The 72089-nt window shown below is 40.5% G+C and overlaps 1 long non-coding RNA gene across 3 annotated transcripts; it reads left to right on the top strand.

Annotated features, from left to right (window-relative positions):
• Positions 1 to 43514: 43514 nt before the first annotated feature.
• On the top strand, positions 43515 to 71198 carry LOC132654919 (uncharacterized). 3 transcript variants are annotated; one of them, XR_009592521.1, is made up of 5 exons: positions 43515 to 43699; positions 62269 to 62318; positions 67019 to 67086; positions 69291 to 69410; positions 69959 to 71198. It is a non-coding gene; the product is annotated as an uncharacterized LOC132654919 (long non-coding RNA). The 3 variants fall into 3 exon arrangements; XR_009592519.1 differs by having other exon boundaries at positions 69956 to 71198; XR_009592520.1 differs by having other exon boundaries at positions 67016 to 67086; positions 69956 to 71198.
• Positions 71199 to 72089: the final 891 nt, after the last annotated feature.

Below are 72089 nucleotides of genomic sequence, written 5' to 3'. Positions count from 1 at the left end.
AAAAACTTAATAAATCAAGCAAGGATAGTTACAGAAAGTCCTGCTGTGAGCAATTTACTTGACTCCAAGAATTAACAGGCCCGAAGAATCGCGCCCCACTGTTGGGGCACATAATTAATAACTAGAAAAATAAAGGATGTCCCTGACTGATGAGTGACGGTGTCTACTTCCTGTACTCCCCTGTGTGTTTGCGCACCCGTGCACATGCGCACTCACGTGAAGATCAGAAGACAGCTTGTGGGGGGGGGGGGGTCGATTCTCTTACGCCAGGGGTTCGAGCCCAGGTGCTCAGGCTTGGCGGCAAACGCTTTCCTCCACAGACCGATCTTACTTGGCCAGCTCTGGCTTGTGTGAGAAATAGAGAGAGCGTATACAGTACTAACCACAGCAAGAACTCAGCACACCGCGCTCAGGTTTTATTACTGCTGTTGCGCAGCCTCAGCACCCGAAGCTCTTCTTCCCTTCCCGGTCAGCTGTCGCATCTGCCAATTAGGTCTTTGTATGAGGAAAGAACGACAAGCTGCCTAAATCCTCCACGGGACACAGGATTCGTTTGATCGAAACCTCCGGAAAGCAGGGGGAGGGGTGTGGGGCACAACCTTCAGCAGCCCCGAACTACCTGGCCTCCAGGAAGATCAACTCCAAGAAAGAGAGGATAAGGAAGAGGAAGGGAAGAAAAGAGTGTGGGGCTCTAGGGACTCCGGCGGTTTATGTGTGGGTTTGGTAGCACAAACTGTTTCCTTGGGTTGTCATGTCTTGCTAACAGTATTTAGAGGCCGTTCGTTTTTAAAGTTCTGTTCGTAATGATTAGAAATACCTCATGCCAACATCCCTTACACACATTGACTGTTACAAATGCCTTCCTGAGGATGCTCCTAGAAAACGGAAGAGCAGTCAAAATCCCAGATGTCATTTCCTGGGTTTGCACAGCTGAAGTAGCTTCTCTTCTTGGCGCTCTCCGCAAGCCATGCCATACCTAGCAGCAATTTTTCCATTGTTCTAGACAGACACAGAATTTTTCACACAGCCAGGCAGGCAGACAGACAGACCGACAGTGCTCTGAGAATTGTGTGTAAGAGCTTGCCACTTGGTTTTCCTCTCCTCCTCTGGGAAGTTGGCCATAGCCTGTCCCTCACCCCCTCAGTTCCGCTTGGCCCTTTCTCACCTTTTTTTTTTCCTCTCTCTCTCCTGCAGCCTTTTCAATCCTGTAATTAACAAAGGAAGAGCCCTTCTTTCTGGATATTACAGGTTCCTCCATCTCCTCACCAAGTCTTGACCTCACTATCTTGAAAATGAGCGCTTTGGAAAAAGTGTGACTATCAGAAATATTTCGTTCTCTCTCTCTCTCTCTCTCTCTCTCTCTCTCTCTCTCTCTCTCTCGTGTGTGTGTGTGTGTGTGTGTGTGTGTGTGTGTGTGTGTGTGTGTGAGGGGATGTGAGAAATGGAAGTTCAGTGCCAGCCCAGGCAGCAGTCCATAGTTTCATATCTCAGTCACAGATGGGTGACGTGGGCTGTTTTGTTCTCTGTCCAGCTACTGCTTCCAGGAACGAGGGGAACAAATGTCTCCTTTGGACAGTGATGAGGGAGCATGGATGAGTCCGGAGCATCATTGCATTTGGACTCTCAGCTGGTTTTATTTCCTATTGAACCTTTAATGGAAACGCATACACAGCAAGTCAAGGCCTGTCCCTTTTCCCTTTTTTCTTTTTTTCTTTCTTTCTTTCTTTTTTTTTTTTTATTTCTTCCAGGAGTGCTGATGATAAGGAAAGCGATGTCTAAATCTTCTTAATGGTGTTTATGCAAGCAGTTTCGCTTAGCTGCAGTCTGCACAGCCCCCTCCCAGCTCCCCTCCCCTCCCGTCACTCTGCTAATATTGCTGCTTCATTCCTTTCCCTGTTGGCTATTACTATGGACTACAGCAAATCTAAAACTAAATAATCCCCTTAGTGTCAAGTTTTCGGGGCTGAGCAAATAAATCTAAGGAAATGCATTATCTAGGCGGAGGAGGCTGTTGTGAGGGGGAAAAGATGAAAGCTATTTTATTTTAAGGCAGAGAATAAACTGTGGAACACTTGGGGCTCAATTGTAATTTTGAGCATTGTCATTTTATCTTACTTAACTATAGTACATGCTCTTCTTTGATTGCAATTAAAAGTTCCCCCAAAGCTTCTAAAGGCAGAAATTAATGCGAGTTCTAAGGAGCTATGCAAATTTCTCCTAGTCTAGGTATTTCAGATGTTCATTTTTATTTAATATTCTCTCTTTTAAAAAAATCTTTAAATAAGTGCTATATTTATGTTGTTTCTACCCCTCCCTCTCCTTCCTCCAACTCTTCCCATATTCTCCTCATTCGTTCCCAAATTCATAATTCGTGATGTCTTTTAAGATCATTACTGTGAGAGCCCACGGAGTGTTGTTTGTATGTTCATGTGCTGACTACTTGGGGCTGTATGAACTATCAGGGATCCCATAAAACTGAGTCTCCCTCTCTCGACAGACATTGATTTTTGGCAGCTCTTCATCTAGGGGTGGGACCCTGTGAAATTTCTTCTGTCCACGTTGGCATGTCAACTGGCGCTGTCATGTAGGCTTTATCCAGGCAACCATTTTGTTGAGCTTTCGTGGATGCAGCACCCCTTGTCTGAAAGGCACCATCCAGCAGTGGGCACCATGGTTCTCTGACTCCGAGAATCCTTCTGCCTTCCTCTTCTGCAGTTTTCCAGGAGCCCCGGGTGTAGGGACTATATTGTAGATCTATCAGTTTGGGCTGGACACCACAGCCTCACTTACTCCACGCATTCTGGCCATCTGTGGTTCGCTGTAACAGGTTTCATCTGTTTCAAACAGAAGTGTCTCTGATGAGAGTAAGAGCTATATTTATTGTGTATAAAGATTAGAATACAGTTAGAAATGGTACTGGTTTAGGAAAGCAGTAGAAAGTTCTCCTCTCAGGTCTATGTCCCCTCCAGCCACCAACACGTGGCTAGGTTTACAGTGCCAGGCATGAATTCCCTCCTGTTAAGTGGACCGTAAGCCCAATTAGAAAGCTGTTGGTTACCCCCACAAGATAAAAGCACTACTATTATACTATTGGTGATACAGTGCCAGGTCAATCATCGTTGTGGTCCATAAGCTTTTCAGCTGGGTGAGACTATTGATTGCCTTTTCTCCCTCAGCAGCTTGTAGCACATTCTGATACTATGAAAGCTAGTCCTCAGAAATGAGGGTTCCAGGTCAGTTCTAGCTTGACTTCTCCAGCTCCTGTGTCTGAAGTGTGTAGTATCTTCAAGTTCTAGGCGGCAATCAGGAGCAATGGCAATAGCCTATATTGTTTTAGGGGTCTCTTGGGCTTCCCTGACTAATAACTCAAGGGTGGTTTTCTATGACTGGCACTGGGATCTTGTTAAATGGTCTATGGCTTTCAAAGGGAGCATTATCACCTCACATGGCATAACTCCACATAAACTTTATTATGCATGTCTATAGGTGTGCATATTTTGCATGTTATATATATAGGTATGCGTATACATACACACATATAATATGTATGCTTCCTTTTGGCTTTTCCAAGTATCCTCGGTGTTACTTAGCTCTCTTGAGTCCCTCTCCCTCCTCTCATCTTCCCCTGCCCAGTTATAATATCACCCCATTTATCTTCACAGGGTTCAAACTTCCTATTGAGAGCAAGAGTGCCGGGAACAAAACAATAGCTGTGTGCGTCCTTTTGTGCACCTTCTCACACTTAGGGTTGGGATGGGGCAAGGGCAAAGCCAGCAGACCAAGAAATAGAAAATTCTGTTCAATTGGGAGGCGTGCCCCTCTGTGTCGGCTTCTGGGTAAAGGAGCTTGCCACTCAGGAAGAAGCAGTGCCCATGCTGGCCATCCACATCCAGGTCAGTTGGTCCAAAGGTGACTGTCTTAGAGAGCTCCAGTGACCTTGACTCCCAGGCTGTTTCTGAGTCCTTCTTTCTGCTGGCTTTTACCAACTTGGCTTTGGCCTAAACACCGCCCACCATGCCCCAGAGATGCTCAGCTTTGAGCTTCACGATGCTAAACCAGGTAAATTGTACCCAAGATGGAAGGAAGGGCTCACTGAGTGGCCTCAGTCCACTTATTTATGTATAAGCCTACACCTTTATTAATTCACTTCAAAAAGTTTAATCAAAGGTTTACCTGGCTGCAGACATTGGCCTCTGCTCAGCAGTTTTGTTCCAGTGGACAGTTTATGTGCAGCTCATCTCCAAGTGGAGGCGGCAATGCAAAATGTGTTCAGTGGTGACCAAGGTTATAAGACAGGCTAAGCAGAGCAAGAGTGTGAGGAAGAGTCATGGAGGTTAAAAAAAATAAACAAAAAAACCCCACATTCATTCTTTCAGTCATTCAATAAATGTTACATGAGTGTCTCATATAAGCAGGGCACGCCCTTAAACTCCAAGAGTGCCACAGTGAAGAAAATAGACAAATTTCATACCCCCGTAAGTTTATGTTCTTGGAGAAAGTGTCAATGAACAACGTAAGTGAAATGTGTGCTGTGGAAACATTTGAAGCCAGAACAGAAAGGAACGGAGCATGAAGGAAGTTGAAATCTTTGCCAGAATGGCATTCGGAGTTCTGAGGAAAGAGAGGAAGAGAATTACACGAATACCTGGGATTTGAAAGCTCCAGGCAGAAGAGCCAGACAAAGGCTGAGAGTCTGAACCACAGCCCTGTGCTCACAATTAAGGAGTCGGGGTGTGGAATGAGTGACGGCTGGTTCTGCCCCAAATTTACAGACAGAAAATGATGTCAAGGCTCTTAGATAGAGGCTCACCTTAGGGAGTGGACATCAGGACACACCTGAGCCCACAGGTGTGGAGGAATGGCTAATTCTCAAAACCCCTCCAGAACCAGCCTTCCTCACCAGAATGTCCTGCGTCTGAAAACAGCAAGTCTTGTGCAGATGGTTCCCAGCTTCCCAAGCGGACAGTGGGACAAAGCTGTGAGAATTTAGTCGAAACCATACCCTGCCTTTGAATTTTGATCTTCTCTCGGGCTAGTCACGTGCTTGGTGGCACTTCCTCCATACAGGAGAATGGTAGAGAACCGCAGTTCCCAGTCAGCTGCTACCAGGAAGTATCTGAAACTCTGTAGGACACCATGCCTTCTGGTTACAATGTTCAGTAAGGACATGCTGGACTTAAACTATTTCCGACCGACAAGGGGTTTGTTGACTTACAGTTTCATCGTAAGCCGAGAGACGTCAATTTAGAGTGCATGGACAGGGCAGCATCTGTACAAGTCAGAGCTCCGGGACAGCAATGCAGGACTCCACCACAGAGCCCTTTGGCCAGTCATACATCCTGTGGGACCATTGGCGAGACCAACAAGCCAGTCCTTCCCTGACCTCAGAGTTATGGGACAACTCTAAGAGGGGGGGAAAAAAGGCCTGGGGAGGAGACATTGTGCATTGCATGATGGTACATATGTAACTAACTGGAAAATCTGAAAAGATTTGAGCCACTTTGTTCCGCCCTAAGAAAAGTGAAGCGGGCCAGTCAGATAGTCAGCATGTTCAGCTTGTGACTCCGTGTGGTTTCCCCCACAGTACAGCTCTGCTCTTGCAGCACGAAAACATCCATAAGAAAGTCACAAACTGTCTTCCATCGAACTTTGTTTGTGGATACATAAAATGTAAATTCCATACAAAAATTTGAATGTCGCCAGCTATTATTTTTCCCAACCATATTAGTCATTTGTGTTTATACTTAGTATGGTATTAACTTGCATATCATCTTACTCAAGAAGCAAAAAGATACAAGGTGAATTAACTGTAATTAATATAAAAAATAAAAATTAAAAAAATAAAGAAGCAAAAAGATGGACAGTTGCTGGATTGGTTGATTTCAAACACAGTGGTCAGTTTATAAATTTGTCGGTGTGCCTGTCATGGCTGGGCCCGGGATCACTGGGTCACAGGCCAGGGAAGTGACAGTGGCTTGAAGCATCCCATCTCTGTCAGTGTGTATTGAGGCAGAATCACCCTGGAGGTTCGGTCAAAGGGTAGCTGCTTCCATTTCCCAAATTCCAGAGTCAGGCAGAGGGGCCTTGGGAATGTGGGGATTGTGTTTGCTTTTCCATTCATAGGCAAGATTCACTTCAGCAAAAAGGGATATAAGGCAAACTCAACAGAAGAAAAGAAAAAGACAAACGCATGGAGAGAAGCCTGCAGAGAGTAAAACAAAGTGCCCAGGAGACTCCACACAGCAGAATCACTGTCAGACTTTTAATTTCTCTTCTTTAACAATTGTGACTGAGCTGTTTGCTACCTGGGAATGTAGCAAATTCACAAACTGTGAGCTCAATAAAAGCTGGAATCCTCACTATCAGCTAAGACCCGCCCCCTTACCTCATTGGCCCATGATGCCAGCAGTGAGCCTTCCTCTACTGCTTAGGGTTAGCGACCAGTTAAAATCTGCGCTTATGAGCAATTTTTATCATTCTTTCGCCAATGCTTTGCCTGGTACTCGATCTAAACATGGAAGCACAAGATTTCTTATTATCTAAAAAAAATTTCTGTGATCACAAAGACATAGCTAATTATTTGATTTCTTTGAATATTAACGTTGTGATAAGCCTGGTCCATGAGCATTCTAGAATAAGAGAGGATTCAGAAATAACAGAAATATTATCTCATTCTGTTATTTCTTCAAAAGGCTCCAAATCCTCTACTAACATTTTTATTGATACTTTCATATCCTGCCTCAGTTGAATTATATTGTGTTGGATAATTTTCTCAAGGCCACACAATGCAGTGAGAGTCATGAGGTTTTACAGTGTCTACCCAAGAAATATTCTATAGTGAATAAACTGTGTGTGTGTCATTACTCAAAGAATCTGGAGATCACTTCCCTAAGAAATAGCCATCCCATAAATTAAGAACCAATATGGACTCAACTCCCCAGAAACAGTATAAAATCCTGGAGAGAGTGACCCTACTAAATTACCTGCCTGCCCTTCCAGCCTCATTCTCTTGGCTTTCTGGAACTCGAAGACAAACATTAACCACTGTTTCTAGTAAACTAGGCTTGGGAATAGGACTTTTAAAATCTAAAATGCTATATTATGATTCCCCTGTTAAACACAGAGACACAGGCAGCAAGAGAGAAAACCATGATTCATTATGCTTTGAAAAACAGTCCTCGCTTAGACTGTAACAAAACAGGTTCAAATTAATACCTGGCAGCTCAGTAGAAGGTAGATTCAGGGGTCACAGAGTAACGTTAAGGTTTTGGTCACTGGAATGATGTTTTTATTACTCAAGATGTATATGTTTTTAAAAAAATAATCCTTAAAAAGGCCATGAATTTGAAAGAGAGCGAGGAGAGGCACATGAGATGGTTTGAAGGGAAGAAGAGAAAGGGCAAAATGATATAATTAAATTATAGTCTTGAAAATAAGAATGATTATTTAAGAAGGAATCAGAGTAACTCTCTCAAAATTCATTCTAGCTAAAATGCCAGAACGATCATCATAAACCTGTGGATTCCAGGTGTGGGAGTGCATGGCTGTAAATCCCAGCACTTTGAAGCTGATGCAGGAGGATTGCTGCTAGTCAAGGTCAGCCTGACTACATAGTAAACTCAAGGCCAGCCTGAGCTGCAGAGTGAAACTCAAAACAACAAACCGAAACTAAAGACCAAAACCCAAAACCCAGCACAAGGAAACTGGGGCAATATCAATCAATCAATCAATCAATCAAAAGGGGCAGCTTTTTAGGCAGGGTATAAAAACATGGGTTAATCCCCAGGACCCACATAAGGAAAGCTGAGTGGCAAACTCTGAGCTGGGAAGATGCCAGCTGGCCTCATGCCAGCCAGCCTAGCTCCTTGGTGAACTCCAGGCCAGTAAGAGACAGACTACCTCAAAAAAAGAGGTGGACAGCGCCTGAAGAACAATACGGAAGATTGCCCTCTGTAAGGAATAAGGTTGCATCCTAAGACAGTTGGTTTTTTAATTTGAGCTTGTAAGTGGCCCACTGAAGACTAAGTTGATGTTTGCTGTTTTTTTTTTTTTTTTTTTCCAATAAAATAGCCAGGATCAGATCCCAGAGGATAAGTGCAGAAATTTCAGTACTGAGAAAGGACTCCTATAGTGCACAGAAAATTCCCTTCATGGTCGCATCTGTTACCTCTGTTGAAGAGAACCTTTAGTAACACCCCAAATCCTTAAGTCTCTCCCTAGCCCGGGTAAATATTGAGATCTTTCTGGTGCAGCCATGGCAAAAGCACCCAAATTCAAAGTAAGGGCAAAATGACAGAGCGGTTACAGCACAGAGTGCTTCCAACACTCTTCCACTGCAGACATGACTAGGTGATCACAGAACTCTTTCCTGCTCCCCACAGAACACTCTCTCATTCATCGCAACAAGAGCCTCTAGACAGGCCCTGTCCTATTTATTTAGCACTGAATTCATGTGACATGTATATACGTGTGATTCACGTGTATGAAAGTGCATGCGTGTGTGCGTCTTACTAGTTTAGCCACTGGCCATAAGTAGTATGTGTATATTGAATATATGTGTGGGCCATAAATCAGTATTGGGGATTTTCCTCAATCACTCTCCACATAATCCATTGTGGCTGGGATTTGCCCTTGAACCTAAGGGTCAACAATTTGGTTTGTCTCAGTTTGGTTCAGGGATGTCCTGTCCCCACATACCATATTCCAAGTACCAAGATTTCAGTCCATCTGCCATGCCAATTCCGCATTTACTTAGGTGTTAGGGATCTAAACCTCATTATGTCCGTAGGGCATTTTACCAGCTCCTCACAGACCCCCATTCCAATTTAATAGACACGTGTGATGACTGGACACTTTTAGATGACTATTTTTATTTTTATTATTTATTTTATTTTAAAAATTATCTTATTAATGTTATTTTAAATGCCGATTGCATATCAGAGTGATAGTGGTTTGTACATTGTGAGTTACATAAGATATTTTAAAATTAATTCTGCCACAGTTTCTCTATACCTCTTTTCAATGGGACATGAGAATCCCTTGAAGGTGCCTTGTAATTGTGTGGGATGGCCGTGGCTTGGACAGCCACTGACAGGAAGGCCGTGTCAGCACAAACACGGAACTACCATTCACCAGAACAAATTGAACAGCCTGGTCGTATGTCTCAGACACGGTTCTGAATCAAGATCTTCTACCTTAATTTTAAATATGATTTTGTTAGAACGTTTGGTTGCAAAACATTTAAATTTCTTTATAATAACTGCAAGGTTGGGTGTAGGGAAGGAAACCCACTTCATATATTTGCAGATCAAGCCATAGGTTTGACAGGCAGTGAAAAGGATCGTGAAAGAGTAAGGGGGCATTTGGTGAAGACTTCATTCTTTATCAGTTAGGGGGTAAAGGTCAGGATAGCCAGGGAGCACCCCTAAAGCCACACAAGGCTCTGTGAGCCCTGACCCTGACGCCACCACTGCTCAGTTGCTATTCCAGTAGTGTGTGTTTACCTCAACCCAGCCAGAATCTCTCCTACTGGCTGTTCTGTAACTACTGTGTTTTTCCTGTAGCTCTTGCTCCTTCATCCTTCAGCTCATTTATTCCCCTACCCCACGGACTCTCCCTGATCATAATAAGAAAACAAAGTTCACATAAATGTCTCTCCCTAGGGCTCACGAGAATGGGCAGGATGCGTCTCAGTCCTTAGTTTTCCCTCATCTAGCTGGATAGTCCTACTGGTAACCAACCATTAAGGACCAGTTGTGGCATTCCCAAGAGTTCTCTTGGCAACAACTGCATCACAAAAAAATGTCTTCAGCCGTGAACCACCTATCACAGAGTCGTGTTTCTATGACACAAAACTTTCCATAGTTGCATCCTAAAACAGTTTAGGATAAGTTGGGGTCAGTTCGGATTTTCCAATGTTTTCCTTTTTCCAATATCATTTCATGAAGATCTGGAATCCTAAAGATGCTCAGAGTATTTCCCCCGCCTTGTTTTCCTTTTGGACTAATTACGGAGGAGGGTTCCCTTCTGTGCCAAAGAAGACTCGATAGGTTTGGCCAGAGACACTTGTAACAATATCAGCTGGGGCTCAGAAATGGAGTTAGGAGTAAGGGGCAAAAATTTTTTTTTAAGGAACAAAGCTGAGGTATTTTTTAAGATGCTGATTTAGTGGGCTATTGAAGATGCTGCCCACATAGCCTTTTAACCCTCAAAGATATCAGATAACTTTTTTCTTGCAGTGAGATGAAGTGGCTGTCATTATCTCCGAAGGTCTGTATCATATTGGAATCTGTCAGTGCAGGTCAGGGAGTCCGCGGTGCTCTGGGCCCAGCTCGGGGACTGAATTACATTTCCCGGGCACAATGGCTGCAGAATGGGTGGGTGCTTTGTCATTTAAACTGCATAAAGAGGCAGAAATTGATTTTTATTGTGGATCTTCATATCTAATAAAGCTCCAAGGGGCTCTTTTCTTCTCCGATTGAATAGCCATTGAATGCTTTCAATCTAGTTCTGTGTTTCATGCCTAAACTGAATAGCAGAAAGGCAGAAAATAGATGGGGGAAAAGAGGCCAAGTCACTTTCCAGATTGAAAAGGATATGGCAGAGAAATAAATAAAAAAATAAAATAAAATAAGACTATTTGGAAACGCATTTAAGTGGAGAAGGGAACTTTCTTAATGCTCAGGGGGAAATTGCTTTTCGAGGGATGTGTGCATGTGCGTGTGTATCCGCACGCACGTGCAAATCCACTTGTGGGTTCCTGTGGGCACTCGGAGTACTTTGAGTGTACGGGTAAAAAGAAATCTATTTATGTTCGGCTGGAGCAGAGATAAAGTACTAACTACAAATGCAGCTCTCGGAGCCCACCCTGCCTGTCCTGGCAGCCTTGACCCAAAGAAACAGCAAGATGGAGCTTGAGGGTAAAGGCTGCAGTGTGGGGCAGCAGGTCCTACAGGAAATGGAGGCGTTGGCCTTTCTCCTTGTATAAAGGCTTCGGAAGATGTCAAGTCTCAGATTCTACCCTGTGCACGAAGCCAGGAAGCCTCGCAATTTGACAATCTACAAGAAAATTAAAATTCGTCTAGATGCCGATGCCTTCTGAATGCTGGCATCCATTCCTAAACAAGGCCTCTGATGACACACAGTTACAAAATGCCTCTGAGTTTTCACCCCAGCCAGTCTCCTAAAATCAGTCTGATTCTTCACATCTGTGTAAGCATTTGTGCTGTCAGCCATGAGCCTAAATAAATATCCATTCAACAGAAGGGCACACGATGCCTTCTCCAGCCACAGCCCTACACTGAGATGGAGTCCTCTCTGGTTAAGATGCCCATGCTTCTGGTTTGTGCCTCTCCAGCATCTAGTCTCCCTGCTCCTGGCACAAGCCAGGGCTCTTCCTCCTCAGTGACCTGAATGGAACCGTCCCTGTCATTAGCCTTAAGCATACACATGGTTATTTCTCTCAGCTACCATGAGATTAGGGACATAACATAAAGTCATCCAACCAGATTCACACATTTTTTACAACATAAGGGGAAAAAAAGATAGGCTTTTTTCTTGGAGTGGAGTCTGGGACTCTTCCTGTTGCCATCAAATTGATTACATGAGAGGAAGCTTCCCCGCAAACGGAAGTAGAACATGGTAGACAGAGGAATTCAGCTGAGAACTAGAACAGAATTCCTGATCTCTGTATTGGTTTTCACTGCATTTGGTTTTGTTTGCTTTGGCTTTTGTTCTTTGTGAGAAAAACAAAACAAAGCAAAAAAAACCTCCACATACGTAGCAAATGACTATTGATAACATGGTTTTCTGAATCCTGTTTAGAAAGTCCTTTCACATATGTAATCTTGTTGAATGTAATCATTTGAGTATTTTAATGAGGCAGAATCCTTGCTCCTAAGAAACACTCAATGATCTCTTCAAATAACAGCCCCACACTTCAGAAATGAAAAAAAAAAAAAAAAGAAAAGAAAACTGGCATCCTGAAAAGAGACATCCCAACCCGGCACATCAAAAGTCAGTATTTCTGAAAACAAACTGCCTTTTGCCCTAGACTGTCTCTTTCTTTTGTGGGCTCTATCTCAGATGATCCAGCCTGCTTACTGGGGAGCCTAAAGAAGCTCAACAGCAAACAAGACTCCCTGCTTGCATCATCATCCATATTCAAGGGGCTACAAGCCCCTGGGTTCTCCTCTGTAACCCTGTTTCTCTCCAGGGTGTAGGCATCATCCTGATTCCTTCCATTCCAAGGTAAGCTCAGAGATGCTGCCCTCCCCACACCCCTCACTGTGCTCATTGCACCTTGCAGATGCTGGGGAAGGTTTCCGAAGCTACCCGAGGTCCACAGAACAACAGAAGCTTTACATCCTCTTTCATGACTTAAGTGCCCCTTGCCTGCATCCCGACCTTACTCTACCTAACATTACTCGTTTGGTCTCCTTTCTAAGTTGCTTACGATTTTAAAGTGTTCTGAAGTTCCTTCAGATACATCTGAATTTTAGAAAAGTATTCCACGTGGTTATCTCAAAGGAAACGCGTGTGTTTTCCACTCTTGATTTCAATCAATGAGTATCCCCAAAGTTTCATGGCATCAAGCTAAATCTGAGATAGTCATTGCTAATAATCTCTACTGCTCTGTGTGAAGCTGATGACTAGTCTCCAACCCCATGAGTGAGCCCCACTCTTGCCCATAACCACTCACCTGTCATCTACAGTCTCTACTCCCTGTCTACAGGCTGTGTTTGACTCGGCTTCTCTAGAAGGAACAGAACTAAGTAGGTTGACATACATAAAAAGTCACTAAATGCACTTTTAAAATGAAAATGAGATCCACATCCTAAGCTGAAGAGGACCTGGTACTCCCTCGAGGTTGGGAGTGTCCCCAGGAGGAGGAGTCCCAGAAAAGCTCTTGCTGGAGTCAATGACCTGTCACTCAGTCCACAAGGCTGGTGTCTCAGTGGTCCAAACCTGTTGCTGGAATCCCAGCAAGTTCCCAGGGAGCCGCTGCTTCCTGATTCCACGGTGAAAGCTTAGAAACGCTGGTTCTGCTATCGGTGAATGGCTCAGCCGTGGTGGGACAAACCAATTGGCTGGCTAGAGGGATGGCCAGATGAGCCAAAGGCTGAAAGACACTTCCTTCTGAAACGCCTTGTCTAAAATTCTCGGCTGCTATCTGAAGGCACCACCCATAATGTAGGATGGGTCTTCTCACATCAATCAAAGCATCAGGACAGTTTTCCAGGTGAGCCTCCCTACTCAGGCAATCCTAATTTGTGGCAAGTTGACAATAAAATCCACCAGACTAGACTGCTACCCAGGTGCCTTCCAAGGAGAGTGGAGCCGACTCCGAGGAGAGGAACTGACCAGCCTCCCACCCTGTCTTGACACCAGCACCAACCCAGACTCTAGAAATGAAGAGGTAGCCACGTAAGGCATTTCCCGGAGCCACAGACTGTTGATAGAACCAGGCTCGGCAGTCTGCCCTTAACTGGCGGCTTCCAATTTTCAAGTTGACCAGGTCCGGGGAATTCTTTCCGGATGGGTTCTGCATGCAACATCCATGGGCAGGAATGGCTAGTTCTCCCTGCCTTGCCCAGAAACAATCATCTGTATAGTTAATACTCCCTTCTCTGCAGGTGGGAGGGAGGGAGGGGCTGAGCCTGTAGGCCTGTGTCTGAGCTCACACAGGATGTTCATCTCAACACTCTCAGCTTTCTCCTCCTGGCAGCGCTGACGGCGCAGCTCTTATTTAACTGGCTTGCACAGAAATCGAAAACATTAACATCCAGTGCAGGCATTCTCTTCTATTTTCTCCCTTAAATTTTCTAGCCCTTCCTTTATGTCAGAACTCTTAATTTTACTGAACTTTTTCTTTAAGGGTGCAGGGAATTTAGAACACACTTGACTCCATCTGCACGTGTCTGTGTTTGAAGCCGTATAATGTGAGTAATAGGAGTTGAAGATAATTGCAAACTGTTCTTGATTTTACTAGTGTTTTATTAACAGATCTGCCTTAATCCAGGATTAAAACTGAGTGAGATTAGAGGCTTTCTCTCATCTGCAGCTTGGAGCAAGAGACATATGTAATAAATGTGCCTCCCTGCTTGACATAAAACCATCTTATTATACTCACGGCAGCGCCGAGTGCAGACATGCTTCCACCTCTCCTGCAGTGTTCATGTTCAGTAACAAGCAGAGAGACAGTCTAGGCCTTCCTGTCCCTGTCAGGATGAAGACCACACTCTCTTACCTCTGTATTGAACTGAATCATTTATCCCGACGTTACGTCAAGGACCACATCATTCTAGGAAAACGGGTGCCGACTGGAGTATGAAGCTCCTCAGCTATTGATTAGAGATGCGCTAACAAGAGGAAGGTCACAGACTCAGCACTCTCCAGTGGCTTCCTTCAGCACCAAGGTCTCTGGATACGCTTGTGGGCGGGACCAGCTGCCACTGTGGTTCAAGACGGTCTCTCTTTGTGGGCAGCAGGAAGCAGCCTCACACCCACAGGCAAAGCATTATCTTACTGCTGAAAATCATTGAGGAGATGGCACGCCAGTCAGAATGATTGAAGGAGAGCAAGCTAGGTGATCCTGGAGCCCATAGGCTATGCACACAGCCACTCTCCTGCCTCAACCTCAACTCACACCTTCATAAAAAGATACATCCTCCTGTGTCCATTCCCACACAATCCACTTCAGCTACTTATAAAAATTGCAGGATGAGAAATGAATTAGCAATTGTTTCGGGTATCTTCAGAAGGCAAGAGAAGGCATCTCAACTCTGTATGGTCTTCGTCTTCGTGGGGGCAATGCATTTGTCAAAATCCACTGACCATCAGGCATGAAGTTCACTGTGTGCTAATTTTAAAAACACTAAACACTAAAAACAGAATGTTGCTAAATCCTAGGATAGAATACAGACAGACAAAGGAACCTAACTTGGCTATCATATGGCAGAGCTGAGCTGAATAAGGTGGGATAAAGAAGAACTTACCTGAGACACTCTGAGAAGAAGGGTCTTAAGCAGATCTTGAGAGTAAGGACAAAAAAGAAATCTGCACAAACACTGTGCTCTGGATGATTAATATATCTTTATAAGTGTATGGATTAGCAAATTCTGAAGCCATTTGTATGTGTGTGTGTGTTGAACAACAACAACAACAAAAAGAATGAAGTAGTGGGAGTCATTTTCTTTCACTGCCAAAGAAAGGAAGTGAAGGTGAATGACTATTAATAAATCCTGTAGTGTTGGACTGACGTCAGGGATATAAAATGAACTCCTGATTTGGAGAGAAAGAGCAAGGGGGAGGGGTCTACCTCTAGTCTCTGAATAGACCTAGAGGCAGTGATGCCTGGCCAGCAATAAGCTAACCCACTGCACAGAATTTGGCTTCCAAATACCAGTCTCTAAGAAAATGAACCAAGACTCCTAAGAAAAAGAAGTGACAATTTGGCTGTGAGAAAGAAACTGCAAAGTGAGCACAGAGTGTCTTATTAACTCGGCAATTAAGAAAATATTCAAAAGAAGAAAAACCAAAGGATGGGGTCATGTCAAAGCATCATGGAACCAACCAGGGGGCCATGGCCACAGCTGCAGCACTCTGAGTAACAAAATTTACATTGCCTTTAGTCTACAACCTCCTAAATAAGTTAATCCCCAAAAGTCTGTGTTAGCACAAAGTATCAAATGGATAAATAAAATAAGGGTCAGACTTTCCTTATAGAAAAATTTCCAGTAATACACACAGACAGTCCTTCTCTAAAAGCCAGAACTTTATGTCCCTTTCCAGAACTTGGGCTGGATGTCTCCACAGATACAGACAGGGAAAAACCAACAGTCCACAGTAACCACCTTTGGAAGAAAACAGCCACACACAGCCCGAAGGTGAGTGTTGATGTATTGCTGATGCCCATGAGATTCTCCGCCAAACCTTAACTCTATTAAAAAAAAAAAATGGACAGGAGAACATTGCAAACAGTAAAGAAATAAAGAGGAAATATGAACTAAACGAATTTAAAGTCTAGACTGGGTCTTGAAACCGGCAAGAGAATGTGAGTGGAAAATGATGGCTTATGAACAAAGCCCTTAGTAGACCAGACCGGTTCATTGCTTAATTTTGACAAGTTTGCTGTGGTTCTGTAACTTACAGAGACTGTGAGAAGCAGTGGGTTGAATATGTTGGAAACCGTACTATATTTGTAATGTTTTTACCGACTTAAAATTATTCCAAAATGAAAAGAAAGCAAAGTTAACTATATCCCGAGATTCATGAATATGTTATTTTGTTGTTGTTGTTTTTAAAGCACAGGAATATCACGCAGAAGATAAAATGAAAATTAAAAAGGTACCGCATTCACAGTGTGCAACTTCCCAGAGTGGCAGCCTTACAAATTGGCTGTCTTCCTTACCCTTCATTTGTTTCATATTCACCAGTTTTGTTTCCATAATAATTCAGATTTGATCCAAGAAAATGTCAAACTGAGGTTTGGACAGATATTTAAAAGGTCTACCTTTTTTATTTGCATGGCGGTTGGGGAATGTCACCTGACAACCTTGAATCCCAAAGATACGGAAATAGCAGAAATGGATCCTGGCTGAAATAATTTTCAGTACCTGAATTAAGGCCCTCACTTGGGCCTGCCTGGGCTGAGAGTGTGACACCTAAGAAGACTAGAGAAAGCAAATGCACACCCCGAGAAAACCCATCGCATAAAACCTCAGTGCAGGGTCGGCTTTCATCTTGGAAGGTTGGTCTGAGAAGTAATTTGGATATCTACTTCCGTGCAGATTTGTTCTGGGCTCATTTCAGCTGAAACACGCCAGTCCCAGATGACAGATAGACACATGAGAGGCTCAGCTATAACAGGTGGTTCCGGGTAGACAATCTGCTGCTTTGTGGTTGTCACTTAAGCAAGTCCTGACAAACGCCACTGCCGATGAAGCCTGACACAGATAGATGAGGTGCCTTCTGCCATTTCCGGTGCCAAGGTGTCAGGAAAAGCATGTCGTCTGTGTCAGGGCAGCGTCAAGCAAATTAATGTCCAGGAACTTTCTAAAAAATGGTTTTTCTTTCTTTCTTTTTTCAAAAGCAAAGAATTTATTTTTTTTTCAATCATGGCTATAGAGAAACATGAAGATCAACCACAGGAGAGCTCTCTGCTAACACAAGCAGCTTCCGCTGGGCTCCACTCACTCCATATTCATGAGTTAGGAGGAGAGCCCCAGGGGAAACAGCATCTTCCATCACCATCCCTGTGTAGAGGGGAAGGCGCACCTCTTACAAAGACTCTGCTGTGCCAGGGCAGAGTGGCACAGAGTGGCAGGAGTGGCACCAGGGGACATAAAGATAGCAATCTTCACACTTGTTTCTGCTCCCTGGGGGAACAGAGAGAGCACAAGGCTGACACAGTGGTTCTAAGGAGTCCTCCTGTGAATGCCAATGGTTTGTTTGTTTGTTTATTTGTTTGTTTGTTTGTTTCTCAGAGCAGCCAAGAGATCTTTTCAAAACCATAGATTGAATAATGCCTGCCCTGTGTATGAAGCTCCCCAGTGGCTTTGCAAAACAGCCAGGTTTATATCTCAGTCCATGACCGCGATCTGGCTCCCCGCTACCTGTCACCAGTCACCTCCCTCTCTCTTTACACACCAGCCTGCCTTATCTTCTTGGCTATTCTAACCTGTGATGTCCCTTCCCACAATGGGAGTTTGCACTTGTTCCTTCCTCCTGAAATGGTCTTCCGTTAGGATTTTCTGTAGTTCATGTCTTCATTAATTAGCTCCTGACCCCTTATCTAAGCACCAGGAACCATATTCTACCCATCAGCACCATCACACTCCTGTTTCCCAGCCTTCATTATTAACAGGTCCATAGGTTCCCATGGACCTGCTAATCTGTGGACTTTACATGGGATCTGCAGTACTGGAATGGTGCCTGTCTATCATCAAGGCTTCTCACAGGCATTCATGGCCATGTAGTTCCAAGTATGATTAGTCTTGTGATTTGCTTTTATCAATGAGATATCACAAGGATGTGACCCTCCTTTAGATGGGACCTTCATGAGACAGTAAATGTTTCACCATGTCCCTCCTCCTGCTGTGATAGTCAGAAAGGCACATGTCAAGATAAAATAAAAGTAGGTGCTCTAAGCCAGCTTGCATAGGTCACAGAGACATAATATTTTGTTGTTTTAAACTTTGGAGCTTTAGAGGATGCTTTGCCTATCAGGTGACAAAACAATATATTCTGTCTAACATAGGGTGTGGATGAATAAATGGAGCAGTCAGACGACCAGCTCAGTCATGTGACCTGTTTCCTAGGCACCCGCAATCACAGACTACCTCTGATTTTCCCGTAGCCGACAGTATAAAGAGACAGGGCCCCAGGAGACAACTTCCTGAACAGAACATCAACAGCACAGGCTCTAAGAGCAACAATCAATAAATGGGACCTCATGAAACTGAAAAGCTTATGTAAAGCAAAGGACACTGTCCTCAGAACAAAACAACAGCCTACAGATTGGGAAAAGATCTTCACCAACCCTACACCCAACAGAGGGCTGATGTCCAGAATATATAAAGAACTTAAGAAGTTAAACACCAAAAAAAACAAGTAATCTGATTAAAAAATGGGGTACAGAGCTAAACAGAGAATTCTCAATAGAGGAACATCGAATGGCAAAGAAACAAACACTTAAAGAAATGCTCAACCTCATTAGCCATCAGGGAAATGCAAATCAAAACGACCCTAAGATTTCACCTTACACCCATCAGAATGGCTAAGATCAAAAACTCAAGAGACAACACATGCTGGAGAGGTTGTAGAGAAAGGGGAATCCTCCTCCATTGCTGGTGGGAATGTAAACTTGTACAACCACTCTGGAAATCAATCTGGCGCTTTCTTAGACAACTAGGAATAGCGCTTCAAGATCCAGCTATACCACTCCTAGGCATATATCCAAAAGATTCTCAAGTACACAATAAGGACATTTGCTCAACCATGTTTGTAACAGCCTTATCTGTAATAGTCAGAAGCTGGAAACAGCCCAGATGCCCCTCAGTGGAGGAATGGATGCACAAATTGTGGTATATCTACACAATGGAATATTACTCAGCAATAAAAAACAAGGAAATCATGAAATTTGCAGGTAAATGGTGGGATCTGGAAAAGATCATCCTGAGTGAGTTGTCCCAGAAGCAGAAAGATGCACATGGTATATACTCACTCATATAGACATATAATATAGGATAAACCTACTAAAATCTGTACACCTAAAGAAACTAATCAAGAGGGAGGACTCTTGCTAAAATGCTCAATTCCTATCCAGAAAGGCAAAGAGGCTGGACATCAGAAGAAGGAGAAAAGAGGGAACAAGTCAGGAGCCTGACACAGAGGACCTCTGAAAAGCTCTGCGCTGCAGACTATTAATGTAGATGCTGAGACTTATGGGCAACCTTTGGGCAGAGTGCAGGGAATCTTAGGAAAGAAGTGGGAAATAGTAAGATCTGGAGGAAACAGGAACTCCATAAGGAGAGCAACAGAACCAAAAAATCTGAGCACAGGGGTCTTTCCTGAGACTGCAATTCCAACCAAGGACTATGCATGGAGATAACCTAAGACCCCTGCACAGATGTAGCCCATGGCAGTTCAGTATCCAAGTGGGTTCCATTGTAATAGGAACAGGAACTGTCTCGGACATGAACTGATTGGCCTGCTCTTTAATTACCTCCCCCTGAGGGGGAAGCAGCATTACCAGGCCACAGAAGAAGACAACGCAGCCACTCCTGATGAGACCTAATTGACTAGGATCAGAAGGAAGGAAAAGAAGTCCTCCCCTATCAGTAGACTTGGGGAGGGGCATGCAGGCAGAGGATGGAGAAAGGGAGGGATTGGGACGGGAGGAGGGAGGGAACCACGGGGGGAGGGGATACAAAGTGAATAAAGTATAATTAATAAAGAAAAAAATGTTGTATTATAAAACAAAAACAAAAACAAAAAACAAAACAAAACAAACAAACAAAAAAAAAAACCAGAGACAGGGCCCAAGATCCAGAGAGTGAGCTCAAAATGGGGGCTGCAAGGCAAAGTGAAGAGGAATTACTTGTTCAGCCTCGCTCCACCGTCGAGGGCTACACGGTGCAAGCTTCTGTTCTGTTCAGTTCCTGCTGGAAAATAAGTTGAGCAAGAGCTGGAGTACAAGGTGATCTCACACATGGGAACAGGTGTGGGTCCATGAAAGAAAGCTCTCCTTGCTCTCTCCAGAAATCAGTCCCCTTCATGAGTGTGAATGAGCAGAGAGGGTATCTTTTCTGGTCATGGGCTACATCTCCACTTCCTAGCTACCAGATGTTGGGTGCAGGAGTCTCTTAACCTCTCAAGTTTGTATTTTCTTCTCTATGAAATGTGGACACTCATATTCCCTTTCTCACAGGGAAGTGACAGTTAAATAACAAAAGGCATTTTTTTAGTCTTATTTAGATGTCTGGCACTAAGTACATGCTCAATAAATGTTTTGGCTTTGGTTCTGGCTTTCAAGACAGGGTTTCTCTGTGTAGCCTTGGCTGTCCTGGACCTGGCTTTGTAGACCTGGCTGGCCTCGAACTCACAGAGATCCTCCTGCCTCTGCCTCTGCCTCTGCCTCTGCCTCTGCCTCCGTGAGTGTTGGGATTATAGACACGTGCCACCCATGCTCAATAAATGTTAGCAATTGATATGAAAAGTTGTTTTTAAATTCTAGAGCTATCTCAGATAACACTGAAGGCCAGATCTCAGGGAGAACTTGCCTCAGAGTCTAGCAAACATGGTAAAAACAAATGAAGAAATGTGCCTCCAAAGCAACCACAATGGCTAAAATAATTTGAATTCAAATGGGAGCACAGATGATACAGAGAGATGGGGAGATAGGGAAGAAAAGAGAGAGAGAAAGAGAGAGCCAAGTCACAGCCACTAAGGAGTGCTCACATTGTTCATATCTGTTACTTTTAGTATTATCATATTTTTGCACAGACCTTTTAATCTCGGAAATTAAATGACTACTCTCGAGGTTACAACTTCTTACCCTCCTCTCCCCATCCCTGGTTGTATTTCCTGTACAGACATTTTAAATTTTTTTTCAGGAAAAAAAAATGCTGTAAAAGACTAGGTTGAATTATATGATTCATTGAAATTAAAATGAAATTTTAAATTATCATGCAGTTCAGATGATGTAGAGTGAGTGATAATAAATAAGTGTTAAAAGGAGGATGGCAGATCTTTTTTCATGGTTTTCATTTTTTCCCCCTTTCTGTTGTTTATAAAAGCCTTCTCAGAAGATTAAAAATAATATTTCTTTTCCTATTGATTTTTTTTTTCTTTTCCCATTTGGCAAACATTAATTTAATTTCTGTGTTTCTAATAGAGCTGATAGGGATCCAGCTTTATTTATTTATTTATTTCGTCCTCTGGACACGGACATTACTGATGATAGCCACAGCAGAAGAACAGCAGCCGGACCGCTGCTGCGGTAACAGGATTCCTTGGGGGCGGGGGTGCAGGAACAGTATAGAGTTCTGCTCCTCTGAGCTTCTCCGAGTGTGTTTGTGGAGAAGCCTGTAGCCTCTGCGACCCCAGACTCAACAGCTTTCTACTCAATTAAGCTATAAAGAATGTACTAGAACCAGTCTAGACCCTACATGTGATGCCGTCTCTTTGGGCTTTTTCTTCTTCTCCCTTCCCTTAAGTCTCAGCTCAATTCTACCCTTTGGGACAGAGTGCACCCGATCCTCCCATTTGATCAAATTCTATTTTCCTGACTCCTGGGAGTTAGGTGTGCCTAGGTGTTTTCTCCAGTAATATAAAATAGGTGGAGCTGATATACCAGAAGATGGGTCATCTTCCAAAGCCCTCTTTTCCTCTTGACTATCAGCAGTCCTCTGGAGGTGGCTATTCCACCTGCCTGGTCCTTGGATAAGAACATGGAGAATCCCCAGACAACCTCCAATGGGCATACAACCTGGACCAAAAAAAAAAAAATACTTACTATGAGAAACCACTGTTTTTGATGCTTCATTACTTGTCTAGAACTTAGCCCATCTTATACCCCACCCTGAAAAATAAGTGCTTAGAAATATAAAATTATAGATTATTTACTTTGTATAAATCTAGGCTGAAAAAAAGATGGAGACCGTGTAAGACAAACAGAATATTTACAACCTGATGAGAGAGTTCCAAGTACCAACCAAATTTGGGGATGTACTCCCTGGTCAGTGATAGCCTTGGGCACTAAGTAAAGGCAGCCTATAAAGAGACAAAGTGGGCAGCTTCTAACAGAGGTGCAAAGGCTCCTAGAAGCTGTCGGTTAGCACAAAGATACACAATCTCAAGTTCTGTGTCAGCTCCACCAGAGACTCCCAAGCTTCACAAGCTGTTTGCCTCCACAATTAGTGACAAGAAAATGATCCTAGGTGGTGTCAAGGTACTCAAAAGTTGAGAAGAAAGGCCCTTATCACTTCTAACCTCAACGTGGTCTTTACCTTTTCTTAGAGGGGAGGAGTAATATTGCAGAGTGTTCTGCTTCAGCCTCAATCAAAATCCTGTTTGTGAACATTTTAACCTCCAAATGTCCTTGCTGGGCAGATGTGAGACTCATATACCTTGATTTTGACACTGGAGTTACATTCATGAACCCTCCTATAGAATCTATGTAACAGAGAAGGTATCTGCATTAGCTCAACAAATGAGGAAGTGTTCAGTGTAATGGTCCCTAGGGGGAGAAGTCAACGGGCTATTTGGCCCAGCTAGGTACCCTAGATGTTGTCTATTACCCTCCTGGACTAAAGGAAGGTGAGAAAGGAAGGCCAGTGAAGGGACTGTGTGTAAGATGTCAGTGCAGGACAGGACAGCCAGTGTTCTAGGCTTAGCTAACCAAGCAAATCCTGAAGTAGACACAGAGGGTCTGCTCCCCTTCTGATACTACACCAAGCTCATCTGCCACATCTATTGCCATAGAATAGGAAACTTCCGAAGTTCAGATCACCTGGGTAATATGTTTAAGTCATTGGGACTGAGACTTTCATGATTTTTTCTCAGTAATCATACATTCTGTTTCATTAATGCTTATTCCAAGAACAGTTCCCTTTGAAATGAAGGCTGGGTGTCTCATGGGCAAAGCCTGATTTCTTAGAAACCATGTATGTTTGTCTAGAAGAGAAAATACTGAGTGGATACTCTGCGTAATTTCACTGTGCAGTCATGCCAACAGTTGTACAGTCACTGCCACCAGAATAGCAGTTCTCAAGGCCCAAAGGTAACATCAGGCACAACAGAACCTAATAAGACCAGGAAGTATATATTGACATCCAGGGAGATGTAACTGGCTGGAGTCTTGGGAGTACTAAAAAGAGCAACATGACTGTACATGACGATGAGAGAAAAATTAACCCTGGTGAATGAATCAGAGCTAAGGATATAGGTATAGACAGATTCTATAGGCTCCTGCCTGTGTCTATGTGGTAGGCTGGCTGCCTAAGAATTATGTGAGGGACTTGACAAATGTGGACATTTAAAATCTCTGCCTTTCAATATGTCCAGAATCAACAAGTCTAGATTACACAAGGGATTCTGACCTGGGCTTAGGAACCATTGTCTCAAACAATTTTAGTGTCCATCTAAAATGACTAACAAAACCACAGGCACAGAAATATGAAAACCATCAAATGCTGCAAGCACAGCTTGCAAATCCAGTCCACTTTTTAATTAAATAAAGGGCACAGAAGATAGCTACGAAAAAAAGTGAGCTAAGAAGAGGTTGCCCGTATGTAAACACTTTGGAAGTCCATGATCTGATTCCTGTTCCTGAAGATCATTGAACTGTCAGAAACTCAACAGAGTGTAGTTATACAAACATTAGTACAGGAAATTACACAGATAATATGTTATTGGTCAGGTAGCTAGACTAGCTCACTCAGAATGACTCTTTCAACCACAAAAAAAGATTATATATCCAGTTTCAACCTGTGTCATGACTGACTATCATTTGTTCTTTCTAAAAATACTTACTAAGCAACAGTTATTCATTAACTGCCATTATATGCACCAGGATTAAGAAGCAAATAAGACAATAAAAATATCCAATAAACAAATAAATAAAATAAATAATACTTTACATAGTATTGAGGGCTCTGGAGAAAAAATATAAAAATAAAGTAGAATAAGACATTATAATGAAGGAGTTGGAATTTTTAGTGAGAGGATCAAGACTGGGCCACATTGAAAGGTGATATATGAGCACAACACAACTTCTACAAACAACTCCTGCACCTGAGGCTCAGAGAGCATAGCAAAAGACAGGACAGGAAGATTGTAAGAGCTGGAGGACCAGGAAGTCTGCCGTGAGAGCCTGTCTCCTAGAAATGACAGGGCAGCTACACCCACAATATCTCAACAATGTGGCTGCCAAAGAAGGACAAAGACAGCACTAATAGACAGGCTGAGGCGGTATGAGGAAATCTCACCGGGTCCCACCCTTAAACAAGGCACAACAGGCAGCTAAGGACCACCGAGAGAGAGAGAGAGAGAGAGAGAGAGAGAGAGAGAGAGAGAGAATTAGCCAGCCCCAGGGAGAGTCCCCAAACTGGTTATCCAATTCCAAGTGGGTATCTCGAAAAATCATGTATATACAAGCAATACTAATCAGGCTCATCAAGCTACGTGCGTGTGCATATGTGCGTTTATATATGCATTTATAAGGATACGTAATAATAACAAAGAAAAAAAGCCATGGATTTTAGAGGAACCATGAAAAGAGGTACATGGAAAGAGTAGGAAGGGAGGAAGGTGAGGAAGACTAGTGATAAATTATATTTTAATTAAAAATAAATACATATTTTTTTTAAAACTCAGTGAACCAAATAACAACACAGTGGAGCCCATCAGCAACAGTTTTTTTAATTTTTTATTTAACTTTTATTAATTACACTTTATTCATTTTGTATCCCCCCATAAGCCCCTCCCTCCTCCCCTCCCGATCTCACCCTCCCTCCCCTTTCTGCATGCATGCCCCTCCCCAAGTCCACTGATAGGGGAGGTCCTCCTCTCCTTCCTTCTGATCTTAGTCTATCAGATCTCATCAGGAGTGGCTGCATTGTCATCTTCTGTGGCCCTGTAAGGCTGTCCCCCCCCCCTCAGGGGGAGGTGATCAAAGAGCAGGCCAATCAGATTATGTCAGAGGCAGTCCCTCTTCCCATTACTGTATAACCCACTTGGACACTGAACTGCCATGGGCTACATCTGTGCAGGGGTTCTAGGTTATCTCCACAAATAGTCCTTGGTTGGAGTATGAGTCTCTGGGAAGTTCCCTGTGTTCAAATTTTCTTGTTCTGTTGCTCTCCTTGTGGAATTCCTGTCCTCTCCAGCTCTTACTATTTCCCACTTCTTACATAAAATTCCATTCACTCTGCCCGACAGTTGGCCATCAGGCTCAGCATCTGCTTTGACAGTCTGCAGGGCAGAGGCTTTCAGAGGCCCTCTGTGGCAGGTTCCTAGGTTGTTTCCTGTTTTCTTCTTCTTCTGATGTCCATCCTCTTTGCCTTTCAGGATGGGGATTGAGCGTTTTAATTAGGGTCCTCTCTCTCATCAGCAACAGTTTTAACCAATCAAGATTAAGAATTACAGTTGGAGGGCAATGTCAAGGAAACATTACATTTAAACACAAATAAAGAAAAAGTATAATAAAGGACTATGACCACAACGCCCAAAACCTCTGGGATGTAATCAAGGGACCAAACCAAAGACTCTACAACATAAAAGAGGGAGCTGAGATGAAAATTAAAGGCAGAGAGTAATAATTCAGTGAACTTAAAAAATTTACTCAAATCTCTAGAAAAATAAATGCACAGTCCAATACAAGAGGCATTTAGAACCCTAACTATATACGAGCAGTAAAAAAAACCTCTCCACCATAGATTATAGTAAAAGTGTCAAAAATACAAAGCTAAGCTGTAAAGGAAAAAACACTGGTTCAGCTACAAAGGCATCTGTATAACAATAACATTAGGTCTCTCATCTGCAACCCTAAAAGCTGGAAGAGTATGGAATAAGATACTTCAAGCTATGAAAGTAAGCACAAATGAAGAATGTTATCTTTTGAAAAATCAATGGAGAAATAATGATAACAAAAGAGGAACAGAAGGTAAGGCAATTCACAACCACTGAGCCAGCACTGGGGAAAAGACTTAGAGGAATACCATACACAGAAGATGATCTAAATCCCAAGAACATAGCAACGCCTAAATGTCATGAGACAAATAGCAGAGCAAAGGAGAATTAACAAGGAATTACAACACCAAGTAGAAAATTGCTCATACCAATAAGGAGAAAGACTAGACCAAACAATAAAAAACAAACAAACTAACAAACAGACAAAAAAACAGCAAATGAAAGTACAAGAAACAGTAAATATCTTTCAATGATCTTAAATGCAAACCATCACCACAGGTACATGCAGACTAGCTGTCTATATTAAATAACGAGACACAAGTTTCTGCTGTCCATGAGACGCACCCCATGGCAAAATATGAACAGAGTCCCAAAGAACAGATGTCAAGCAAATGGAAGCTAAAAATAAACTGTCATGGCTGTCTCTGATAACATAAATACACTCGAACAAAAATTAATTAGAAGAGATGAAGATGCCAACTACATACTAATAAAGGGAACAATTAGCCAAGAAGATATCACTATTATAAATACGTGTGCACCAGAGTTTAGGGTTTTCAGTTTCAGAAAGCAAATGATAATAGGCACATTGTATTAGCCTGAAGCAATGATAGTGGGTTGTTTCTATGCTCCGTTCTCATCTTTACAGCCCTCAAAACTGAGTTATCAAAAAGTGTCAGAGTTGAACTATACTGAAGAGCAAATGTACTTAATTGATATCCACAGGATATTACATCTAACAGACACAAAAAACACATTCCTCTCAGCTGTCCATAAAAATTTCCATAAATTAGATCACATCGTGAAACACAAAACTAGTCCAAATATGACAAAAGATGACAGTGAAATAAAATTGGAATTCAATAGTAAGGCAAGCTATGGGAACTATGCAAATACATAGAGACTGAACAATATACTCTTGAAATACCAATGTGTCATTTAAGAAAGCATGGTGAATGTTTAAAACCTCCTTAAAGTTGATGGTTGTGAATGAATATATTTTTAAAATCCAGGACCCCCAAAATAAAAAAATCTAATGATGAAAATCAAAGTCTTAGATAAACAAAATCAATACAAACCCAATAGCAACAAATAACAAGAAACAAAATGATCAGGGCAGAAATGAATAAGATGGAGATTAAAATAACAATATACAATACAAGTTAGAGTTGTTGTTGGAAAAAAAAATAACTAAGATTAGTTAAATTTCTAATCAAATTCTAATCAAATTTATAATCAAATTAACTAACAAAAAAGAAAAAGACCTAAATTAAAAATTAAATCTGAGAGAATGTTACAGCAGAATCCAATGATATCAGAGTACCATTAAGGAATATATTGAAAAGTTATATTTAAAAATGTAATTATAAAGGAAGTGGATATGTTCCTAGACACTTATGACTTATCAATATCTTGTGGAAACTCTAGCCAAGCAAGGAAATAACTTGTATGATAAAAATTTCAGCTCACTGAAGAAGTTGAAAAAGATATCCAAAGGTGGGAAGCTCTTTCATGCTCATGGATTGGTAGGACTAACACAGTAAAAATGGCCATTCTGCCAAAAGAAATCTAGAGATTCATTGCAATCCTTATCAAAACTCTAACACAATTCTTCCCAGATCTAGAGGGTCCAATTCTCAGCTTTATATTTAAACACAGAAAGCAATTGGGATACCTAAAACAATCCTGAACAATAAAAGAACTGCTAAAGGCCTCACCATTCCCAATTTCAACTTGTACTATAAAGCTATATGATAAAAACAGCATGATATTGACTTAAAAACTGAAGACCCAAACATAAATGCACATTCCTGTGGACATTTGATTTTTGATAAGGAAGCCAGAAACACATACTGGATAAAAGACACCATCTTCAACAAATGGCGCTGGTCTAAACTGAATGTCTGCATGTAGAAGAATGCCAATTGACCCATACTTATCACCCTGAACAAAACTTAACTCTAAATGGATCAAAGAGCTCAACATAAAGTCAGATACAATAAACCCAGTAAAAGAGAAAGTGCGAAAATGGTCCTGAACACAATGGCACAGGAGACAATTTCCTGAACAGAATTCCAACAGTGCAGGCACTAAGACCGACAATTAATAAATGGGACTTCGTGAAACTAGAAAAGCTTTCTGTAAGGCAAAGTATACTGTCATTCAGACAAAGTGACAGCCTACAGAATGGGAAAGGTTTTTACCAACCCTACGTCCAATAGAAGACAAAATATTTAAAGAGCTCAAAAACTAGATATTAAAAAAAACACCCACAAATAATCCAGTTTTAGATGTAGTACAGACCAAAACAGACTTCTTAACAGAGAACACTCAAATGTTGAGGAACGCTTAGAGATGTCCAACATCCTTTGCCATCAGAAAAGCGCAAGTTCATTGCTATTCCCTTTTACACTTCTCGGAATGGCTAAGGTCAATAGCACAAATGACAGCTCATGCCGGCAAGAATGTGGCCCAAGAGAAATGCTCAGCCTTTGCCAATAAGGCCACTGACAGTGAGGCCTTATTACTGATGACGACACACACAGCTGATTGGCTGTTAAGAGGCTGACCTGGTGCCTACATAGAACCTTCTCCTCTACATTCTAGTGTCTTTGGAATGAGAAGGTACTCTTCCAGCTACCCAAAGAGTAACATCAACAACAATCCAGCCACAAACCCTTTGCTCTACAGTCCGTCCTATCTGAAAAATATGCCAAGGCAATGGTGGCATAAAACTTGTGGGAGACACCACCCACTCTACACGGAAAGAATGAAACTAGATCCACATCTCTCACTCGTACAAACCTCAGTTCAAAATGAGCCTTAGTGGGTTCTAAGATTGCGAAACTGCCAGAGGGAAAAAACTTCAAGATATAGGAATAGGCGAAGATTGTTCTCAAAGGACTCTATTAGCACAGGAAGTAATCCCAACTTGGGAACCAGGGGTGACTAAGTGAAATTACGAAATGTCTGCACAATGAATGAAGTTACCAAAGTAAAGAGCGGCCACAGTTTGCCCTATACGTCCAGTGGGGTATTGATATCTGTCGTTTACAAAGAGCTCCAAATATATAAATGGCCAATAAATATTAGACAGCAGAAAAATTTGAGTTAAAACTACGTTGAGATTTAATCGCATCCCAATCAGAATGGCTGTCATTCTAAATGCGTCTAATATTTTTACTGGGCCTAAACGAACAGCCTTCTTAGGTCATTCTGGTTTCCTGTTCTGGTTTAGACCAACTGATTTCCGCTATGCTGTGACCATCATACTGGAGTATTTACCTTGAGTTAGTTCTATGGTTTCTTGAATTTATATTTAAATCACAAGGGATGACTTTTTCTGAGTATAATATTTTATTTCAGTATTATTTTCTTTCTGAATGTAAAGGTTGCCCCCACTGCCTTGCCAGAATACTATTATTGGTGGAAATAATACTTTCATAAGGTAATTTTCACCTTCAGAATCCTTATTATTGCTGTCCCAGTGTACAATCAGGATATATCCAGTTATTTTTAGACCTTGATTTCCTCTCAATAAAATTCATCTGTCTTTATCTGTGATAGCTCTAAATCTCTCTTTTATATTGAGAGGGCAGAATAATTCTGGCTTGCAAGGTTGAATTTTACAGTATTTTTTCTTCTTCAAAATTTTTGTAATATTTTATGTAGAATTGGTATTATATGTTCGGAATGCTAGAGAGAAGTTTTAAGCTGCTTGTATGTGTATTAAAGTTTTTAAGCTTAAAATGAATTTAATTAAAATATGCAGTGTGAACTTATGATTTCTATTACTTAATTATGTTAATGGTATATATAAAACTATGTACATGTGTGGGGTACAATATGATGATCTGATAGATAGATAGATAGATAGATAGATAGATAGATAGATAGATAGATAGATAGAACATTGTATAATGCTCAAATAAGAAGGAGCACATCTATACCCTTGACAATTTCTTACTTCTTTGTGTTGAAAATATAGACACAAAATATAGACATTCAAAATCCTTTCTTGAAACTTCACCAAAGCGTTCCATACACTAATAGGTCTGTAGACATCCTGATGTAGCCTGCCACATCAGAGCTGTTTCTTACGTTAGCCAGTTCTCTTGATCACACTTAGTCTCTATCTCTCAAGAAATTTACCCACCTCACCTAGATTACTGCCTTTAAACAGTTTGAATTATTGAAGTAATTCACAGTATTTCCTTGCTATACTTTCTATTGAGACATCTGTAGAATATGTAATTGTATAACCACCCCAGCTGCTATTTTTATTTTATTTCTGATGAGTCTGGGTAAATATCTACCAGTTTCACTCTTGTTCTCAAAGAAGCTTTTCATTTCATTAATTTCCCCTAAATTTTCCTTTCTATTTTATGTGTGTCCTCTTCTGATCTTCATGATTTTATTCCTTCTATTTACCTTGTGTTTAATTTGCTAACTTATTAAGAAAAATATTATTGGTTCGACCCCTTCCACTAAGGGCATTTGGCACCATTAATCTTCCCCCACGTGAAGCTTTAGCGGCATTTCAAAATGTATGATATATTACTACTTTAACTTACTTCAAAATGCTGTTATTCCTTTTTAATCTAACCTCTGACCTACATGATCACTTATAAGTATGTTCTTTGGAAACACAAATTTTATAGCTAATGGGTGCAATATTCTATAAAATTTAATTAGTTTTAGTTGGCTGAAAATGTTCATATCACCTTTATTAAAATTACCAACTGTAGTCATTGACCTCTTATTTCTCTTGTAGTTCTCTGAGTTTTTAGCTCCTGGGTTTTGAAACTCTGTTATCAGGTGTGTGGGTATTTAAGACTTCTTGGTGAACTGGCCACTTTCCACTGTGAATTTTTTTATTCCTGGTGGTCATATTTTGTCTGAGAGCTACTCTGTCTGACATTAACAGAGCCACTCACCTTCCCTTCAATAAATGTCAGTGTCCTTTTAAACCTACCCTGTTTGTGTCTATATTTAAAGCACCCTTTTTCTTAGATACCATTGAATGTGTTGATTTCATGTGAGTATCAATAGTGCAATAATGATAATTGTTCTCTCTTTTTCCTATCATCTTTTATATCTGATTTTTCTTTCTTTTTATTAATTAAAGATTTCTTGTGGCCCCATTAAAAAAAAAACACTTGGTTAACATTTTTTATGCATTCATCGTTGACCTCTATAGAAAATCCCTTGTCGTGAGGAAGTTTGCAAGTGTTACAGGGTCACAGTACAGTTGGCCTTCCCAGCTATTTTATAGTGTCACTTTCCTGTTCATCACAGTCAAGGTGTTGCCAGACATTGACAGAAATTCTCTGGAGAAGAAGGAGTTAAAAAAAGACACCCTAGTTTGGAGTCACTGGCGTTTAAACATGCATCCTTGGGTTAGAATAATCTGTTTTCACAGGGTGTTATTGTACACATTCAGTATGAGAAATGTTTTCTCTTCAAATGCTGTCTCTTTGTTTCTACACATTTTAGTTTTGTGTGTGTTATACACCACAGAGTTTATATTTTGAGCAGTTGATTGTCTTTTTGAAAGCGTTAAGTAATAGGGAAGATGTGCCACTTTTGCACATTGACATTCTTGCTTAATTCCTTTGTGTAGAGCCAGGCTTTTATCTGACGCACCTTTCTCTTCACTTGAAAGACTTAAATGATTCTAATTATGCAAGTCTGTTGTTTATAAACTCCTGGAGCTTTCAAACACCTGAAAGAATAATTTTACCATCTTTGAAAAGATATCTGTGCTAGAAAAAATTTTAGGCGCAGAAGAGTGACAGACAGGCAGTGCTCCTTCCTTCATAAAACATAAGGACTGAGGCAGCTAACGAAGAAAACCCAGTCAAGGATGATGTGATAGAACTGACTGAGCATCTACCATGTACAGACCAGTCAGAGAAGCTGTGCTTGAAGAGAAGTTAGGAGTCGGTTATGTGACACCTGAGCAGACAAAGCCGATTCCAGGTAGCAGGTGCCATTAATTGTTGTCTTGACAATGCGTACAATTTCAACATTTCATTCCACCTCAGTGTTTTATTTTGCCATTTGTAATCTCTTGTTTTGCATGTTGCTATGTATGTATGTATGTATGTATGTATGTATGTATGTATGTGTGCATGTGTATGGGCACAGACATGTGTAAGTTTATATTAATGTGTGTGCATGCGTAGATGTGGGTTGACACCAAGGATCTTCCTCCATTGCTCTCAACTTTATTAATTTATTCAGAGCCTCTCACTAATCCTGAAGCCCACCAATTCTGGCTAGTCTAGATACCCGGATTTTCCCAGAGATCTCACCTCTACCTCCACTGTGCCTGCTTGGATATTATGTGAGTGATGAGGAGCCAAACTCAAGCTTGTGTGGCATCTAACCGTGGCTTGGTGTCTACTCTCATTGTCTATCATGGGAGAGAGAACCGCCACGCTTTTTAAGAAAATCTCTCTCATGAGCTCTAACATGCCCACATGAATAGCTTTTATTTTCTTACAAATACAATAAAATTATTTTAAGACCATTTTTATTTGTGGCTTTTACATGAACTGCTATTCTTCAACTCTCAAAGACAGATATTGAGTGGGTAGGCAGTTAGAATGATAATTGCATTTTAATAAGTCCACATTTAATTTTGTATTGATTTCTCAGGCTAGGAACATGCTATGGAGAGCATGTATGTGGACTATTCTGAAGACCTGTTCAAGATTTGAGAACTGAAGTAGCAAAGCCAGGCCTCTAAGTCCCAAAATTGACACATGAGTTACCTTGCTGTTTCCTTCCTGGCAACTGTTTCTTGCTCTAATGTTTTCAAATGTTACAACAAAATATAGTTTGTTTGTTTGTTTGTTTGTTTGTTCTCCTCGAAGATAATTCTTTTTTTTTTTTTTCAATGCAGTTTATTCAGGAACCTTGAACAATCATCGGACCCTGGGGAAAGCCAGCCCACAGCTTAAATAGCCTCTGGGTAGCCAACCCCAGCATGCCACGTGGGCAGTGCAGATATGTCCACATACATGGAAGCAAGCCAGATCCTCAGCCTTAGCCAAATGTGGAGTTGTTTGTGACAGAGAACACTCACCATCGGGAAGGTGGAAGGCAGAAACCAGCTCCATCTTTAAGGCGTGGCATTCCGCAGCTCTCTACAGTTCCCCCTTTTTGTTTTAGACGCATCAGGCAAGAGTAGAGGTCTGATCTCTGATATTAGAAATAAATTGGGTCGAAGATAATTCTTAAATGGTATTCTCTGAAAAACAGAGACCTTTAAAAATGTCATGTATGTATTCAATGTATCTTGATCATATCTATTGTTTCTTACTTTGTTCATTTCCTCCAGAAACCCCACCCCAACCTCATCCTTCTCCCTTTCAACTTTTTGTCTTCCTTCATAAACTGTTTTTGCATTCAAATCCAGTTAGTCCAATTAGTGTACTGCCCATATATAGATGCGTGGTTACAAACTGGGACAAAAAGAGGATTCTGCCTTAAGAGCAGTCTTAAGTGGGACTTTTTGGGCTTCCATCACTTCCAAAGTGAAGTTTATTTCACACAGTTAAGCTTTTGTTCCCTCACCTCCTTGGTTCTGATAACAACAGGACTGGATTATTCATAAGGTTTGTCTGTTACCACGCTTTTAATTAGATATTTACGCATCCTTACACGGCTGTGCTTCTGTTCTTGAATTTGCTCTTTAACAGCCTCCCTGACCCTGTTTCCCTTTCTACATACTTTCCATGTATCTGCGATCTTCCAGGTCTGTAAAGCCTTTGTTCTCAGCAGTCATTGTGTATTTCTTTGCTACTTGTAACTTACTCGAGCCTCATCCACAGCTGCTCTGCCTCTCTTCTAGCTCCTTTCCCTGGTGATATAGAATGGCCTGACTAAATCGTGGTTACTACCTTTACCTAGAACTGTTTTTATTGTTTCTCATGCCTACAATGGGAAGTATTTCTTTCTTTCTTTTTTTTTTTTTTCTATCAGACAACACTATTGTTTCTCTATTACATGAGCCAGGAGAAAGAATTTGGCCTCTTTTCAATCCAACATCTTTTAAGAAGTCTCTATAATCTTTGAACCTCTTGTACCAGTCAAAACTCTTGTTCTTAACATCTTTCTGCCTCCTAAAGTTCCCCCATGCCAAATGTCTCATTTGCAAACTTAGCTTTGCAAAAAATGTTTTATGTGATTTCTTTGTTCTAAGCAAACCATTCAGTGTTATGATTATATAAATACTGTACTTGCTTCTGATAAGAGCTTCTGCAAGGTCACCTCATTTATGTAAATCTAATGTTTTAGAACTTTCACAAAGTGTAGCCCTTGTCAATCAAAACCTGAGGAAACAATTTTGAGTATGCTTTTTTGTGGGCATTATATATATAATATATATTTTCTGTGGGCATTATATCTGCATTATATATACATATATATATATATATATACATGTATACATGGGTATTATATATACATGTGCATAAATATATATATACATATATATATATGTCTACATGTGTGTTGCAGAGAGGTACACAAACACAGTTTTGTGGTTGGGCATATTCCATAAAGCAGTAGCACACTTGCCCCACTATTAGTAAGTGTGTAAAGTTGAGGTCGATGTGTTGTTGCTACAGCTGTTCCTTCTCCTACTCCTCCCCCTCCTCCTCCTCTTCCTCCTCTTTCAGGTAACTTCCCTGTCATACTTCCTCCCTCTTAAAAACCGTTCTTCGCTTCTATGAGATACGTCTCTCACGGCACCGATCATAGCACTCAACCTCTCTCCCCAGAGGTGGGTAGGCATGTGTCTCAGGCCTGAGAATCACTCATGTGGTGCTCTGGACCAGCCTCTAAGAGTGCTCTCTTTTGTGACTCCAGCTCTGCCCTCATTACATCACTTGGGGGTGCATTTGCTCTTAGTAACAGAAAGCCTAACTAATAATGGCTTAATATTACAGACGTTCCTCATTTACTTGATCAGTAAGACCAGAATAGGTGTAGTGATTGTCACAAATTTGTGTCCCTCAAAAAGATTTAATTGGGCTGGGCATGATGGCACACACCTTTAATCCCAGCACTTTAATCCCATCTCTTTAGTGACAAAGGCAGGCTGATTTCTGTGAGTTTGAGGACAGCCAGGTCTACATGCCAAGTGAGTTCCAGGCCAGCCAAGGCTACAGCCAAGGAGGCCCTGTCTCCAATAAAACAAAAATATATGCTTAGGACATGGCTCCCAGTACCTGTGAATGTGACCTTACTTGGAAAGATTATCTTTACGGATATCATAAGTTATGATGAGGCCATTAGAATAGATTCTGAACTGCTATAACTGTCCCAATAAGAAAAGAAAAATGTCATGTGTTGACAGAGACAAGAAGAAAGCCAGGTGACACAGGCAGAGACAGTAGTGGCTACAGCTACAAGGCAAGAAACACAGAACAAGTTGCCCAAAGCTTAAAGGACAGCAAGTATTCTTTTCCACAAACGCTCCCTTTCATAGCAAACATGGTTCTACTGAAACTTTGATTTTGGATTTCTGGCTTCCAGAAATACAACTGAAAAAAAATGCCTTTTGTTTTAGCCTTCACATTTTGTGGTGTCTTGTTACAGCAAACTAATAGAATGTATTAAATCCCAGGAAGTCAACATGAATCAGGAAAGAAAACCTTCTCTGGTGAGTAAACTGAATAATGAAAGCAGAGGACAGACAACCTGGTACTAGCTCTTTAATAATATCCTTAAACGTTTATCTCTTTAATAATAATTTAATAATTATCTCTTCAATAATAGTCTTAAATGTTTATCATATTCCACTAACTACAAATCCAGAAACATAAACATGAGTCAAATAATGAAATATGCAAAAACTGTTATGACCATTACTATTACTGTTTAATACAATCCACCATTAAGTAAATGCTTATGGTATGCCCAACCCTATGCTTGATGCTTTCAGTACATTATCTCATCTAGTTATGCAACAACTCTGAAAGAGTACCACCATCTGACACCTCCCATTTCTAAAAAAGAAAACAAAACAAAAATGGAGAAACTAATGCTTCCAGCTGATCCATTCGATGGCTACTTTACGTGACAGTCCGTTTTCCTCTTCATGCATCCCACTTCATGTAACTGACCCATTTGATCCCTGTAAACATATCAAAACACAACACCAAACTTCGCTTGCTGTCATGGGTCATGGGCATGGCCTAGGACTTACTTTTGGTTTCTTCATGACTCACACCATGAGATCACAGTCTATTCTTCTGGTCGTGCTGATGGCCAATGCCACAGAACATTCCTTTTGTAATAGCTTGAGGACTGAGTTTCTCCAACCTGTAGGTCAAGTGGTATTGATGAGGGTCCTAAAGTTCTATTTTCATTAACATGTATTAGTTACATAGCCCTTGGTAACTATATAGTTCAGTAGTGCTGTGTGTACACACACAAACACACACACACACAGACACACACACACACTAATTAAAAACATACTTTGGAAACGGAAAATGGGCCAACTTCTATATAAGAGTTGAGGAATGCTCACCAAACTGTTACAGACAGCTGTATAAGAAGTGTTCTCCAGAAAATCCCCAAACAGAATTCCCGATTTAATAAATTTGAGAAACACTGCATTGATACAAGCTCTTTAAAGTGTTACTCTCAGGAAACCAATTTAATGTAGCTTAACTTGGCATTTTCCATGCTTCTTTGCCCATGGATGTATCTCTCTGGCTCTCATGTACTCTCCCTTCTTCCCCCTCTCCCTCTCTCCTTACCTCCCTCCCTCTCAATTATCTATTAATGCCCTTTAAGAGTGTGTCTGTAGGACAACAGTTATGAAGTCAGTTACACTGCATTATGAAAGTGCTCCTAGACATGCTCACATGAAAATAAAGAGTGGAGTAACTGTGGAGCAAGGCAGGGAGGTTCTGAGCCCACGTGGGGAAGTCTACAGAATGGGGCTGCATCCTTAATGCTGACATACGTGTGCGATTACAATATTTTGTTACAGGATTATATAAACAAAAATCCCTGCATCGTGATGGATTATTTTGGTTTTGTGCTCCTGAGCTGCAAGAGTCTTTGAAAATATGTTCTCAGAATAGGAACTCCTTGACTAGGCACCTTGCACTGGGTGACGGTGTCTCCCAGCCAAGTCTTCTGGATGGTAAGTCACGCTCGACATAGACAGAGGCACCTCTTCCCTTTACTTGAAACATGTACATTAGTGAGAGGGGGCTCACCCACACACTTTGTCAAGCACAGTGCTCTGCACCAGAAATAAAAGAAAACAAAATTACAATCCGCTGCTCATGACAGCCTCCTGGTCTAGGGGGATGACAAAGATGTGACTCATGTGAAGCATGGAGTGGGGGGGGGCAAAAGCCATACACATACAAGCACAAGAGGCACGCATTCACCAAGGAGGTAAGAACCCGAGTCTTGCTTGAATAATGAATGAGATGCTTTCAACACGAAAGAACACCTCCAAAGGTACAGAGGTCTATGAGGTGACAGGTCTGTGCAGCTGAGAAATGGAGTAGACATAAAAGCTTTGAGCAGCTGATAGAAACGAGGAATACAATAGGTCAAGGCCAGTTTCCAAAGGCCAGCACAGGATTCAAAGCCATCATTGCTTCAGTTGAGTGATAATTTCTGAAGCATCCTTTCTGGACCTCATGCGTTGGATTAAAAGCCTACTTTTCACTCATGAGTGAGTATGTACCCTGTATGTCTTTCTACTTCTGGAATACCTCACTCAGGATGATCTTTTCCAGTTCCCACCATTTGCAGTTACCTGCAAATTTCATGATTTCCTTGTTTTTTATCGCTCAGGCTTGGTTCAGCTCAAAGTTGCTTGCGTTGCTCTTTTTGAGCCACGGGTCCTTGTGACCCTCTGCTTCAGTATTGGAACAATGCCAACTCTGTGCAGAGAGTAAGATCTCCAATAACTTTTCTCCCACCTTTCCCCACATCCAGTTTCCCATATCTCTGGGAAAAGAGATGATGTGGGAAGCCCATCTCCTTGCTTCCATGTAAGAAAAACTTTGTCCCAGCCTATTTTTATCTTCCCTCTCGGCACGGCTGGGAGACTTGGGTTTTCAAACTCACTTGGAAAAAGAGCAAACTGTCCCAATCTGCCCAAGGTTTAAGAATTTTTTAAATCTCATTTCTTTTATTTACAGAAAAAAAAAACTGAAAAAAAATCCAAAAGATTTATTTTTTTAACAGATTTTTTTTTTAGAGTGCTGTAAATCACTAGGGCATGATGTAAGACTTAGCCATCATTATCAATCAAGATACTGGGTCTAAGTGAGCATGCACAAAAGTAGAAGCACAAATTAAGGACATTTTCTGGGCTAAGCCCCTTGTGGGCAGGGGCCCTGTCTAGCTAAATTGCCTTATGCCACCCAGAAGAGAAGAGGAGAAGCCAGTAGTTTTTTATGTTAGTGATGGCCTGCATTTGCTGCAGGCCTGGAGCAGTGAGTGAGAACCAGGGCCCTGTGGGGAGTTTGACAGGAGATTTTTTTTTCTTTCATTTTTTTTTCTTTTTTTTTTGCCAGGGAGTCGGGGGAGCTGAAGACCTAAATCCTCAAGAAGGAAGCAAAGGAAATCTAGGCAGGGGTTGGGAGAGAAGGGGCGTCGGGACAACTAGCAGTGCTTTTGAGCTCCAAATGCCTCTCACGTTTGTTTATGATTCTGGGAAGAAATGCCATTAACTGGTAATGCCTACAGAAAACCTAAGGGAAAAGTGTAGGCTTTAGAGCCGTGAGCAGGCAGCTCCCACATATGGAAGCCAGAGGAAGCCAGGGTCCTCTGCTCACCTCCCCAGCCCTCTTTCATAAAACCTGCATTTTCCTGACACACCTGTGTTTGAAGAGGGTTCACCAAGCAAAGCAGCTGTGTGTGTCTTCCTTTCTCCTTCTCTCCCTCTGCCCTTATCTCTCTCTCTTTCTCTCTCTCTCTCTCTCTCCCTCCCTCTGCTTCTCTCCTCTCCTCTCTCTGTAAACCTTTTACACTGCAGTTGAACAAGCCCCTGGATAAAGACTTTATCCAAAAACCCCCTCTTTAAAGTTATTTCAAATTTCTCTGCAAGGCTTTCAGAAATCTGTTTGTTTGAGGGCAGAATTAGATGTGACCGGCGTTTTATTGTGACATAAAACCATATTTCTTCCCTGGAAGATTAAAAAATAAAATCGGTTAATAAGAAAAGCTGTCAGCAACAGAAAATGGCTGACATAATCCGTTTATCCTCCGAGCAATAAAGATATTGGTCCTTGGGAGTCTATCCTCTCTCTCATGTTATTTCGCCCAAAACATTATCTTCCCAGCATTCTGATGGATTAAGAAGTCATATGGGAGATAGCAGGGAAATGACAGATACAAAAAAATATATAATATCCTTTCATTTCCCCGCCTCCCTCCACACTCACTCATAGTCCCCCTCTCTCTTCTTCCTCCCTCCCTCTGTCCAAAACACACACACACACACACACAGACACACTTTATTTTCCTCCTTTCCCTCTCCCTGACACCCTCCCATTTTTCCTTTTGCAAAGGAAACAGATCTTCTTCTACCCACAATTCCAGAGCTCTGATAATCCTAACGGGGCGCTGGTGCTGAGCAGAACTGAAACCCCTTCTTGCTATGGGTGTGCATGTGTTTTCATGTCTGTGTGTTGTCACTTGCACACATCTACACAGGACACGTACCTCCAAATACAAGTGATGAACTCTTGGTAAAAGTTAGGAACTCCTAAAGAGGAGACTTAGCTATATCCAGCCACCAGCCATCCAGCAATTCTGACAGGAGCACAAATGTCAGCAGCAAAGATGAAGGCAGCGCAGTCAACAGAAGCCACAGAGGGCTTTGCAGAGACCACAGTTAAGATATTATTAGGGGACCTGCGAAAACACTTCAGAAATAAAGAGTCCAATCTAGTCAAACTTGTCTTCCTCTTTCCTAGTTAATATCGTTATCATGTTTTGGGAAAGAAAATTTTCTTCAATTGTTCTAGGGGCAAAATGGTCAGGATTAACCATCAAAAGACTCAGCTTACAGTCTGGAAGTAATCCCAGCCTCCTTCCTGGGACCTGCAGGAAGGGCAATACAGTGCGCAGAGAAAGTGGGCCAGGCTCCCAAAAAGCATTCTTACTCCCTGCCCAGACTTACCAGGGTGGAACTGACCAGTAAAAGCTGCACCTTGTCAGGGTATCTGATAGGCCAATTGGGAACACTGCGAAATGACAGCCACAGCCACCTTAGTGAACACTTCCTTTAGAATTGGCACTCCCCCCCCCCACCGAGTACCACCGCTCTCGTTTCTACCTCACCAACCTCTCCTGAATGAAAAAAATAATAATATATGCCACATATATTAAGTAATATATATTTATATTTTTTTAATATTTCTTTTAAAGGGCTGAATGTTTAGAGCTTTGGTAGAGTTTCATGGGAATCGGACCAAAAGAGTTTACTGCTGGCTGACATGTGTGCTTTCTTAAGGCGACAAGAGTCTGTGCAGATAATAAATTCCAGGAAGAGATGGTGAAACTGAAGGCGGTTTGGAATGAAAGACTTCTGGAACGCCCCCTTGACAACTATGTGTGCACACATGTACGCGCACATCTGTGTCCTGATATCTAAAAATAATCCAAAATATACCACTTACAATTGTGTTTTTTTTTTCTTCTTAATCTAATACAGCTTCACCTACATTCCCCGAGTAGAAAGTAAGATTTACCGTTTATATAATGGCTAATCTTCAAATAGGTCTGTGACTGCACCAACCTTGTGTTGGTCGGAGAAGAGAAAAAATAGATAAGAAAAGAAAACGGAGAATCTGGCTTTGCTATTCTGTGCAGCAAATCACTATTTACTTACCTGTTTATTTGTTAAAGCATTTGACAATTTGCACATGATATAATAGAAATGCCACAGGGCCCTAGAGAATAGTTCTTTTCATTCAGCTACCTGTTCACCTGTTCATATATTTCTACAGAAAATGCCTTTGAGGACCGTAATATGCCCCATATTTTGAAACCAGTTGCTCTAGAAGGGATTAATTGCATTGTACAAGACACACTCCAGTAAAAACTAATGGCACCACTCAATATAGATTTACACATTTTATTACAGCAGTGTCTCTTTAGTTAAATGGCTATAAAAGCAGACGTTGAACAAATGTCTGCAGCAATTAAAAACAGAGTAAATTCATGAATCACATTTCTGTAGCTAACTTTAATTGAAGGAGAGATTGTCCCTCAGTTATAAGCCTTTGGTAAACAAAGCTGCTTGAATTTTGCTTGTATCTGAGTTCTATACCATGAAATTGGACGCTTCCAACCCTTCCGCTTATCCAGTTAACAACAGAAAGAGAAACTCAAGGTTAAATCCCTAGTTTGACACCTAACCATGCTTGAAACACAGTATGGTTGTTACTTTATCAAGTAACCTTATTGTTGTGTTAAACCAGGCATTATGCATCTTTATAACGCAAGGTCTGACAGCCATTGATTAGCCTGGGGATTCTAACTGGCATTTAGGCTGGAGTTGGTTATAATCCCTAGTTTATGCATGTTGCCTACAACCCTTACTCAGCCTTCTTTCAACAAGTATTTCTTGATTGCCTCCCAGTCACCATGGAGCTGCAGACAAATAGGATGTGGTCCCCATCCTCACGCACATCACAAACTGAAGGCAAGGCAGATCAGTGACAGGCAACAATCTAGCACAAAGGGATCGACCTGGGTGGGTACCGTGGAGACCCTTCCTCCACACGCTGCTGGCCACATCAGGTGCCCCCCTTTAGAGAGACATATGCCAGTGTCTCACCTGATGGTCCCTTCAGGGTCTTTATGCAGGGAATTCCCAGGAACCTGTCTGATGTACACATGCCCTATCTCTGATGTGGTTCACCCACCTGGCACTTACATAATCTAGTGGCCATAAAATAATTACAGCTTCACAGTGAGATACGTTCAAACCTAAACATGAGTGTTCTGTCTACGATCACTTTAAAGCCTGAAGGCTTGGCTGATTCTTATTGCTTCCAACATCTGAGTTCTTTTGACCATGGCACTGATAACGCGTTGGAAATTCCTGATATGTCTGTCTGTCTGTCTACCCCCATGACACTCTACGGTCTTTGAAAACTGAGATGCCCAAGGTGGGTGGCTTAGAAATGTCCTTCAGATCCAGTCAAATGGACCTGATTTCCAGTAAATCAAAAGTATGTCACCGTTGCTGCAAACAACAATTACTTTTCCCTAATGGCCATCGTAGCAAGATTACCCAGGCAATCGGCCTCTATGCAGAAGTACTGATTTGGTCACAGAATGGGCTGTTCTGTTTAATTAAGGTATTGAGTTTTATGGAAGATTACCCAGAATTCTTTTTTGGATTGTCAACTTAGAAAAGAGATCTTAGAATACAATGTCACTCACTTCCCTCTCAGGCTAAACGGACAGGATTAGCTTGTTGACAATTTGGGAGGTAGGTCACTGTGAGGATCAACTGTCAGTTGCTTAGAGAGTGTGAAAAGGCCAGTTAACAGATGTTTTCAGGGAGTTATCACTGGAGTAAGAAACTATTTAAAATTAAACCCCAGATTTGTTCAGGTCTATGTATCATCTTTCAGAAGCCTTTTGGCAATTTCTTCTCATAGGGAATTTCCTGGTCCTATGTATTTAATTGAGCATATCTAGGTATACAGGGTATTAAAAAAATGCATCTGGTGTGTGTGTGTGTGTGTGTGTGTGTGTGTGTGTGTGTGTGTGTGTTATGTTACTAAGCATTCATTTAGACAAGGCCGTGAGGCAGACACTGCTATAGCCAATTTATAAACAGAACAACTTTAACTTGGATTGTATTCACCAAGTTGCAATACCAGGACTTTTCATAGCTAGAGTTGGGATGCTATCTGTCAGAGTCCAGTGCCCTGACTCTTAATTGCTATTTCATACCACTTCCTCTGAGCTGATTTACAGAAATATTAGGTAAAAGTTGCAGAATTTAATAATTTTTTTGCTAGATGGATAAAACTTGAGAGGGAAAATGTGAGCTTTCTCTTGGTGATTTGGTTTCAATTTTTTCCCAGCCCAAATCCTTTTGGGTCTTTGTCCTTTCCTCTTTTAGGCTGTTCATCACTTTCCATGATAATGTATCCATGTTTCCTTTCTTTTTTTTTTTTCTTTTTTTTTTCTTCCCAGCTATGAACAAGCCTAAGGTCAGGTGAATGTCAGACTCTGCCCCTGATCAGTCAATAAACACCTGCCGTAAACTTAGCTTTGTGCTAGGTCACAGAGAGAGCAAAGATAAACATGTGTGTTGGGGTGCCCAAGCTGCATAGTACCCTTCCCCCAGATCGTGGATATGGAGCTAATGCGAAGAATAGAAATAAGGCTTCCAAGACTGATGCTGGACGGTATCCACCTGCCTCTTCTTCATTTCTCCTGGAAACACACAAAGAATAGCTAACAGAGGTCTGCATTCTGCAAGGTAAGTTCTGGGACAATTCTTCGACATCTTTTGAATTCTAGTGAAAATTTCTCCAGGTTCTAAAGTCAGGCTCTAGTTGGGTCACTCAATCTTCAACTTATGTCAGATCTCTTACCTCGAATGGTTCATTGTGTACTTCTGACTAATGTTTCTCTCTTTGGGTCTAGCACACAACAGAAAATGCTGTGCTGGTGAACTACTCTCTCTCCCTCTCTCTCTCCCCCTCTCTCTCATATTTCTTTTGTTAAATATATACCAGTACTTCCCAGAATCCAAAGATCATGCTACATGTCAGTGCAAGGGACAATGGTTAATGAAATGGAGCGAACCTACAAGCCAAACCAAGACCGATGAAAAGTCAAAGGGATGAGAGTGCTGTGAAAATGAAGTTGGACTGTTCTGAAAAACATTTTTAAAAAAATATCAAATTAGGAGTGAGCAACAGAGACTAGGAAAGTATATGTCAGCTTAGACGAGTTCTGCTTTCATGTCGCTTCCTAACAGTCTTCAGGCTCTGATTTCATTTAATGAAAGCGAAACTGGAAACAGTGACGGCTGCACTATGGAGTGAGTTGCATAGACAGAGAAGACCCATCAGACCTCCGTTCAGCAACACGGACTCAGGAAAAGGTTTAGGGGAGGTCCTCCGTCAAACTCTGGCAAGAGAACATGACTATGTGTGTTTTAAATTATTAAAAAATATTTAACATTTGCGCACATCACTCCTATAATCCCTTGTTTTAGTTAACTGTCAGTTATTTGAGCAGTCCTCCAGCCCCTTGATAAACAGGCCTCTCTCTACACACTTGGGCATATGTTTAAGAGCCTGGAACAAATATAAAAGTTAGAAGAGATAGTGATGAAGATGTAAAGAAGTGTTCATGGTTGGCACATGTGGAATCCACAAGTGAGAAGAAATAGGGTCATTTTAATATGTTATCCTCAAATATTTTTATTGTAAAATCACTTCCGTATAATAAACTTACAAATAAAAACACCACATAGCAAGATTTAGGTTGTCACTCACTCAAATATGTACATAAATTGTGTATATAAAGGTCTTTTGGGAGAAACGGGCTTGGAAACACTGCTGGGTATCTGATTTCACCGTATAGAGAATGAAGTAATTAAAGAGTAGCTTCCAGCTTGAAAAGAGGTACACAGGTAAGTAAAGGTCATTACCTGATGATGAATCATAAAGTTCCCTTTGTTCCTCTGCACACATGTGTAAATGTGCCATAGAGATAAATTGCTTTTTTTCTGATTGAAAAAAAAAAGCACTCAGGAGAGGGCTGTTTTTCTGACTGAGAAAAGACACACAGGAAGGCTTTGTGTGTGTGTGTGTGTGTGTGTGTGTGTGTAGAGAGAGAGAGAGAGTGAGAGAGAGAAGTTCCCTCATGGGCAAGGAAAGTACGGGAAGTGTGAATTTCTGGGACTGAGCACGGCGATGAAGATGAGGATAATTTACAACAGCAGATTCAGACCCCCATGTGGATATTAGCAGTGACAATGAAGAAAGTCTTCAAACTTAGATGATTTTAGACATATTTGCAACCTCTAAGGAGAAAAGAAAGATACATTTTAAAGGGAGACAAGAAACTCTAGTATTGAATCGTACATCATTCCAGCTTGGTAATGTGAAAAATTTGTTGCTTACATTTCTTAAATCTTGATCTAAATGAGTTATCTTCAACTTGTAGGTGCAAAACCCATAATTAGAAATAGCGAACCTTAGCAAATGTCTTATTTGCAACATGTATCACAGTCTATTATTTGAAACATTTGAAAAATGGTTTCTCTCTAAGCAAAGATCCTCCAGAAGTCAGGAAGAAAAAAAGACTAAAGCTTTTTAAAAGATGGGACTGGACATAGGCCCCCTACACATATGTAGCCGAAGGTCAGCTTAGTCTTCATGTGGGTAGTGAGGGGAGCGGGGACTGTCTCTGACACAGACCCTGTTGCCTGTTTTTTGATCACTCCCCCCCTGGCAGGGCTGCCTGGCCTCAGTAGAAGAGGATGAACTCCAGGCTTGATGTTGCTGGGGTAGGCTGGTGGGGAACAGACTTCCCTTTTCTGAGGATGAGGGGAGTGTAGAAAGGGGGAAGAGGGAGGAAGGGTGGGACCAGCAGGAGAGGAGGGAAGGTGCTATGACTGGGATGTAAAGTGAATTTTAAAAAAAAAAAGATGGGAAATCAGGAAAAAAAATAAGTCCAAGTGGCCAAAATGTCTCATTAAGACGAAAGAGATTTTTAAAAAAATTTTTCAAAGAAGCACAGGCTATCTCACATGCGCAGAAGATAAGTCAGTTGGCAAGTAGAATAGTGGCCACTAGAGATGGGATGGAGCAGGAGGAGGCTGGGGAAGGGAGGCTGGGCTTGATGCACACTGCATATGGAAATGTGCTAATAATTTTAAGTTAATTTTTAAAAATAAGTGTCCAGGATGTTCAGATTCCAAAGAGTACTAGGCACACTTAGTGCCGGTAAAACCCATTCTTCCAGCCTAAAGGATTAGTGCCTTCAGTCCCTGAGAGAAGCCAGAACAAGTTCTCAATACACCACCTTCACCCTCCCCTTTCTCCTCACTTCCAGCTGTTCAGAAAGGCCTATAAGGAAATAGCTCAGAGAGTGTGATCTAGGTCCTCTGGTCTGCAGTTGGCATCAAGAACAGTTCTACCCCAAGACCCAGCTATGCCACTCTTGGGCAAATACCCGAAAGATGCTCCACCATACAACAAGGACACTTGCTCAGCTATGTGCATAGTGGCATTATTCGTAATAGCCAGAAACTGGAAACAACCCAGATGTCCCTCAACTGAAGAATGGATACAGAAATCGTGGTACATTTACACAGTATAATACCACTCAGCAATTAAAAACAAGAAAATCATGATATATGCAGGAAAATTGATGGATCTGGAAAATATCACCCTGAGTGAGGCAACCCAGACCCAGGAAGACATGCATGGGTATATACTCACTTATAAGCAGATATTAGTCATATAATCCAGGATAACCATACTACAATCCACAGACCTAAAGAAGCTAAGTAACAAGGAACACCCTAGGGAGGATGCTTAATTCTCATTCAGAAAAGCAAATAGAATAGACACCGGAAGCATTTGAAGAGAGCAAACAGGATGGGAGCCTACCATAGATGTTCTCTGAAAGACTCCACCCACCAGGGGATTGAAGCAGATGCTGAGACTCATAGCCAAACTTTGGGCAGAGTGCAGGGAGTCTCATGGAAGAGTAGGGGATAGAAGGACCTGGAAGGGACAGGTGCTCCATAAAAAGATCAACAGAGCCAAGAAATCTGGGCCCAGGGAAGGCCTGCAGAGACTGATGCGCCAACCAAAGATCATGCATGGAGAGGACCTAGATCCATTGCTCAGGTGTAGCTGATAGGCAGCTCAGTCTTCATGTGGGTTTCTTAGTAAAGAGAGCAGGGGTTATTGCCTGCTCCTTGATCACTTTCCTGAGACAGGGAGGCCTTGCCAGGCCACAAAGGAAGAGAATGCGGCCAGTACTGATGAGACTTGATAGGCTGAGGTCAGTCGGTAAGGGAGGAGGGCTCCCTCTTTCTAAGGACTAGGGGAAGGGGATGGGTGGGAGACTCCATCCCTAGACAAAGAGCTACAGGCAATTAATGACCTCTGACCAAGAGACAATAATCTTCCCCAGGAATGAGCCCCCTTAATTGTTTATCTAATTTCATAACAACATATACACATGTGCAACACTAAATGGACTTTGTTGAAGACCTGAGCTGGCTGCCTAATAGAGCTTAGCTCAGTCTAGTCTCCAGACGTATCTTCCATGCGATGCTGCCTACTTTTCTGCATTGCCTTTAATGATGCCTGGCTTTTTCTGATTGGCACTATGTTCACTTACCTGGAAAGTAGTTTATCAGAGAGCTGTTTCAGGGAGTTTTGTGCATCCTGACTTAGACGTGGGATACGGCATTGGACACATACAGAATTGGACACTGTCTTAGTTACTCATTGTTGTGACCAAGCAAGAGGGAACTGAAGAAAAGGATTATTTTGGTTCAGCACCTGAAGATCCAGTAGAGCATGATGGGGATTGTGTGATGACAGCGGGGCTCCACTGCAGCAGGAATAAACAGCTGGAATTTTTCTTCACATCTGGGGGAACAGGACACAGAGAGAGACGAGTCCGGGTGTTCAGATGGCTTTCTTGTTCTTCCGCTTTTATTCAGTCCCAGACGTCAAGCCATGGGATGGCACTGCCCACAGCTGGGTCAGGTCATCCTCAGTTAATTCACTCTGGAAACACTGTAGCAGACACACCCAAAAGTGTGCCTCACTAATGTCCTAGGATGACAATCAAAATTAATCATCACTAAGACCAATAAGAAAGTTTGAAAAATATTTCCTTTTTTTTTAAAAAAAAGGGGGGTTTCAAGTCATGTACAAATGCAGCTTATTGAATAAAACATAAAATACCAGAGCAGTATGTTTAAGGTTCCTTCCACTCCTGACACTCATCACTCTGCTCCTCAGAGGAATACGCGAGATAGAATCTTTGGTGGGCCTCGCCTCTATTCTGTCTTGAACCTTTGCTACTGGCATTGTATACTGTAACCAGCCATGCCATCACATCTCACCCCTGCAAGTCATAAGGACTAACACTGGATGAGTGGGCATGCTCTAACCAGGGTGCTTCAGAGTCTATTTCTAAGAGGGATGTATCAAATTGGAGAACAAGAAGTCTCCATGCCAGTTCAGGTACCAAGCTGAACCATGTCAAGCTGCAGCCTCACTGTCACCTTCCTTAGCTATACAGGAATCAAGTGCATACAAGGAAAAAGATTAGAAGGGTAGGTAGTGAAGAATCTCACTGATAATGGTTGATCCTTGGTTCTTGCTTCTTAGAATTCAAGATCACTGAGGTAGAGAGAAATGAATATGTACTGTTAAAATTTAGAGTCCAAAGTAATAAGACTGCAGAACTTTTTCTTTAATTTGAAATTATAGAAGTATAAACACATAAAACAAACATAAAATTGATTATGTGAAATTCTGTGATTTTTTTTATGTAACAATATAGCTTGGGGAATCTTCTACTACCAAATATGCAAATCTACTTCATTCTTTTTGAAGATAATAGACTTTCACACTATATGCGATGGCTAATTTTGTGTGCCAATTTGACTGGGTCATGGGACATCCCAATGATAAGCAATTATTACTTCCTTTCTGTGAGGGTATTTATGAACGGAATGAATATTCGGAGCATAAGAGCTTGGTACCCTTATATAAATTGGTCTCAATCAATCAATTAAAAATTTGAATAAAGAAGCTGAACAAAAGAGCTTCTTCTATCTGACTGACTTCGGGCTGAGACTTTGGTTTTAGTCTCATTTTGTTGTTTTTGTTGATGTGTGTGTGTGTGTGTGTGTTTGTATGTGTACACATGCACGTGTGTATATGTGCTTGCCTTCAGATTTTTCAATGAATCATTAAATGAATCCTTAGGACTAAAACAACATCTTCTGAAGCTGCATAGTTCACAGGCTTTTAAAATGGAAACTACACTCCTGCCTCTCTTGGGTCCTCTAGCTTTCTGATGCCCTTCTACTTTTTGTGATGAACAGTAGTTAATGCAGAGATATACGGCAGATAATAGTGCTAAGAATAATTTATGTGTTAAGTGCTCAGCTGTGACTACCAAAAGCAACATCACAGAAGAAGGTAGCAGAAAGAATGTCAAAGCCAAACGGTTAGGAGAAGAGCCATAAAATGTTGCCTCCTAAATATGACATGGCTGTTGCGCCTATGACTTTACAGCAGTTGTGGTTTTCTGCACAGGGCCTGCACAAGACTCTACATGGCAACGTTAAGTCATGGATAAGGAAAGGGTTCATGGCGCCTGTCCCATCTCTAGGGAGCTGCTGGCAGTTGATGGCTACTGAGGAGAGGGAGACATTGTTTTCAGTGGTGTGGGTAACTGACCTATATCCCAGCTCCACAGCCATGCCAAACAGGTAGCTCTATTTAAACTCAGTGACTTACAAAGCAAAAACAAAACGAACATAAAGACATAGTGGGAGGGGACCTTGTGGAGAGGAAGAACATTTGATGTGGCAAGAAGATTGTAAGGCAGGGAAAGGGATTAAGTGTGACCAGGACGTCTTTATTATACTCATGTATGAAATTATCAAAGAGTGAATTAATTTTCAAAAAGAAAAATATGCCAAAACTCTAAAACGGGGATGGAGAGATGGCTCCATGTGTATAAATGCTTGCTGTGTAAGCATGAGGGCCTGAATTCAGGTCCCCAACACTCACATAAAAGCTAGATGTGGTCACATGTGCCTGTAACCCCAGACTACTGAGTGGAAACATGTAGGTACCAGAGGCTTTCTTACCAGTCAGCCTACCCAATACAGCAAGTTCCAGTTTCAGTGAGAGAGCCTCTGTCAAGAGAACAATACAAGAATGATAGAGCGTGTGTGTGTGTGTGTGTGTGTGTGTGTGTGTGTGCACGCACACACACATATACATGCACACACATTTTTTAAATTACAAGCCACAAACCAAATGCTAACAGTTTAAAGAAAAAGAAAGAGGCCAACTTGCCTACAAAGGCAGAAACATGAGAATAACATCAGATCAGCAACCTTCATCATCCGTTGCCAGATCCAGAAAAACATGAAACAATATATTTGGATCTCTGAAAGAAAATAACTGCCACCCCGGAGTACTGTATTCATCAAAGCTTTATTTGAAAATATAGGCACATTTTAAGACAAACACAAACCAAGGCAACCCATAGCCACCAAGTAGAATATAGCCACTGTAGAAGAAGACAGGCAGCATCAATAATAAGTGCATGAGAAAGAATAAATATTATGAGTGGAATGGAGGAACAAAAGGCAGGAGGGAATCTATTGTATCCAATCCAGTAAGGCAGCAAACTCCTGATACTAACAGAGGAGAAAGAAGAAAATAAATACTTGAAACCAGCTGAACAATGAGATCACAGGAATTAGTGTGCATAACTCAATAATAACTTTAAATTTAAATGTTCTTAAGTCACCAATAAAGAGAAATAGATAGGCTCACAAGACTTTTAAGAAGTTAGATCCAGCTATATCCAGCTAGCTCCAAGGAACACATTTTTCACTGGCAAAGACACCCACAGATTAAGTATCACAAGAAGAAAGTCAATCTAACAAGTGAATAGAAGGTAAAATCAAACTGGTTTAGCTACGTTTATATTTGATAAGGTATACTTCAAAAAAAATTAGAAGGGGTAAAGAAAGCCCACTTTGTATTAATAAGGAGAACAGTTTACCAGGAAGGCATAGCAATTATAAATTATATGCACCAATCATTGGGACTCTGAGTTTCATAGAACAAATACTTATAAACTTATAAGATCAGATGAATCCTGATACAATATTACTTGATAATTTCAATATCCCACTTGCATGTATCTAAATACGTCAGCCAAACTAAAAATAAAAGAAATCTCAAAGTTAAACTATGTCACAGTGCAAGTATCTGGGAAATGTTCCATTCAACAGATCGAATATACATTTTTCTCAGCAGCCTCTGGAACCCCCCTCTAAAACAGACCATATTCTAAGCCTTCAATAACATTCAACACCCTTTCATGATAAAAGCGGTAAGACACAAGGAATACAAAAAAAAAAAAAAAAAACCACATCCCAACAAGTTCTTTTATATTGAGTAAGTTAAAATAATATTCTCATTCGCACTAGTAAAACTAGACACCAATAGAGTGAACAAAACTACAACACACAAGTATGTGGAGACTGAAAAGTACATTTTTGTACTGATCAATGTGTTGCTGAATAAATCAAGGAGCACACTTCAAAATTTCTAGAATCAAATAAAAAAATGAAAACAGGGCCTACAAGAACCTGTGGGGTATGGCTAAGGCAGTTGAAAGAGGAAAATTCATAGCTACAAGTGCTTACATTTCCAAATCAGAAAGAGCTCAGAAAAACTCCAACAATACAAATCATGATCCTAGAAAAACTCAAACCCCAAAGCAGTGGTAAGCAAGAAGAAATGAAGATCTGGGTAGGAATTGATGGAATGAAGATAATAAAGTAATACATGGATTAATAAAGCTTTTAATAAAAATTTTATTTTTATTAAAAATAAAATTGACAAATTCCTAGCCAAACTAACCAAATGCATAGAAAAATATCCAAAATAATAATATTAGAGATGAAATAGAGGAAGTTACTACAGATTTCAGTGAAAAACAGAATAGTTAGCTAGTAATCAGAAAACATATGCCTCCCATCCCCAAGCCCTGGAAAATCAAGAAGAATGGATAAATTCCTAATACACATGAGCTACCAAAATTGAACCAAGAAAAGATGACATAAGTCTAAACAAAAATCATAGCTATCGATGCGACTGAAGCCTTAACAAAAATCCTTGCAACATGCAAAAGTCCAGAGGAAGTCACTGCTGAATTCTATAAAGCCTCTAAAAAAAGAGCTAATACCAATATTCTTTAAACTGTGAAAGAAAGAACACTATCGAGCTTGCTTTACAACGCCAGCATTACCTAGGTTCCAAAACTGGATAAAGACACAGCAAAGACATATGTACGCCAATTTCCTTGATGACCACTGATGCAAAAATTCTTGCCAAATGAATTTAAGAACATGGTACAAAGCCCATACACCATGATCAAATTGATTTTATTCCAAGTATACAATGTGGGTTCAATATAACAAGTCTATAAAGTATAACTCAGCACATAAATAGACATGAAAAGATGGTCTCAAGTGGTGTAAAAAACCTCCAATAAAGTTTAACACCTTATCATGATAAAAGCCGTAAGACACAAAGAATAGAAAAATATACATCCCAACATAACAAACCAAAAGCCATCATTACACTTACTTGGAGGAAACTGAGAACATTACCACTAGAATATAGGATAAAAGGGGGCTTTTTCCCTCTGCCTCTCTGCTGTTATTCAACAGGAATGTTTGAAGTTGTAGGTAGACCAGTAAGAGAGGAGAAAAAATAAAATGAATATAAATAAGAAAAGAAGAAGTCAATTATCTCTATCTACAAATGAGCTGATCCTATATACTTTAGAGGCCCCAAAGACTCCACCAGAAAGCCAATTTACTTAATAAATATTTTAAGTAAAGTAACAAGATACAAAATCAGTAGGGTTTTTTTTTTTGTGTGTACAATATTGAACAGGTTGAGACACAAATTGGAGGGGGGGTTTCTATTCGAAACAGTCTTTAAAATATCTAGGAACAAGCCTAACTTCAAGAGAAAGCTTGACGACACTAAAGAAGGGCATTGAAAGATACTGTAAAATGGAGAGTTCTTGCATGTTCATGAATTGTCAAATTAATATGGTGAAAATACTTATATTACCAAAAGTAATCTACAAATTTAATGCAATCCCCATGAAGTCCCTATGACATTCTTCACAGAACTTAAAATAAAATTTTGTATGGAAACACAGAAGACTCTAAATAGCTAAAGAAACCTTTCTCAGGAAAAACAGTGCTAAATGAATCACATCCTCCATCTTCAAATTATATTACAGAGCCACATATTGAGGTCGGAGTGTGAAATGTCTCTCATAAGCTCATGTTTCAACACTTGGTCCCCAGCTAGAGGCAAAGTTTGGGAAGGTCATGAAACCTTTAGGAGGTAGACCCTTGATGGAAGAATCACATCAATGGAGATGGGGTTTACAGTTTTATACCCTGACTCCAATTCCTCTTCTCTCTCTGTTTCTAGACTGCCAATGCAATGTAATGGGCCAGCTTCAAGCTCCTACTTCAACCATGATGGCCAGCATACCCTGTGGAAATATAAGTTAAAATAAACCCTTTGTCCCCAGGTTGCTTTACCTCAGTAGTTTATCAAAGCAAGAGGAAAAAAGCTAAGAAAAGCTAAACTACAATGTAACAAAACCCTTCTATTATTGGCACAAAAGCAAACACATGAAGCAATAAAAGAGGACCAGAACACATTAATAAACCCGGTTATAGGCATATAATTTTTAACAAGGTTGTCAAAAACATTAACTGGATAAAATATAATCTCTTTAGCAAATAGTGCTGAGAAAAGAGGATTTCGCCAATGTAAAATGAAACTAGATCCATATCTCTCACCATGCACAAAAATTAATTCAAAATAGAACAAAGACATCAAATACAAGGACACTCACATTTGTAAAAGAAACATTATTAAAGCTTAAATCACACACCAACCCCCACACATTTAACACCCATCTCTCATCAATGGAAAGATCATCAAGACAGAAATTAAAGGAGAAATAATGAGACTAACAGATGTCAAGGTGGATGTGTTGGTGCATGCCTTTGATCCCAGCACTTGAGAGGCAGAGTGAGGTAACTTGGTTTCCAAAGAGTCTAGGACAGCCAGAACTGCACAGAGAAACCCTGTCTCAAAAACAAAAACAAAATGAAACTAATGGCTGTCCTGAATCAAACAGACCTAATAGACATCTACAGAACTTCTCACCCAAACACAAAAGAATACACTTTCTTCTCAGCACTGCATGAAACCTCCAAAACTGACCACATAGGGGGTCACAAAGCCAGCATCAACATATACAAAAAAATTGAAATAACGTCTTATATTTTATTAGACCACCATTAATTAAAGCTGGACTTCAACAACAAATAACAAAAAGCATACACACTTGTGGAAACTGAACAACTTCCTGCTCAGTGACCATTGGTCAGGAAAGAAACAAAGAAATTAAAGATTTCATAAAATTCAATGAAAATGAAGGCACAACATACCCAAACTTATGGGACACAATGAAAACAGTGCTAAGAGGAAAGTTCATAGCGTTAAGTGCCTTCATAAAGAAATTGGAGAGATCTCATAGTAGCAACTTAACAGCACACCTGAACACTCTATAAAAAGAAAAAAGACACAAACACACTCAAAAGGAGTAGATGGCAGGAAATCAATGAAATAGAAACAAAGTGATCAATACAAATAATCAAGAAAACCAGGTTTTTTGAAAAAAATCAACTAGATAGACAAACCCTTAGCCAAACTAAGTAAAAGACAGAGAGATAATATCCAAATCAACAGAATCAGAAATGAAAAAGGGGACATAACAACAGACACTGACAAAATCCAAAGAATCATTAGGTCTTACTTCATAAGACTACATGTCACAAAATTTGAAAATCTAAATGAAAAAGACAATTTTCTTGATAGATTCCACTTACCAAAGTTAATTCAAGATCACATAAACAAGTTAAGTAGCCCTATTACTCCTAAAAAAATAGAAGCAGTCATTAAAAATCTCTCATTCCGCCAACCCCCCAAAACAAGGCCAGGGCCAGGTGGTTTCAGCACAGAATTCTACCCCACTTCCAAAGAAAAGCTAATACCAATACTCCTCAAATTATTCCACAAGATAGAAACAGAAAGAACATTGTCAAACTCATTCTATAAGGCTGAAGTCACCCTGATACATAAAGACCACAAAATAGAAAGAGAATTTCAGGCCAATTTTCCCTATGAATATTGATGCAAAAATAGTCAATAAAATGCTCACAAACTGAATCCAAAAATACACCAAAAATATCCACCATATTCAAGTAGGCTTCATCCCAGTCATGCAAGGGTGGTTCAATATATGAAAATCCATCAATGTTATCCACCACATAAACAAACTAAAAGAAAAAAAAACATGATCTTATTATTAGATGCTGAAAAAACATTTGACCAAATCCAACACTTCTTGTGTTAAAAGTCATGAAAAGATCAGAAGGGATACAAGGCACATACCTAAATATAATAAAGGCAATATACAGCATCCTATTACCAACACCAGCATCAATACTCTTGTTAGAGTGGCTATCATAAAGAAAACAAACAACAAAAATGCTGGCAAGGATGTGAGGAAAGAAAAGCCTTATGGATGTAAACATGTATGGAGGTTCTTCAGAACCTGGAAATGGAACCACCATACAGCTCAGCTCTATCACTTTTGCTTATAGACATAAGGGTTCTAAGTCTACGTACAATAGAGATACTTGAGCGTCCGTGTCTGTAACTGAAATACAAAAGCCAGAGAATTGAACCAACTTAGGTATCCATCAACAGATGAATAAGTAGAGAAGTGTGGTGCATATACATCATGGAATTGTACGCTGCCATCAAGAAAAATGAAATCGTGACATTTCCTGGACGGTGAATGCAAAATAAGTCAGATGAGGACAGACACCACACGCTCACTTCCACATGCAGAACTTAAACTCAAAATTATACATATGCACAGGTGTGTACTTCTCTCTGTCTGCTTGTAGGTCATGGAGGAGGATGGGATCTTAAGGAAGGGGGGAGAAAGAAGGAATAATAGCTTACATAAAGCAAGAAAGTAGAGGTGGGGACAGAAGAGAAAATCTGCCAGAGGAAAGGAGGGTCTTGGGGAGGAGAGCGGGAACGGAGTGAATAAGAGCAAAATATAATATCATATATGTGTAAAGATGCACTGATGTAACCCATTACTTTGTGTGTTAACCTAAATAATTAACAAAACATTTAAAATATAATAATGATATATTGAAGTGAAAGTTCCTGTTTTTTTTTTCCTTGTTTTTGTTTGGTTGACTTAGTTTGATTTTGTTTGGTTTTCTGAAACTCAGCTTTGTCATGTGTGTATATTTTTTGTTTTGGTCACAAGTGTGGGATATGGAAATGTTTTCTCCCTGCAGAAAACAGCCCCTTCGGAAAACAGTTCCCATGAGAGGGCGTGTGATATTGGTCAGCTGAAAGCCACCTTGTGTGAGGGGCATGGGTTTCGAAAGCTGCAAACCATCCTGTGTGGACTCTGAGAAAGGATAAATAGAAGCCCATAGACAGTGAGACAACACTTTCCTCATCTCTATGCTTTTGCATTACTGTGCTTTGCAAAGGTTCCATCCTTGCTGGTCTTTGAAGAAAGAGACACTCCAGAGAACTGCTCATGCTTTTCTGCTTTGGCAGACTTGGGCTGTTTGGGAGGAGTCTAGCCATTTCTACTGAATTATTCCACTGCTGTTGATGCGTGTTTAGCTGCTGTTTTGCTGTTTGACGAGACTGCTGGTGTCCTGATGACTGAGTTTGGTAATCCCCAAAGGACCCTAATCAGCAGGAAGTAGATAAAAGAGGTCTACAGCCCCTTTCCCTACTAATCCCCCACCTAAGGTCGAGGAGGAGGGGAGTTGAAAGGGAGGTAAAGTAAAGGTCTTTAAGAAACTTAAATAAAGTAGGTGTTTGAAAAATCTAAGCCTACAATATTCTTCAGACTGATACTGAAAATTTTCCATATAAAGAAGGTTTTTGTGTTCCTACCAACAGTATATCATGGTAACTATTTGTCTGCAATTTTTGCATGTTGGTTATCAAAATATTTTAAGATTTTAATATTGTTGTGTTACTAATGCCTCTTTACTTAGGTGTTTGCATTTCTTTTTACGATAATCTATTTCATGTATCTGTCCATTTCTCCTAGCAAGTACTTTACTTTGTCTCTGCAACTAATAGTTACTCTGTATAGTTATTGATATTAATCTTGTACTTGTTTAATAGGTGGCAAATACTGGCTTCCAGTTTGTCACTTGTTTTGTTGTTGTGGTGGTTTTGTTTTTTAGTTTTGTTTTTGAAGACAGGGTTTCTCTGTGTAGCCTTGGCTGTCCTGTACTCACTTTGTAGACATGGATGGTCTCATCCTCACAGAGATCTGCCTGCCTCTGCCTTCCTCTGAGTGCCTGTACTACACGCATATGACACTGGGCCTGGCTATCACTTGTCTTTTAATCATTAATAACTTCTTAGTACAAAGTTCAAAACATAGCGTAGATTTGCTCTGGAATCTCTAGAATCAGACAACTAAATTCAAAACCTTATTTCAGCAACTCGTTAGCTATATGGCTTGGAGAGTGGGGTGTGTGTAGAAATCATGCTTTCTTAGACTTGGACTTTTGTCTTAAAGTGGGCATTACACTAGTATTTGGACATAGTATCAATCAGAACATGAATTGAGATAACACACAGAAAGTGTTTATTACCACAGTGCATTGAAAATGCTCATTGACTTCTATTATTGTAATTACTGTTGTAACCATCACACCATTCAGTGAGTACATTTTAATGTAACCCCATATGTCAAAAGCAAGGTAGATTTCAATTAGAATATCTTTGGTTGCAAGAAACAGAAACCTAAACTAAAAGCATGGCTCCAAAGAACCCAGGGTAGAGATGCTCTGGTCAGCTGTCCCTGGCATCATAGCATTAATGGCACTTTGGGCTCTTTGATTCTCTTCTCTTCCTTACATTTTGTATTAGTCCAAAGCTTCTCTTAAGGGCCCACATCACTGATATTGGCAGCACATCCAGGCAGAGCACCAAGTTAAGGAAAATGAACAATTTATTTCTCTCCTCTTCTTAATAATGTTTCTCAGAAACCTCATTAACTCTATTTACAATAAATAATATTTATTTTTAGAACACATAGGGAATATGATATGCAAATAAAATCAGAAGTCAGCTACAGTATCAGAACTAAGTTTAATGTATGAAATAAAACACCAAGTTTAGTTCTCACTCTTAGAAATGACAGAAATAAGAACCCTAGGACAGAGAACAGTAAACCCGTGAACATTAGAGACTTAGGTTTCTTCTCTTCCTCCTCCTCCTCTTCTTCTTACTTTTCTGTTTGTTTTTTTCAAGTTATGGTTTCTCTGTGTAACCCTGGCTGTCCTGGAACTCACTCTGTAGACCAGGATGGCCTCAAACTCAGAGATCCACCTGCCTCTGTGGCCTGAGTGCTGAGATCAAAGGCATGTGCACCACCGCCCTGCTAGAGATTCAGGCTTCTTATGACTGCCATGCCGCCATTTTACTCCTGGCAATCACCCCCAGTTTGTTCAGAAGGTGAATAAGCACCAGTTGTTGTATCTATCTTTCACTCAAGAAGAAGGTGAAGAGGACAAAGTGGTGTGATCTCCCACCGAGACCATGACTTTTTTTTTTTTCTGAGATAGGCTTTCTCTTTGTAGCTGTCCTGGACTCACTCTGTAGACCAGGCTGACCTTGAACTCACAAAGATCTATCTGCCTACCTCTGCCTCCCTGAGTGCTGGGATTATAGGCGTGCACCATTGCACTTGGGCGAATTATCTTTTCAAAAGCTCCACACAATTACTAACTGCAATAAAGATTGGAAGTGTGTTGTCGCTGCTGCTGTTTCTGTTATTTCTGTTGTTGTTGTTGCCATTGTTGGTGATGCTGTTTTTGTTGACACTGTTGTTGATGATTCTGTTGTTTTGTTATTGCTGCTGCTGCTGCTATTGTTAAACTAGTCACATGGCTGCTATAAATAGTATTTGGATCCTACAGGAAAGGAGCGGGAGGTTATTGCTTAAGCAGCTATCTGTGTCTGCCATAGCAGTGCGATGGCCTTTGGGAGGACAGGGACAACATACAACATCATTCTCCCTTTGCTTGGGACACATCTCCACCTAAGGGCATCAGCCACCTCATTTTTACTACTGTGCCTTCATTTCTTAAACTCCCTGTACCTAGAATGAAGAGGTGATTTAGGTTCTATGGATTCTCCAGAAAGATTTGGAAACTGTGCTCTACAGTCATGATGCTCACAGTTGTCAGTGGGCAAGTGTAGGCATCCATCTGCCCAAAGGAGCAGCAGAGACAGCTTCTCGCCTTGAGGTCTCAGCTGTGATGGTCAGTTATTGGCAGTTTCTGTTTCCTGAGAGGAGTGCTTCTGAATGCTGCTCAATCCTGCAGTCATCCTTTTATAGACTTTAGGAGCAATTAACTCTTGGACATAAATTCTTTCCAGGATTCTGGAATGCATCTCATTATTGCAGCACTTACTAAGTAAGCATGAGGTCCTGTGTTTACCACAGCATAGAGAAAAACAAATAAGCAAACAAAAATGTTATGCTTGAAACAGCCAGTGTGGTCTCTATTTTCTACATTTAGACCATTCAACTATAATAAAAATGGTTTCCTATAGATTTTAAACTGTTGATTTTACATAGATTTCTTTAACCCTAGCTAGGCTTAACTTTGAACATAGTGTGAAAGACTGATATACCTCCACAATATGAAGAACCAGTTCACCAGATAGTAAAAGTCTATTTTTAATGTTTTTTTTAATCTTTGATCCTATGCTAACTTATCTTATTATGAAAGGGATCTGATTAGCTGACAGAGAAATGTTAAAATATTAAAATAACTATGCTAGTATGTAGGCATAAGGTTATTGTATAATTCAAACATTGATTTCTGTACCCTTGTCCCCATATCTGGTTACAATCCTTGTTCTGAGAATCTCCTGTCCCAATATTGTGTAAAACACTCTTCCCCTGATATTGCAGCTTACAGCCAATTGCTGAGCAGGAAAGAGAATGGGGCTGGACTTCCTGCCAGGTAGGGGAGGAGGAGTTAGAAGAGGAAGTAAGGGGATTCAGCCATGGACAAGAGGGCAAAGAGACTTCAGCAGAGAGGAACTGGATCAGAAAAGCAACAAAGTGCAGGCGTCTCTGGGATTTACACTGAGAGGAAGACAAATTATCTTAGAGGATTAAAAAATAGAGTAATTACTGCTCAGTTATTACTGTTGTGAAGTTTATTATTAAACAAATATAAAAGAGTCTCAATTATTTGTGTGATAGCTGGGTTAAAAGAGAAACTGAGAAACGGTTTTATAAAAATAACTTTAACACTAGTATGTGATGAAGAATATATTATTGCATTTAAATGAGAGACTTTCAAAAGGGAGAACAGGGACTGAAGGGTGTCCCAGTGGTTAAGAGCATTGATTGTACTTGCTGAGGACCCAGGTTCAGTTCCGAATACCCATGTGGCAGCTCACAACCACCTGTAAGTCCAGTTTCAGGGACTCTGATGCTCTCTTCCGGCTTCTGTGGGTACACAAATAATGTATATACAGACAACTGGACACACATACATAAATTTAAAAAAAAATACAATTTTATAAAAGAATGGATTTGGAAGATTTGCTTGTTTTGTTTGTTTAATTTTGACAAAGCTGGTTTTAATCACTTTGCCTGGTACTTGTGGAGGCTTGAAAGAAAATTGGCCCCCATACGCTCATAGGGAGTGCTATAATTTCAAAGGGTTATTATATGTGGTCTTGTTGGAGTAGGAGTGTCCTTGTTAAAGGAAATGTGTCATAGGGGATGAGTTTTGAGGTTTGAGAAGCTCAAGTGAGTCCCACACTCTTTTCTGAAGCCTGCAGATCCTGATGTAGAAGTCTAGGCTCCCTCTCCAGCACCGTGTCTGCCTGTGTGTCACCGTGCTTCCCACCATGATGGTAATGAACTAAGCCTCTGAACATGTAAGCCAGCCCTAATTAAATGCTTTCCTAAGAGGTGCTCTAGGCATGCTGCCTCTTCACTGCAATAGAAACCCTAACCAAGACAGTATTCAAGATTTAGGGAGACTGAAAGAAATAGGTAAACATAATGCTAGTATATATTCAATCTCATGAGACAATCAACCCACAAACAGTCCAGGAAAATGTCTACTCTTACTTACATTGATTAGAACTTCTGTTCATTCCATTATAATGAGAAAGTCACCAAAATGAATTGAAAACCAATAGGGTACAAATTGCCACATTGGTGACTTTTGCTTGAGAGAAAGAAGGAAAGACACTGTGGTTGTCAGTAAACAGAGAACTTGTGACTGGGTAGACTCTGCTGAGCTTTGAAAGCCTAAGGCAGTGAGATTCTTGCTGTCTTTGAGGTTGAGATTTGCGTTAGGCAGGACTTTTAGCTTCACATTCCTTTCATCCATTCTCTCAAGCAGCACTTCTTCAAACAGCAGAGCTGGTTTTCCCCCACAGCTGTGTACACAATCAGGGATTGTGACAGTGTCATTCCCTTGAATTACTATTTCTTCATGCAGCTGACAAAGGAGTCAAGTTCAATCTGGAGCTTGAAGAAGAGGTAGAAAAAGTACTTAATGCCAACGTCCCTCGATTTGTCCTTGGATTATTCTATTGGACATATATTTTAATGTCAATACAAGTGCTTAAATTGTTATGACATAATAAAATATGTTAACATATGGCAGGTCAATGTCCTCCATTGTTCTTAGTCTCAAATTTCTTTTCCTTTCATGTACATTTTCTCCTTAGATAAGCTGAATAATAACCCTTTCAGGGGCATTTGATTAATATTTATTTACCAGTTAAGTTTCTGAAGAATTATCATCCTTAAAACTTCAAGTCTTTTACTCCCAAATCATGGTCAGCTCTTTTTGTGTTTATTTTTCCCAGTGAATTTTATTATCTTTCATATGAATCCTGTGTAATTTCCAACTCATCTACTGTTGCAGATGTTGGTGCTGTAATGTCTTTCTTTGTGAAATGCTTTGCCTGTGTCATTATTCACAATAAAGCTGATGGGTTCACATGTTGGTTTGGTTTTATAGTCAGTGCATTATTGAACTGTATTAATAGTTCTATTGAATTTTGTTTATTTCTCTTGGAATTTTAGGCAAACAATTATTCTAACTTCAAATACTAAGTTTCACCTCTTCTTTTCCGGTAAGTGGGCCCACTTTTCTTGTTTTATTACATTTTCTAGCCCCTCTAAAATAATGCTGGATGGCACATTATTTGTCCTTTCTTTCTTCTTCCTTTTTTTTTTGAGATTATAATATAATTGTGACATTTTCTTCCATTTTATCCCTCCAAACCATCCCACTGACCCCTCCCTGCTCTCCTTCAAATGGCTTCGTTTTTATTCATTGTTAGTGCATGCATATACGTATCTACATATGTATTCCAAACATAGCATGCTAAGTCTGTACAATGTTACTTCTATGTATCCATGGCCAGCCCTTTGGCACAGGACAACCAACTGGGGTGCTCTTCCTCAGGGAAATCTCTTCACCTCTTCTCAAACTTGCTCAGTTGCTTACAATTCCTTGTGTGGGATGAGGCCTCATGAGCTTTTCCCAGTCCACTTGGACATGTCCACCGGTGTCATCTTTGTTCAGCTCACGTTTAGCAAGACATGTTAGTGAAACTTTATAGGTTTATTTTCTGGCATTACTAAAAAACAGTCTCACGGTAAATGCCCTGATCCTCTGGCTCTTATAATCTTCCTGCCTCTTCTTCCATGGTGTTCCCTGAGCATTAACTGCAGGTGTGTTTTGTAGCTGTATCCATTTGGACTCATCTCCACACCTCTGTATTTGATTGGTTGCAGTTTCCTGTAGTAGCATCCATCTGTTGTAAAGAAAGATTTTCCTGGTGATGGTTGAGGGTTACATTTATCTGTGGGTATAAAGACAAATATTTATAGATTGTTATTAGGGACTTTGCTAGCTTAGTAAAGTGGTGGCTATAGATTCTCCTCTGATAACCACAATTTCACGAGTATTGAGTACTTAGCTAGCTTTCTAATATCATATATGGTTTCTCCCTTGTTGGCTGTGTCTTAAGTTCAAGGAGAGCTGTTGCTTACTGCCAAGGTATGTATGCCACTGCTACACCCTTAGGATTGTCATGCTATGCTGGTGTGTTGTGGTTCAGAGGAATTAACTGAGGGAGATCTCTTGCATTCAGGCCAAGTGGCAATCCTACTATAAAAAGTTTGTGGAAAAAGTGCTGTTGCCCGCCTGCCTTAGCGTCATACTAAGGAAGTAGGTCTGATGTTGTTTCCTTCCCCCTCATCATTGTTGCTGTCGCTGCCACCTCTATCTTCTGCTGACATCAGACTTCATCTTCCAATGTGAAAGGAATACCAGCAATTTCCAGGAATCTTCTAGATCATTAACACCAGACAGGGACTACCAAGGCATACAGCTTCTTACAGCTACTGGGATCTCTTTACTCAGATAGCCATGACTGGGCTTCTCTATCATGTAAAACACTCAGACTTTTTTTTTTATACCAAGTGTACTTTCTATGGGTAATGTTCCTCTACAGATTCCATATACAAAACCATTTTTAATTTTCATCAAGTCAAATTTATCTGTTTTTTTTGTTATTGTGCTCTTTTTTCATATCTAAGAAAGTATTAAAAATTTCAAAGTCACAAATCTTTACCTCTGTCATTTCTTTCAAGGGTTTGCCTTTTATATTTAAATCTTTGATTAATTTACCTAATTTTTGTATCTGGAATGAAAAAGTAACCCAATATCATTTTTTTTGCCTGTGACTATCTAATTATCCAATCAATGTTTGTTTTATTTTTTTTCCCAAAGAGCTGTCTAAGCACTCATATTGTAAACCAACTGGTTATATTTTCTTAACATTCTTCTTGGCATCTTAATATTCTTCTTGGCATCTTAATTTTCTTCTATTTGCTGTTATGTCTCTTATGCCAATGTCACATTATTTTGGTTACTGTATTATTAATATGCCTTGAAACAAGGGGGTACACTTTTCAAGTTCATACATTGTCAATAATTTTTGGTTAATTTTTAACCCCTGAATTTCCATATGAATTTTAAATTTTAAAATAAGCTCATGTATTTTTACTATATATAGTATATATATGATAGTATTATAATATATATGTACTCAAATATATATATATTAGATAGTACTCTAATATATGTATATAATTTATTATATATATTAGAGTATATATACTCATATAGATTATATTAAAGTATATATATATATATGTATATATATATATATATGAGTACTATCATGCAACATCTTCCAGTCTGTAAACATGGAATGGCATTACATAGTCTTATTTAACTTGCTTTTAACAGTGTTTGGATTGTTTTTGGAGTGAGTCATACACTTCTTTAGTTAAATTACTCTGGTTTTGGTTTTTGCCATCTAATGGAACTGCAATTTCATTTGCTGCTGCTGTACTGAGATTTTCCATTTCTTCTTATGTCAGTTTCAGTCATCTATATCATTTAGAAATTTATCTGTTTCTGATAATATAAGATTGCAGTGGTCCTTTATGGTTACTTTTATTGACATATAGTTCGTGACAACTCTCATTTCTGACTTTAGTGCTTTGAGTTTCCCCCATTCTGAGCCTAATGTTTGTGGGTTACAGGGATTTCTATGCAGTACAAGCCTTCCGAGGCTGAAACCCCCTATGTGTCTGATGACGACCCTGAGCTTCTGATTCTCCCTTCATATCCCCAGTGCTAGCTATGAGCTGCCACACCTGGTCACACGGTGCTAGGGAGCAAAGCCAGGCCTTCTCTTTCTTTGCACTGAGTTTTCTCTGCTTCTCATTCTTTGCTTTCTTCAGTGTAAGGTTAAGTCACTGATTAGAAAGCTTTTTTTACTTCTTAATGTGATCATACAGTTTTCACTATAATTTTATTTTATCTATGAATTATTTAGGAATATATCTTAACTCTACAAAATAAAAGTGAATTATCCTTGAAACAATTATGAGTTTTATAGGCACAGTTTTTAAATTAATTTTGAGCTTGATTTCTTTGTGATCATAAAACTGATTTAGTCAGTACTTTGAAATGTATTAAGTTTTGCTTTATGGTCCAAAGTATGATCAATTTTTTACAAATATTCCTTTGGATGCTTTAAAAGCATATCTATCCCAAAGAAGGTGGATAGATGTTCATATTTCATAAAACTTTATTCAAACTTTGTCTGTTTTTAAATATGAGTTATTCAAATATGTCACAATCACGTATTGTGATTATGGACTCTCTTCTCATTGTAGTTCCATAAATTTTCATATTATACCTTGGTTCTCTATTATTATGCACATACAAAGTTAGAGTATATATTCATTTCAAGTTAATCATTTATTATTCTACAATGTTCTTCTTCAGCTCCAATAATGATTTGTCTTAAGGTCCATCCATCCTTTCTGATGCTAATACAATCACATCAGTTTTCTTTTGGCTACTGTTTTTTTCTTTTACTTCCAACTATTTTATTTCTGTGTCCTACACGTATCTTTTATAAACAGAATATAGATGAGTCTTACTTTTTATTCAGTATGAATAACTTTTAATTAAAAAATTTAGTTAATTGATTTTAATGTAATTACTGATATGTTCAGGTTACATTTATCATACCTGTTCATTTTTCTCTCCCTTTCTGCCTTTAAAAAATAGCTTCTGTTTTATTTTATGATTCCATTTTCCCATTATTATGTTGGAAATTATACACTGCTTTATTATGATAATGGTAACACTAAAATCGCCTGATGCATCCTTACGTTCGAAGTGTCTAATATTAATAGGCATTATGCTATCTACTCGGGCAACACAGGGCATTAGAATTCTATAGTCCCATTTACACACCCTTCTGACTCATTACATACCATTTGCTGCCATGCATTCTAATCGCCTCTATATTTTAAATAAAATAACAAGTTGTAATTACTCTATAGGCAGTGTTAATTTCTATTGACCTACACCGTTTCCAATGCATTTCATTAATTCTTTATCTCCATGCTTCCCTCTAAGATAATTTTCTTTCTGATTTTACAGCTGAGTTTCCCATAACAAGTTCTCAGGTTTTTGTTTTGTTTTGTTTTACTAGATCAAACAAAATCAGGGGTGTGTGGCCATAGACTTGATTTTTTTTTTTCGTCTAACAATGTCATTAGTTTTCCTTCACTCTTAAAAGATACTCTTGCTAGATACAGAATTCTAAGTTAGTATTTCTTGCCTTTCACATAACAAAATATTACTATATTTCTATTAAATGATTGGCTGTCAATCAATCTAATTTTCATTATTTTAAAAGTATCCTGCCACCTTTTGCTATGATAATCTGTGTGGTTTTATTTTGTTTTTTAAGCAGATGGATCTAGATTTTCCTGTACTGGGCTCAGGGTCTATGAGGATTTTTTTTTTTGTAATTAAAAAAGTATTTTAATATAATATATATTTTACGTATAATATATATTATATAAAATACATTTAATATAATATATAATATACAGTTTCTCCTCCCCAAATTTCTCCCACATCCTCCCCACTTCCCCATTTACCCAAATACCCCTACCCCTCTCTCTTCTTTCTTCTCTCTCCCTCGTTAGAAAACAGATACCTCAAAACAAAAATCATCATAATAAAAACAAACCAGGACAGGACAAAACAAACTGGGGGGGGGAGGCAAAGAAAGGCATAAGAAATATATATATAAATCCCATAAAAGCACAAAAGCAGAAATCATAAAGTATAAGCAAAGGTCCTGGGGCCAGGCTTTATGTGTGATTTGAACACTCAAAGAGACGTCACTGAAGAAAACTGATTTTTTTTTTTTTCCTTTTCAAGCAGCTATCAGTCAGAGATCACTTCCGAGTTAAGGATGTAGGCCATGCAGCCATCTTAAGTCTGCGATCAGTGTGAGTCACAGCTGCTTTCGGGCTCCCCACACTGTTTTCTCCCCACCCACTCCCCTGACCCACATCTTAAACCTTCACTGTGCTTCCTGCCTTTCTTGTAATCTCTAATCTCTGCTGCACTTCTTATTTTTGTTCCTCTTTTTTTATGGGCTGTTGTCTTCTCACCTAACCTTCAATCCACTGATTCTGCCAGACACATAAAATATTGATGATATGAGACCCAAACAGTGAGTTCTTGGATTCTTTCTTTTTGAAGTTCTGTGATTTTTATTTGCTACTGTTGTTTATAATAATTTTCTATTCTCCGTGGGGAAAACATCTTGTTTATTATCTTCTTGAATGTACTCAACATAGTTATTTTAAAATCTGTCTGGTTGTGTATTTCATGTTAGACGGGGCCAAACACGTCACCACATTTACATACACGCACGCGCACACACACACACACTTAAAACAAGTCTAAGTATTATTTTTTTCAGAAGAAGACTCTGAGATTCATAGCAGTCATATAGCATCTAAAGAGTCAAGAACCAAATTCAAACATTCTAAGCCTCAAACTTGCGCTCCTACCCATCTTCTCAAGGTTGTCTAAGTCCTGAGTCCAAATGTCTGAGCAAACCAGAATCCACAAACCATGAGGCAGATTCATTCCTACCAGAGGAAGACTCTGTTCTTTTCATGATTCATTCCCATCAGACACTGTGAAAACATACATTCGGAACCTGTCTTCTCTCTCATGTACTGCCCCTTATTGATTCATCTGCCACTCAAGGCTGCCTCAGTTCCCACTCCTGTTGTCCGGTTTGCCTCGGCTTTCAGTGTCAGGTTACATCTACCATGGCTGGGAAGTCAGAGCAGCTGGAAGTGGGCGCATTTCACGCATGCACGCTTGCTCCTGCTTACCTCGGTTCCGTTTTTTATTCGGTCCGGGATCTCATCCCTGAGGACTGGGTGTCACCTGCAGCAGGTAGCTCTTCCTACCTCAGTTAGCACAACCAAGATAATCCCCAGCAGGCATGCCCACAGACAGCTGCCATATGATTCCAGCTCCTGTCAAGTTGACAGTCATAAACCAGTCTTCACAAACAGCCAGGGGTTTTCAAGCATCTATCACACTCTGCTGACCACAACAAACATAGTAACCAATTAAACTGGATTCTCTCCCATGGGATTTTTTATTTTAGTGGGAGGTAAACAGTAAGCATGAATATATAATAATTCTAGGAAGTGAGACATGGATAAGATAGAACAGTCTTACAGAGTAAATTATGATGGACGCTGGCATTAATTAAGTAGTCAGAATGAGGTGACCCACAACCTGAAATCTGAGTGAGAAAGTGTTTTATGCAGAAGATAGAATAAATTCTAGGATTAGGGAAATAACTCGGTGGTTTAAACTGCTTGTTGCACAAGCAGAAGGACCAGAGTTCAGATCCCCAAGAAATGCCTGCGGGGTGTGGTTGCCTGAAACCCCATCATCCAAAAGCAGACAGAGGATCCCAGAGCAAGCAGGCTAGCACTATCCCATCAGCACATTCTGGGTTTAACAGAGATCCCCGATTCAAAGAATAAGGTTGAAAGGTCATTTGAAGAAGATCCCTAACAGAAATTTCATCTTGGGCTTAGACAAACACAACACAACACACACACACACACACACACACACACAGAGAGAGAGAGAGAGAGAGAGAGAGATTAAGAGAGAGAGAGACTCCCTGGAGTCCGGTCCTCGGCAAGAGCTCAAGTGCTCTTAACTGCTGAGCCATCTCCTTTGCCCCCTAAGGTAGTATTTGTGACAACGTTTGACCTTCTAGCATAAGGCATTTAAAATCAGACAAAATATATAACATGGGTATTTTCAGATTTGAGAAAATAAATAGCACAGAATTGCTATCCAAGTAAGTGGGGATACAAAACCCATAGGCTTTGTGACCCTTTCACGTGAATGAAATCACACCCCAGACCACAAACTGCCATTGCACTGATCAGAATTCTCATCTTTTAATCCTGGAACCTATTTTTCTATTTCCTGTGTACGGGTACACATTTTTTTTGCTTGGCAAATAAATTAACTAGACCAGTATCCTGGAAATAGTATTTCCACCTCTGTTCTGACAAAGTTGGCTGAGGAAGTCAATGGGATCAACTCTGGTATGTTGGGAACTTCTCTGGGCCTCTGCCTTACTCACTCCATCCATCCCTAGCTCAAGGTAGACCCACCTTTCTGCACACCCAAGCTAATGCCACACCCCTGAGGCAAAGGATTGTAACTGAGAAATTTCATCGTGACTGTCGCTGTACCCTGGACCTGGCATCCTGTCAAGGTTTGAGATCAAGTTCGGTTTTGAAAAGAGCAAAGAGAACAACGTAATTTAAAAATCAAAGAAATTCATTTTAGTAGTAAAAGGTTAACAGGCTTTAGGAGGAACCATTTTTAATCACCCTCGTCTAGACTCTATCACTGGAATCACCAGCTTCGGAGTGAAATATGGCCCAACTGCCGCCACCAAACAGCTCCTAAAGACTGTTGTATTTAATCATGTCTGTAGCCCACTTATGGATTTTCATTATGATTCCCGATGCTGTTGCGCTGGGTAAAATATTAATATCCATAGTAATGATGCATGAAGCTTGGAGTGTAATTTCTTCACTCTTCTTGTCTGATATTAAATTGTTACCACTTTATCATTTGTGTAGAACTGCACGTTTCAATTAATCTTTCCATATCAGCAGCCCTGATTAATATAGATCATGATTCATAAGCTTATCGTCACTATAGTTTTAACAGATCATTTATAAAGATCTTAAATTTCAGGGTCTGGGAGGCGCAGCTGCTGTGTCCAATGTGCCTCTTTATTCTCTCTTCCAGCAGTACTGTTACACACCGGCTGTCATCTCCTGCTGAATAATTAATTCCAGGAAACCAAATTTGCCCAAGGGGGGAAGAAAGAATAACGGGACTGGAGATTGGCAGGGCAGCGGGCAATGTTTGCTCACCTTTCCATGCCCATCCCGGATGTTGCCTGCTCATCGTCGGCCTGAACTATGGCTCTGGAGGATTAACCCACAGTTTGGGGGTGGAGGGAATGTCTGTTGGCTGCAGCAGACAGGTCCAGCCAACCCAGCCATCCCAGGGTGGTTGTTGAGATTTGATGGAGTGTTGGATAACTTCCCAAGCAGCTGCTGTTGCTCGTGTGAATCTACAGAGCTCATCAGGTCTGGCATGATGCCCGGGGCCTTGTGTTGGTCCTGGAATACAGTCTTCAGTGTAAGGTAGGGGTGAGCTGGCAAAACAGTGAGTGGTTTTCAGACATTCTTATGAACATCAGCAGCTTGGGGCATTTCGTTAGGTTACTGAAGCTCCCAGAGGGTTTAAGGCCAATAAATACGGGGTTTGTCATCGGGAGCCTGGGAGCCTTACCCAAATTCTACATCTGCACTGCCTCTTAGCCACAGTGATGCTGAGGTTGACCTGTGAGGACCCTCATGAGAACAGCCCCCTATTCAGGCAAAGAGAAAGAGAAAAATAAAGCACCCCTTACTGGCTTTGTCCTCCACCTGAAGCTTCATTGTCAGAGCTCAAATTTTCAAAAATATAACCACGAAAAAGATATCTAGATATAAAATTTTAAAAAATACCTATTCTGGTAAGTACTAACTGGTCTGGTAACAGTTAAAATGCTGACATTCTGATAAACTCAAAACCTAAATATTTGGTTTTAACGTCAACTAAGTGAAGTGTTTTTATTTTCACCTGGTCTGAGCAAATTTATGCTCACTGCTAGTATCACATTTGTGCATCTTTTCTTACACAGCTTCTGTGGGAAAGGCGTTGTCCTCAGCCCTGAGGCTTGGGTCTGTGTCTGCTACACTGAATGTGCCTCTCCAAAATTTATATTAAAGCTTAATCTCCACTATTCCAGTGTTAAGAAATCAGATCTTTGGAGGAGTGATTAATGATGGCACTGCCCTTTGGGGTAGATTAATCCCTTATGGAAGGCTTGAGAGAACTGTCCTCGCTTGTTTACCTTTCTCCCTTCTGCCACACGAGGACACCAGTTTCAAGGTGCCATCCTACAAACAGAGCCTAAGGTCAGATGTCCAACCTGCTGTCCCATTCATCATGAACTTCCTAGACTCCAGGATTATTAGGAAAGACATTACCTTCCTAAACTGACTAACCTCGGGTATTTTGTTAGAGTAGCACAAACGAACTAAGGGGATAGCTTAATGCACATTCTGCCACAGAACCACCCCGGGACAAAATGAATGGTTCACTTGGGAGGTGACTAAGACAGCTGGCCTAGGCCTCATTGTCAAGCATTATCAACTTTTATCTCTGTGGGCAACTGGGAATGCTGGGAAACTCTACGACATGCCTTGGCAAATACTTCCGTGGCAGGACAAGGAGACTGAGCTGTTTATTCAGGAAGCCCCCAGCTATCACCAAAGGGGGTGTTGATTTCTGAAGCGTGTGCGCCTCCTGCATTTAACCCTAACACTCTCCGTGTCTGAGCAGAGTAACCTCTGTGGCCACAAAGAGCAGCTCTCAGATGAACAGTGCGCAGGAGTCTCAGGAAGCAGCCTGGAGGTGGGGAGGTGAGGCCAGGAGAAAACAAGGGCCCAGTGGTTCTTTCTGCATCTCCTCTAGGCCCATACCTTGTTCACTCATTAACTGAAGGAGTTATCAAAGTAGATACCAACACTCCACAGACAGGAGGGTCTCTTAGCGAGAAGCCCACGAGAACTGTAATATTTTCAAGTATTAGTTTTATTCTCTGAGAATTTTGATCATATCCCCCTTTCCCAGGTCCTCTCAGACATACTCCCACCTCCCTACCCTCCCAACGTCATGTTCTCTTTTATTAAACCCATAAAATCCAATTTGCGCTACCCAAATACTCTGCCCTGGAATGTGGTTACTTACCAGGGCTCATACCCATGAAGAAAACCGGCTCTTCCTCTCCGGCAGCTATCAAATGCCAGTAGCTCCTCAGCTAGGG

The sequence above is a fragment of the Meriones unguiculatus genome, chromosome 6 (assembly GCF_030254825.1).
Source record: "Meriones unguiculatus strain TT.TT164.6M chromosome 6, Bangor_MerUng_6.1, whole genome shotgun sequence".
In the NCBI taxonomy this organism is placed as follows: domain Eukaryota; kingdom Metazoa; phylum Chordata; class Mammalia; order Rodentia; family Muridae; genus Meriones; species Meriones unguiculatus.
Note: the sequence above shows the minus strand (reverse complement) of the source record. Positions and strands in the feature narration are given on the sequence as shown.